At 40.7% G+C, this 72089-nt stretch overlaps 1 protein-coding gene across 1 annotated transcript; it reads right to left on the bottom strand.

Annotated features, from left to right (window-relative positions):
- Window positions 1-11589: 11589 nt before the first annotated feature.
- Window positions 11590-61318, bottom strand: LOC147420836 (putative disease resistance protein At4g11170). The gene is made up of 9 exons (XM_086504587.1): window positions 61222-61318; window positions 18026-18155; window positions 17203-17739; window positions 16775-16835; window positions 16090-16560; window positions 12200-12486; window positions 11946-12024; window positions 11748-11846; window positions 11590-11676 (listed from the first exon to the last, which is right to left on the bottom strand). Exons 1-9 carry the CDS (start codon window positions 61316-61318, stop codon window positions 11590-11592), a joined length of 1848 nt encoding a protein of 615 aa, XP_086360713.1.
- Window positions 61319-72089: the final 10771 nt, after the last annotated feature.

Below are 72089 nucleotides of genomic sequence, written 5' to 3'. Positions count from 1 at the left end.
TCCATCCCAACAAAAATCCAAAAAAACTAGTTCTATTTATGTGTATATTTTTTTCACTATTGTGATTTTTTCCTTCCTACATATATTCTCTATTACTCTCATAAATTAGACCACCAAAAATATTCATCTTTTTATGCTAGACTTATAATGAGAGAAATTTATTTTGACCCCTTTATATTTTTCCACCTATATTATTTATATTTGACATGTACATATTTTTTAGACCCCTCAATATTTGATTTTCTTAGTTGTACTATTCACTTATATCATGATCTCAACAATATCTTCAATTATAGACCTACCAAATAAGGTCAAGGGTAGGTGGCATGCATACATGCACTATGGAGGGCTCACTCTTGGAGATATTCAAAAGAATCATCCAAAGAAGAACCCCACAAGGACCTTGTGTAGTGGAAAAAAACGGTCTGTTTTGCTGAATTTTAAAAGTTCACTTGCTCTCTGAATTTGAAAAGGTGATACAAACAAAAGTTGTAGCTCGTGGGCTGAACTTTTGCCTCAAATTTTTTCATATTTTTTTGAGCTACGAGCTGTGAGCTATGATTTTATTAGTGGACCCCAGTTTTCCCATGCTATGCAGCCACACTCTCTCTTCCACTTTATCATTTTCCTCTTTCACACACACTTCTCCACTCATCATCCCCACCTCTCTCACCACTCCTCTCTGCACCCTACTCACCTTCTCCTCAACCTTGAAGAATAAGAGAAACCATGGTGAACTCATACCTCCCACACACAACTCCATTCCAAAATTGACCACCTAGCTAGTCTCATTTTTCCTCCTCCAAATTACCCATATCTATCAAAAAAACCACAAAATTCAGCCTCTTCTCTTAAAAGACAGCATCATGGTGATTGATTACTCAGCTTCAATTACCTTGTCTCTCAAGGAAGGTCAAGAGTGGAGAAAAATGTACCGTCAAAGCTAGTGGACCGTCAACAAGCGTCAAAATTGGCCCTACTCAAGACACTTGGAGCATCAACCTTGTAAGAAATCCACCTTTTCTTACATCTTAAGAGTTTTTCTTCCTTATTTGTATCCTACATGGATACTCCCATTGTAAATATCCAATTCCATTTGTAAATTAATACTAACTCTACTAACACTAACCCACTATGAAAAGTCCTATCACCTCCATTTCTCTCCTCTCTCTTTCCCCACCAACTTCTTGATAATTCCAAGCAAAAGAAATTAGATAAATTGCTGAAAATCTAGCCCAACCATGGTTAGAGGAGTAACCCTAGCCTTCAAAATTGCTATAAAAGGAGGGTGTAGCTAGCACAAAAGGGGGGAGCCATAAGCAAGAGCACTATGCTATAGCTTGAGAAGCCAAGCTCAACCTCTCTAGAAGGAGCTCTTGAGTGGAAGCTCATTGTCTTATGTATGTGCACGTGTTGTAATAGGGGATTAGCAAGGGAACTCTATGCCATTGTAAGAGAGAGAGTGATCATTTAATTGAGAGTAGGAAATCTATCATTTCTCCTACTAGTGTAAGCCCAACATTTGCTGAATCAAGGAGGGTGGATTTGGACTAAGCTTGGATACTTTGTCTCCCTTCCAACGTGAAGTAATGGACAACAATGATGCGTAAGTGTCTTGGTGTTTTTTTGTTAAAGTTCTTGATAGCTTGTCTCTGGTGTTGTCATCAATCTCGCCATAAATCCCGCTCTCTCTCTCTCTCTCTCTCTCTCTCTCTCTCTCTCTCTCTCTCTCTGTTTCTCTCTCTCTCTCTCGTGTTTTAGTGTGTGAGAGTGTTCCATTGGTGTTAGGGTTAGTGTAAATTCCTTGCTTATTTGTGGGTTACTCAAACGATTCTCCTCTTTTGCGTCCTAGTTCGCTCTTAAACTAAGTGGTGCCCCTTGTGTAGTTGGGATTTGGCTGTGGGTTTGTTGTTTTGGTTTGTGTTGTGTTGTGCCCCAGCCCCATTGAGCAGCACGGGAGCCTTGAAGGGTGTCTAGAGGTTGCTCTTCTTGTTGCCCGCCCCGAACTGCCTCAAATTGGTGCCCCCACGGAGGACAGGCTTTTGTATGTTCTGTGAAGTCTCAACCTTTAGCATAATCAAGTAGCTTGCATGAATCACGAGAATTTGTATGATCCCTTCATTACCATTGCAAGGCAAAAGGTACACATAATTGTTAGTACTAAGTTGCAATTTCAGCGAGTAATTCGTAGAATTTTAGGTCCTCTTAGGTTGGTAGAGATAAACGCATCAGTAAATCCTTTTATTTTGCCTCTCATTAGGTACGACCTTAGTTTGCACGTCTATATTTTTGTTTTGTTTTAAGAATTAGGTCATGCATAGACCATGGATAATGGCCCAGGAATACAGGTTTTTCCCTTTCATTTCACTCCACACATTAGAGTAAACATTGCAATTAGTAGAAAAATCCATTTTCAACAACGTATGGTATTCATGTTTGGTGCCCAAAGAGCAGGAGAAATTCTCGCGTCACCAAACCCTGTCATTCTACCTCTTATTGATTATCATAGGTCATTTGATGTGAATATTTTTATTTTGTTGTAGAATAGATTGCAATTTAGAAAATATTATTGTGTAAATCTTTTAAAGAAAGAAAAAACAAAAACGCGTCACTTTGAAATCAATTCAATGGAGAGCCAACGCCAAATGTCTGGATATCCTCTTTTCTTTGGAGAGCCTGGAGAGGATGCTGAATTATTTTTAGCGAATTTCAAGATGTCTTGCCGTATCAAGAGGATAATAACTGATCAAGAATGTGTAGAAATGTTTGAGGTGGTCCTTAGGAAAGATACTAGCACTTGGTTTGACTCTTTGCCTGAGGAAGTTAAGGGGAATTACACAGAAGTTTTGAATCGTTTCAAGAAATACTTCTTTGATCCCCAAAACACTCAAAAATTATGGCAAGACATTGTTTCTCATAAGCAAAAAGACTTAGATGACTACTACTTGTACAAGCAAGAGTTTCTACGTCTTTGGGCTCTATGGATACGAAATGTTGCTAACCCTGGTGATGGTGCAGAATTTCTAAAGAAGGAGAGGTTCATAGCCCGGACTCTTTCCTGAACTTAAGGTAAAAGTTGAGGCGGGTGCACCTGCTACCTTTGATGCAGCTGAAACTAGGGCTGCTGAGAAATATAGGAAACTCAAGTGCTTAAGGGGAAAGGTTCCAATAGAAGGTCTTAGACCCAAAGGTAAGTCACAAGCATCAACATCGAGGAAGCTTCCTGAGGTAACGGCGGAAGTAATTGAGAAGTTAAACGAATCTTTAAGCAGTCTGTCAATTCACCTTGCACAAGCTGTAGGTCCAAAGGGACAAGCAAAGAAGTTTGAAGAGCGAGATCCACGAACTAGGAGAGTCTTGCAATGTTGGAATTGCGGAGAGTCTGGACATGGGATGTATAATTGTCCTTGGCCCCGTGGAGAGCCAGGGGGACCTAACTTGAATTACCCAGTGATGAATGCAGGAGAAGGAGCTGGTCAACAACCAAGGCTTCTACAAAGGCCAAATGGACCAAGACCACCTCCACAAGGGGTAGAAGGAGTTCCACCTTTGCCAGATCCAAATGTGCATGTGGTAGAGGTGACAAATTCAAATGAGGTTGACATGGAAGCCAATGGCATTAAGCGTGGCCGAGGGAAAGGTAAAGAGAAAGAAGGAGTCAAATCACAGAGTGACCATGGACAAGGCAAAAAGGCAAAGGAGACCAAGGAAACCAAGAGGACTCGACGTCGTATCAACCTCCAAGACTTCCCTCTTGGACATGGTATGGCTCCATACAACTTGTTGGAAGACATGAGAGGTAAGGGTCCTGATATTTCATGGTCTCAATTTCTTGCATTATGTCCACAAGTAAGGAGGGATTTAACAAGGGCAATTAGCACTAGGAGAAAGGTAAAAGAGAGTGTGCCTGTTGTAAAAATTGCACAAGCTGAAATGAATGAGGACATTACACCGGTGCTAGACTGTTACATCAAAGGAAGATTGGTTAGGAAAGGTCTAGTGGATGGGGGTGCAGAAATTTGCATTATGACAGAGGGACTCATGCAAAGACTAGGCATGCACATCCATGAGACACCTGAAATCAAAGTCAAGATGGCAAACAATAGCAAGGCTAGGTGTGTAGGCATTTGTAAAAATGTATTTGTAGAGGCCTTTGGCATTAAGAAAGCGGTGGATTTTTATGTTATGTCGACCAAGGGAAGTGGTTATCCATTTATCCTAGGAAGACCATGGCTAATGAAAATGTGAGCTTTGCAGGATTGGGAGAGTGGGAAATTAATTTGCAGGAATGACAATCATAAGAAGGTTGTCTTTGACATGAAGGAGAAATTCCAAGAGGAGCTCCATGAAGAATCATCTCAAAGTGAGACGGAAGAAGGTTGGACCGATAGCACTTCAGAAGAAGAAAGTAGCGGCAGCATTACTGAAGAGGAGTCTTCCATCGAAGTCATGGGGGTAAGGTTTAAGCCAAGAAACCAAGAGACCTCTTGTCAAGGCTTGGAGGAGGTAGGTCCTCAAGAGAACGAAGGTGTTCAAGATGAAGGGATGTTGGAAGGTATGCTATCAACAACACTTACAAAGGATGAAAGAGAGGAGTTCAAATGTGTGCTAAGGAAGTTTCCTATGCTTTTTGCTAAAGACTACACCGATGTGCGTGGAGTAGATGCTGTTCAACACAAAATTGAGTTGAAGCCAGAGGCCACACCTAAGGCTCAGAAGCTACGAAGGCTAGGAGTCATCAAGGAGCAGGCTTTACTCAAGGAGGTAAGAAAGCTTCTAGCAGCTGGTTTCATTTATCCAGTGGAGAATTCAGAGTGGGTCTCTCCCGTTGTTGTCACTCCTAAGAAAAACGGCAAGTGGAGGGTGTGTGTGGATTATCGTCCACTTAATGAGGCAACAAAAAGAGATCACTTTCCCCTCCCATTTCAGGATGAGATACTAAATGAAGTAGCTGGTCATGAGAAGTACACTGTGTGTGATGGCTACTTGGGTTACTTTCAAATAGGTATCGCATTGGAGGATCAATTGAAAACAACCTTTATCACTCCTTGGGGTTGTTATGCTTTTAGAGTCATGCCATTTGGCCTGACAAATGCTCCTGCAACTTTCCAACGCTTCATGAACATGGTGTTTCAAGCATTCTTTGGAAAGTCCATTAGGGTTTTTATTGATGATTTTTGCATTTATAGCTCAAAATCATTGCATCTACAAAGGGTAGAAGAAGGTTTAAAGAAGCTCTATGACATGGGAGGTCAACTCAACCCCGACAAGTGTCACATAGCTGAGGATGAAGTGATCTTGCTTGGTCACAAGGTTTCCTATAAAGGCATTGAGGTGGATCCTTCAAAGGCAAAGGCTCTTATTGAGCTCCCCTCACCCAAGAATCTCAAAGAGGTCATATCATTCATTCAAAAAGTGAAGTATATGTCACGCTTTATTCACTTACCTTCGGAGTTGCTTCATCCTTTGCAAAAGTTGACACAACAAGTAGAATTTGCATGGTCTGATGAGCTTGAAGAGTATTTTTGTAACATTAAAGTCATTTTGTCAGAGCTACCAACACTCATGCCTCCTTGTTGGGAGTACACATTCTTTGTTAGCTCTAGTGTTGGAAGGGAAACAATTGGTGCTGTGTTGCTACAACAAGATCCCCACAGTACAAGGATGCGACCCATCTACTTTGCTAGTAGGGTCATGAATGCTTTGGAGAGAGACTACACAGAAGCAGAACTCATGATGCTTTCTCTCATGTTTGCGATAAGGAAGTTTAGATCCTACTTGCTCCCAAAACCTTTTATAATCCTCACCGCAGAGAATTTGTTCCCTTGGGTGTCATCTCAAATGAATCTTAGTACTAGGATCTCAAAGTGGATTATGGAGTTGCAAGAGTTTCAATACTCTTTCAAGGTAGAAGATAGTGTGCGTGCACAATTGGCAGGGATTCTCACTTATAGGGTGCATGAAAAGGAGATTAAGGTGCCTGAAGTAAAGACCCTACCATTACCACCACCAAAAAGTATTCCTAATGCTTTTACCTTGTTCTTTGATGGATCTTTTCGACGAGCCACAGGAAAAGCAGGGGGAGGGCTAGTGTTGCTCAACCCAAGTGGAGAGGTGGTCATGAAAGAGAAGGTCAATCTACCATGTTCAACTAGCAACAATGAAGCAGAATACGACACACTACTTCATGGTTTGAAGATGTGCATTGGCCAAGGGATAAAACGTCTCATGGTAAAGGGAGATGCACTTCTCATTGTTCAGATTTTAGGCATTTGGGCATGCAAGAATGAAAGTTTAAGGACAAAAGTTCATGCCATTCGTAAGATGTTTAATCAGTTTGAAGAAGTGCAACTATATCATATTCCTAGGAAACAGAATGAAGATGCCGATTTACTTGCACAACAAGTAGTTACATGTGTTGAGAAAGAAGTGCAGGTCATCATGGTGGCAGCAACTGTCAAGCAACCGAGATACCAGGGATTGGAGTCATTGACTCCCATTATTAGCTACATTTTGGATGGCGAGTTTCCACAAGACTTCACGAAGGCTCAGAAGAGGAGACTCATGAAGAAGGCAAGCATGTATCTCTTCCTAGAAGGCTCCCTCTATCAAAGAGGGAGGGATCAAGTATACAGAAGAGTACCAACTATTGAGGAAATTCCAGCCATTCTAAAAGGTTTGCATGAAGAAGCATGTGGTGGTCATTTTGCCCAAGAATTAACTGTGAAGAAGATTTTGCTTGCGGGGTATGTTTGGCCAAGTCTGCATGTGGATGTCCAACATTGGTGTAAAAGTTATCACAATTGTCAGGTAAATGGGAATAGAAGATTGTTTTATGGTCCAAGGCAAATCGTGCTTGCAAATGGACCCTTTGAAAAGTGGGGCATTGATGCTATGGGTCCTTTGCCTAGGACAAAAAATGGTAAACTCTACATTCTAGTGGCTGTAGACTATATGACTAGGTGGGTGGAAGCACAAAGTGTGGCAAAGGTAAATGAGAGGACAGTGAGCAAATTCATCTACACTCACATTTGTTGTAGATTTGGCACACCTTTGGAGATTGTTTCTGATAATGGTCCAGGGTTTAGAAAGGGATTGCTCACAGAAGTCCGTGAAGAACTTCGCATTCTACATCGTCACAGTACACCCTACTATCCCCAATCAAATGGTTTGGTAGAAAAAGCTAATGGTGTCATTGCAGGCATCATTAGAAAGATGGTGAAAAACAAGACAAAGTTGTGGGATGACTTCTTGGATGGTGCCTTGTGGGCATATTGAACCACATATAGGGAAGCCACGGAGTTCACACCATTTCACTTGGTCTATGGTCAAGAGGCTTTGCAGCCTATCGAACTAAACATTCCAACAATGCGACTTCATGGAAAATCAGCACAAGATGATCAAGAAGCATGGATGGATCGACTTCTTACCTTAGCTGAGCTTGACTGGAAAAGAGAAGCATCATACGAGTGCTATAAGAGGAAAGCCACACAGACAAAGGAGAAGCTTGACAAGAAACTGAAGGACAAAGGCATCAATGAAGGAGATCTTGTGCTAAGGTATGACAATCAACTCGATAATTGTTTTGATGCCAAATTTGAAACAATATAGCAGGGGCCATACATAGTCAAGAAGGCTTTCAATTCTAGTTACTATCAGCTTATGGACTTGAATGGTAAAGAGCACTCCAGGAAGGTAAACGGGTATCGCTTGAAGCCCTATTTGAGTCGCCTTCTACCAAAGGATCTACCAAAGATCTGTCCAAAGGCCACTGTCTCATGTAAGTATTGTTACATGAAGCATGAGTGTAACTCCAGCCAAAATTCTGAGGGGCCAAACAATGAAGATCTCGTCAAGGACTCTGAAACACTCTCTTTGGAAAAGATGCTTTATGATGGTACATGAATATACCATCATCCTGGGGGAGGGCTAATGATAGCCGTTTTTCGGCTCTCTGTAATTTCCATAGTGAGTTATCTCACAATACCAAAATCACCCAAACACTGTGGCTATCCCTACCATTTCACTGTACATAGGCGTGCGTGAGTCACGGGACTTTTCCCATATCTTCTTAAAAAACCCTCAATTAGCTAGTCATTGGGCTAGTTGAGCCAAAAAAATAAAAAAAAATAATAAAAAATAAGTATATTATGGCCCATGCGTATGTAAATATTTCTTTGTATATAGGGCCTAAATAAAAGATTTTTTTCATAATTATTTTGATATTTATTTAAATATTTCTACCGACGTGTGTGTTATTTATGCTCTGTACATTGCCTCACCATTACCACAATTTTTCTTACCATTTTTCATACTCTTTATTCCATATAGAAATATTTTCATGTAAGCTTCTCTTATTTTTGGTGTAACTCCATCCCAACAAAAATCCAAAAAAACTAGTTCAATTTATGTGTATATTTTTTTCACTATTGTGATTTTTTCCTTCCTACATATATTCTCTATTACTCTCATAAATTAGACCACCAAAAATATTCATCTTTTTATGGTAGACTTATAATGAGAGAGATTTATTTTGACCCCTTTATATTTTTCCACCTATATTATTTATATTTGACATGTACATATTTTTTAGACCCCTCAATATTTGATTTTCTTAGTTGTACTATTCACTTATATCATGATCTCAACAATATCTTCAATTATAGACCTACCAAATAAGGTCAAGGGTAGGTGGCATGCATACATGCACTATGGAGGGCTCACTCTTGGAGGTATTCAAAAGAATCATCCAAAGAAGGACCTTGTGCAGTGGAAAAAAACGGTCTGTTTTGCTGAATTTTTAAAGTTCACTTGCTCTCCGAATTTGAAAAGGTGATACAAACAAAAGTTGTAGCTCGTGGGCTGAACTTTTGCCTCAAATTGTTTCATATTTTTTTGAGCTACGAGCTGTGAGCTATGATTTTATTAGTGGACCCCAGTTTTCCCATGCTATGCAGCCACACTCTCTCTTCCACTTTATCATTTTCCTCTTTCACACACACTTCTCCACTCATCATCCCCACCTCTCTCACCACTCCTCTCTGCACCCTACTCACCTTCTCCTCAACCTTGAAGAATAAGAGAAACCATGGTGAACTCATACCTCCCACACACAACTCCATTCCAAAATTGACCACCTAGTCTCATTTTTCCTCCTCCAAATTACCCATATCTATCAAAAAAACCACAAAATTCAGCCTCTTCTCTTAAAAGACAGCATCATGATGGTTGATTACTCAGCTTCAATTACCTTGTCTCTCAAGGAAGGTCAAGAGTGGAGAGAAAATGTACCGTCAAAGCTAGTGGACCGTCAACAAGCGTCAAAATTGGCCCTACTCAAAGACACTTGGAGCATCAACCTTGTAAGAAATCCACCTTTTCTTACATCTTAAGAGTTTTTCTTCCTTATTTGTATCCTACATGGATAGTACCATTGTAAATATCCAATTCCATTTGTAAATTAATACTAACTCTACTAACACTAACCCACTATGAAAAGTCCTATCACCTCCATTTCTCTCCTCTCTCTTTCCCCACCAACTTCTTGATAATTCCAAGCAAAAGAAATTAGATAAATTGCTGAAAATCTAACCCAACCATGGTTAGAGAAGTAACCCTAGCCTTCAAAATTGCTATAAAAGGAGGGTGTAGCTAGCACAAAAGGGGGGAGCCATAAGCAAGAGCACTATGCTATAGCTTGAGAAGCCAAGCTCAACCTCTCTAGAAGGAGCTCTTGAGTGGAAGCTCATTGTCTTATGTATGTGCACGTGTTGTAATAGGGGATTAGCAAGGGAACTCTATGCCATTGTAAGAGAGAGAGTGATCATTTAATTGAGAGTAGGAAATCTATCATTTCTCCTACTAGTGTAAGCCCAACATTTGCTGAATCAAGGAGGGTGGATTTGGACTAAGCTTGGATACTTTGTCTCCCTTCCAACGTGAAGTAATGGACAACAATGATGCGTAAGTGTCTTGGTGTTTTTTTGTTAAAGTTCTTGATAGCTTGTCTCTGGTGTTGTCATCAATCTCGCCATAAATCCCACATACTGTAAGAGGGCGACAGGGTGGAGAGGACTCCCCTGGCCTTAAGACAGTGATTGGGGTGGCTTTTCTTGTGATGTGTTGTGGTGAAATTTATGCAAGCTATGTTGAACAAATACTAATCTCACTTTGATTTGTCATGACAGATTTGTAAGAAGGTATTAATGCAACAAGCACCCCCTCCCCCTTTCTCTCTCTTTCTTAAATATATAGTTGTGTTTGCTTGATCATTGCCGATACGTTTCAAAGCAGCCCGAGCACTCTCTCTCTCTCTCTCTCTCTCTCTCTCTCTCTCTCTCTCTCTCTCTCTCTCTCTCTCTCTCTCTCTCTCTCTCTCTCTCTCTCTCTCTGTTTCTCTCTCTCTCTCTCTCTCTCTCGTGTTTTAGTGTGTGAGAGTGTTCCATTGGTGTTAGGGTTAGTGTAAATTCCTTGGTTGTTTGTGGGTTGCTCAAACGATTCTCCTCTTTTGCATCCTAGTTCGCTCTTAAACTAGGTGGTGCCCCTTGTGTAGTTGGGATTTGGCTGTGGGTTTGTTGTTTTGGTTTGTGTTGTGTTGTGCCCCAGCCCCATTGAGCAGCACGGGAGCCTTGAAGGGTGTCTAGAGGTTGCTCTTCTTGTTGCCCGCCCCGGACCGCCTCAATACTTTTTGAATTGCTAGCAATTGCCATTACACTAGGGATTTTTTTATATACTAGCTTCATTTTGTTAACTTACATAACTTAATGAAGTAAGCATTTTTAGTGCAACATCAGCTGCACAATCTGAAGTTTTTAGAGTGACCGTTGGAGTTGACCGCCTACAATAGCCATTACACTAGGCCTACCTTTTATGCTTGCTTCATTTTGTCAGCTTACGTAACTTAATCAAGTAAGCATTTTGTGTTACGCTTCTCATAACTTTCGCTCGAAAAAATGTCATGCTTGGTTTTTTTCGCTCGGCATATGGATTTCCTCCAAAAACACCTACCATGTCCAAACTGCCGGTAGCATCATGCTCCTACCACTCCAAGCACTCATTGGAAACTGCCCACTCGCAACAAAGCACCTCCAAGAACACCAAATTGAGAACCATTGTGCTCACCATCCAAAAACATACTTGCACCATCACTCGCACCAAGTAGACCTAACATATCTGACCCACCCTCCCATCAATGTAAAGCTAGATCTTCATCTAGCAGATCCTGCATCTGCTCAACAGCCCACTGCACAACTGCTTTGATCACCATTCCTTTCAACCACCCCTCACAAAGCTCCTTGGAAAGCTTGGACATCGCCTTGGAGTTTTCATTATCTATCATAGAGGGCACTGACTGCATAGGATGCACTTCTATCTTTGACTCCGCACTGCCCTTCTCACCTACCATGCATGCACTCAATTCCAGCATCGTCGAGCTCCTCCTGTTCATCTGGCGCTTCAAGGTCAAGAATCACCACTTGCTTGTTGGCTGCAATCACTTGCTCTTCTACCACTCCATCTAGCTCCACCAAGGAAGAGAGAAACTTGTTCTCTATCGCATTACCCTCGTCCTCTTCCACCGGCACGGCTGCTTTATTCCTTTAAGCAAAACTTTGCACCTGTTGCACTATTATGGCACATTCCATTGCTACCTTCATCAACATGGCCATTAGCATGGCACTGCACATCAGTTTTACCTACACATCATCACTTGAAGGCCTAGACTGCTCCACTTGGTCTTCACTAGGCACCTCGGCTTGCACTTCATGCTGCTCCTTGCACACATTCACTACCTCTCCAGTACTCACATGTAAGAGGTCGAGCACTATTATGGCACATTCCATTGCTACCTTCATCAACATGGACATTAGCATGGCACTGCACACCAGTTTTACCTACACATCATCACTTGAAGTCCTGGACTGCTCCACTTGGTCTTCACTAGGCACCTTGGCTTGCACTTCATGTTGCTCCTTGCACACATTCACTGCCTCTCCACTGACATGTAAGAGGTCGAACTCATCATACCTGGATTAAGAGGACTTGGTTTCCCAACTCTTGTCTGCATCTATAGAGCTATTGTCACTCGACTCAATTTCCTCTTCTATTTCAATCTCAGGAATCTCCTCTAGCTTTACCGCTTCGACCTCGTTTGCACCCACACTATCTGGCCTTTATCACACTTCAACAGAACTTCTACAACCGCACTTGAACCTCCACAATTGGAACTTCTCTAGCCGGCATCTTCAGCATAGGAACCACCCTGTCTCTCTGTAGCCAAAGAACTCTTGGTTCCTCTCGCACTTGCACTTCTCTTTGTACCACACGTGGGTCGGTTACCACCGCATCGCATTGCTTTGACATCAGTGCATTTGGCAAACCCTGCCTAGCTTCGCGCTTCTTCAAAATCTTTTTGGTTCGCCCTTTCGTTAGAGCTACTGCCTCTTTATATGACACCGATCCATCTATCTCAACCTTATCACGCACTTCCTCATGCACACAATCCATGAATTTACTCAATTTTTAAAAAGTGGCATTTTTTGCAGCAATTACCTTGATCAATTTCCCCCAAAGGTCTTTGAACTCCCACTCGAACGCTTGAAAATCACCCTCCAAGCTTTGCTTCAACCCGTCCAACTTCCACTTTACTTCATACAGTTGCACATTCGCTACAATCTGCTTCAAAAAAACCACCTCCAGGGCTTCACAATCTGCCTTGTCTTCATCACCAAGGCTATTGAACTATAGCCTCTCTTTACCATGAAAGAGGAGCGGGAACACCTGTACTGCACCATCTTCTCTTGATAGACCACTTTCCAACACGAACAATCCATAGTCTTGAAGCCAAGTTTCTGCATCTTCAACCCCAATGAAAATGGGAAATCCCGTCCAAGCCATCACTAGCAGCACCTGCTCTTCAAAGGTCGCACCTTTGGCATCACCAAAATCACCACTTTGACTTCAACTAGGAGTATCCGCACCCTTCGTGGGGGCACCAAAAGATGGAGAGGGGGAATGGGGGAACACGACCGACACAAACACAAGGGCCTCTCTATAGCTCAGGGTATCCACAACACCCCTACCCTCTCAGAAAACATCTTCAAAAACACACTTTACACTAGCAGACCACCGCCTACTCATTTTTCACTGCTCACACACTTCGTAAATCCACCACACAAAGCACACCTACTGCCATGGTATGTCTCCACCCTTACACACGCACACAACCGCCCAATCTCACTCTCTCACACAAAACGTTGTCGGTCCGGGGGGGGGGGGGACACACTTCCACCCAGCGAGCAACCATGGTTGTTCAATAGAAAGCATCAAAGCTACTCGTCAGTTGTTTTCAACTTGGAGAATTATTTCAGAGGAGGAAGAGGGTGAGAATGTCTCACCACTTGAACATGTTGCGGGTATGTATATCTAATTAATACCTTTAAAATATATCTGTATTTCAAAATCTTGTGATCAAAGTGTGATGAACTGATTTTTTGTATTCATTTGCAAGTTGTGGAGAGATTTTTGATGATATTATACGCCATGGTAGTCATGATGGAAATTGGTGCTATCAATTTGAACAAAATGTTTTGAGAATTGTGGAGATATTTGACAAATAATAGGTTCAATGAGTTTACATACACAAATTATCACAATCGAGTGCTACTTTCAAGAACATTGAAACATTTAGATGTGGAGAAGGATGGTCTAATCTGCTTCTGTAAGAATACTCTCAAGCATACATAGGAGTCTTTTGTTGCCACAAGGATTAGCTAGAGCTGATGTGGATCTTTCATCTTGTGCAAATTGGCATACATCATGCTTAGTTCTCTCCACCTCACAAAAATCGGTAAAGGAATTGTATGAGAGTGCACATAGACTAATTGATAGAAAAGGAATTTCTCTTAGTTCTCACAAAAGTAAAAGAAGAGCTTTACAGAGTTGGGAGATTTTGAGCTTGAAACTATTGGAATCAAGGAAACCTTTATCTTGAAGGCATTTCTTACTCAAGGGTCCATATGCATGCTGAACAATAGTAAATGATCATGTAATTGTCAATCTCTCTCCTGGTGCCAATGCAAGTCATCAATGTATATCAAGGGGTGTATGTAACATTCACGAATTCTTATCACATGAGCATAAAAGAAACATTGAGCTCTTCTTTGTCAGAGAGTTTATGAATGCAGGCTGTGTAATAGATGATCTCCAAGATGATAAAGTGACAGGAATGAAATCAATCAAGCACACGGAGTTTCTGAATAAGAGGTGGTGTTTATTGCGAACATACACAATTCTACAGAAATGCTTCTTCCTACCTTTGAATACCACAGGCGATAAAGTGATTTACGAAATGAGTGACATTCACTTTCGTACGCATTTATTAAAACCTGGATTTGCAGGATGTGCTCGGCCTTGGATGGAAAAGGGAGACATAGTGCGGGTTTCAAGCCACACTAATGTTGAATCTAATTCAATTACTAGAAATGCAGTGGTAATTGATGTTAATGTGCAACAACATGCCTTCAAAATAGGTTTTCTACATCAAGATCTAGAGAGTGAACATTGGAACATAGAGGGTGAAGTAAGCACATGGCAAGATTGGAGCCTGTGTCTGGATATTTTACAAGGATGGTCTATCTCCGGTTCATTATTCAAACCTTGTAGATGACATACCTACTTCCTTCAAAGCAGCGAATTAAACATTGACTTATTAAGAGCACTCCTAGATCTTTTTGAACAATGTTTGAAGCTGAATTTTATGTACTTTGGGTTGATACTTTTTTTTCCAATTTGATAATATTATTGTATTTTTTGCGACTATCTCATAATGAGATTCCTCTGAATCGATTATGTTGGTTATTGTGATTTATAGTTCTTGCATATTGCACATCATGAAGAGTACAATTCTAAAAAGCATGAATTCGATATTCCTTAATAATTAGTGATGGTAATTCGACATTCCTTAATATTAGTGATACTAGTTCGTTTATTTTTAAGACATTCTTTAATTACACTGCAAGTTTCATATTTTTTCACTAGCTAAGAAAAAGGATGTTTTTCCCACTCATTTCACACTTCATTAGAGAATTTTGGAGCAAGTATAAAAAATTCAGGATAATTTTTTTAATATTCCATAGAATAAGTGATTTTTGTGTTGTGAATGCCGACTAAGTATTAGAACAATCACGTCGGTGTCGTGAGTATATGTATTGTTTCAACAGTGAGAAATAATTGTTTTCAAATGGAAAAGTTGCTTGGAATGTAGTGAATGTGGACTAATTTTCCGCTAAGTTAATTTGGGACAGTCACAAGACATCGCGAGTACTGTTCCAAGAGTGAGAAATATATTTTTTTCACTCGAAAAGATGCTCTTTACGCTCAAAATTTTCAAGGTCGCACGTGTGAAAATATCGTTTTCTCACTCACTAGGTGCGAGTCTCGATTTTTTCACTAAATTTTGCAATTGGAAAAAGTTCTTGAACTTGTTGCGTGCGCATGCGCACTGGTTTTTGTGCAAATTTTTTGAATGAAATTTTTTCAATATCTTACCATCATAGATATTATATGTGTGAAAATTTTCAAAGTGAAAAATCTGAAAGGACTTTTACTTTTTTCATGGAGAAATTTCTCGACGAAAAAAAAAATATATATAAAAATTAGAATTTTGCATGCTCCCTTAGAGGCATGAATAATTCTATAGGAAAACATGTTGACAGTATGCTAGATTGTAAAAGATTTATACTTATATCATGTATAGAAATGTTTTTAATGTTGAAAAAATTACAGGTACCATTAGAAATGAGTCATAAAGAAAAAATCTCAATGTAAAGTACAAGGGTACGAATAATATTAGGGAGTGAAAATATCAAATTTACATGGAGTTTTTGAACTTTAATCGCTTAAAAAAAACATCAATGTAAAATACGAGCATTAAAATAATATATAGAAGTGAAAACATGACTTCTTTGTAGAAATTCATATTTTTTTGCTATAAAAAATGGTTTTCACACCATAGGGTGTGAAAGCCGGAATTAATACCCACTTTTTATAGGTAAGAAAAAGTCTAAAACTTGTAGTGCATGTGTTCTTGACCTCAGGGATGTTGTCATAGCTCAGTCTGATCGCATTCTCAAGAGTTCCCAGATCTTCATTCCTTATCTGTTGAAGAACGTGAGACAACCATTCCTCATTCTGCTTTGAGTCCCCCGGCGTGCATCCGTTCCTCACATGTGCACCAAGTGCCTTCAAGGCCAGCGCATGGTAGTTGCCATCAAACACAAATCTCTCCACGATGCGGTTTACCTGATCTTTGAAGTTTTCTAGGATTTTAATGTCATCCCGTCCAAAGCCCTCTTGAAAGATTTGAAAAGCTTCCTCGCTCTCAAGAGCAGGTAATGGATGTACACATGCATTTTTGTGGCCCCACAGTAAGTCCTTGAGAACTTGCTCACTCCTGCTAGTCAAAAGAATCTTACTGTTGGCGCTAAAGCCCGGCCCCAAGATTCTCTGAGCCGCTTCCACAGAGCTCTCCCAAACATTGTCAATGGCAAGAAACACATCGTGCTGACGAAACCAAGCATATATCCTCAAAGAATCCACAACGAGGTTTACTTATTATACGTTACATTTGTACACTTTATATGTTACATAATATAATATAATATAACGAGGCAATTCGTAATTTCATGAGGAATGGCCGGGGGCAATTCATAAGGATTGAAAATTTGTATTAATCTAACACTAGTCTTGCAATGGCATATTTTAAGCTTTTGCATACGGCATATTTTAAGATTCTGAGAGTTATATTAGAGTTAAAAATGCTCAAAATAAAATTCACACTTTTATAAAGGAGCTTTTATTGAGTGAAATTAAAATTTACTACTTAACTTGATCCAGTACTAAATGTTGTCAGTCTTTATGTAAGCAACATAGGTTTTTCAAAGAAGTTTTGAGTCTTTTCCAAAAAGAAAAGGTCTACCATTAATATTAATATTGACTCAATTTAGTAAAATTATACGCATTTTATCAAATTATTCCTTAGAGATGGCTCGGCAAAGACAACTTCAACTAAGGCTAGATTGATCATTTTCTGGATATTTTTAATCAACTCGTGCTATGTGTTGCGAGTATTTCCCCGAGAGGATTTTTTGTTTAGACATTTAAATAAGTATTTAATTATTTTATTACAGAAGCCACAAAAGCGGCTATTTTGAGAGATCCTCAAGAAGAGGGCTTGGCACCATTTTGCATAGAGTGTGCACCACTTTATTAATATGCAAGGCTTCGCTTTTGCCCTGGGTAAAGATCTCGCCTTTGTACTTTTTGAGGGCCCTCAAAGCTTCTCCCCACTTGACGACAACATCCGAAGTACGGGCGTTCTCCTCCCACACCTGCCGCCACCTGGAGAGGTTGTCCGGGGACTTGAGATCCGCAGGCCGGAGCTTGTAGAACAGCGGGAGCACCTTGGCCTTGGGATCGGCGGCCCGCCTCTGCAGAACCAGGATCTCCAACTCTATCATTGGCCATGTGGAGGTGAGAAAGTCCTCCGATAGCACCACTACGCCAACCTCGCAGCCCCGTGCAGCTGTAGTGATGCTGTTAGGGAAGGTAGAGCCTTCGGGTAGAGTGTGCTGGTCGAAAAAGGCCGTATGGTTAGCCGTCTGGAGAGCACTGAAGAGATTCTCCACAAAAGGCTTCTGCTTCCCGGAATGACTCAGAAATATGGCTGGCACCCCATCAGACCTGCAAACACACATCCCGTCATCATGTCGATTTGATATATTGCCTTCAAATTCGTGGTCTAATAAGAGATTCAAATGTTGACGGATCTGGGTGACATTTATAATGTGCCGTATTTGATCAGGGGGCATGAAGTGCTATAGATAAGAAAGAAGTAATTCCGGCTAGCCTAGCAGGGGGGCGCTGCATGAGCTTCAACTGCAGTACCCAGCAGGCTAGGTAGGTCTGTTAGTACGTACATGCTTCTACGTACGATGGCAATTATGAACGACACAGTCCAAAAGATTACCGTGATGATAATGATGATGATGATGAGAGAGGGTGTTCTGATGAGGATCCAGTGGTCTCGTGGGTCGATCCGAGCATCATTTGTGGTTCAAGGATGGGCTGCTGCTGCTCACTGCCAGGGCAAGCTTCTACTGCGGGATTGATTGGGTGTTTCGAGCCTCGAGGGCTTTATCTGTGTGGTCCGGCGTCCACGTGACGTGACGCTGACTATATGCCACACCGCGAAATGCGGGCGGATCCGCACGGCTGGGGTCCCGGCCCCGCCGCCGCCGCCGCCCCCACTGCCTGGGGGTAATAGCTCGTCACCTTTTCTGTCGCATTCGATAATAGCTCCCTCAGCGCGAAGCATCCTTGTGGCCAGCTGGCACGGGCCCACGGGGTGTTATTAATTAACCGCCCTGAGTCAAGACAATGCCACACGGAATGGTCAAGCACGATATATACTATGCCACGGCCCACGGGGTGTTATTATTTAGGGAAAATTACCAAAATACCCCTCTAATTTGTGGAAATTCCCAAAATACCCCTCAAATTTCAAAAATGCCCTAAATACCCCCGATATTTTGTCATAATTTCCCAAAATACCCCTCAAATTTTCCAAAATTCCCAAAATACCCCCGGTTGTGAGATAAAATTTTTCCAAAGATTAAAAAATTTATACCGTTCATAAGAAGGCTGATTGTCTATCAACACAAGATACTAAAACTAGAATTTGAGTAGGTTATGTAGGCTTTATAGATGAATTGCTTCATTATTTTTAGATATAATTGCCCTTTCTTGCGAGGTAATTTGTGATAAATCACATGCTAAGCACTCAAAAACGGATCTTGATTGTCAGAAAACAATGAAGGAATGATAACCTTGAATAATTCAACCAAAATAGATACAAGGGTATTTTGGGAATTTCCACAAATTAGAGGGGTATTTTGGTAATTTTCCCTATTATTTAACGGCCGGGTCAAGCTTCTACTGCTGGATTGATTGGGACCTAGGGCTTTATCTGTGTGGTATATTATATGCCCACACGAAATGAGTCAACATGCTGCCACACAGAGTAGTCAAGCACTCTATATGCCACGGGCTCTTATTAAGGGCCAGGTCGCACCAAGGGAGAGTGGGAGTAGTGGGGGGAGATTATGCATTGTACTTAGAAAAGGCAAGAGACAGGCCTGGAAAATCGAAGCCAGAAATTGAGGGTAATACTCTATATTTCAGTGAGATAGCTTCTCTCTTCGTTTGTACGGCAGCTTCTCCCAATGAGCTGGGACCATCCCATCTCCATTCAGGATAGAAAAATTTCCTCCTCAAATCTAGAGCAGAGGTGCGACCGCGTTCGCCTCCTTCTCCGCACTGCTCCCATGGCGACTCAACTCTGAGAGGTGCATCCCGTTGGATGCATATGGGGCATACATGCAAAGGTATGCATTAAATGAGCCTCATCCCATGTACAAATTATGCTTTGTTTGTTATTTTTTGTAGCGCATGTAGTGCAAGGGTCTTTACACTCTATGCCTTGCATGTGCTCAGCGGGACACAACTCTAATGACCCTAGGACAGTGGGAATATGGGATCGGCAATGGGGGTTGAAGCACGCGAACCTTGAGGCACGAGAACGGTTTTGGAAAAAGTAAACTACTAATCGATGATCTAGGATTCAAATCCACGACCATGCAGATGGAAAGTGAGCTAACCACACAGACGCGTGTGGTTTGTTGAAGCAATTGTGACTTCACAATATTATAAAGTTAGTTCATGTTTACTCATTCGCCAAGTCCTTGTTTACCTTTCATGTCCTTGTTTACTTTACAACATCTAACGTCCATATGCATCTTTGTTTTTGTGCCCGATCTTCTCTGTCGTTGATCACACCACTCTAGCTTCATTTGAACCCCCGTGGTATATAGTGCTGAGGCGCAATGGTCCTATGGCTGACCATTCCCCTTCGCTTCCTAAGGACCATTTCGTGTGAGGCACAGTTGAACGAGGCTTGAGACATTCTCTTAGGTCTTCATTTGAAGTCCCTAACCCTTAATTGAGCCTGAAATAGGTCTAGTTAGCTTTTCTTAGGCTTCATTTTTCAAGCCACAACAACGAAACTTTTGTTCAATCTGAGGGGATAGCATGTTCTTGAATGCATGTGTGACATAACGGGCCTAGCTAGCTAGGAGCAAATCTACTTTATCCCACTCCCAATTAGAGGATCAACAAGAGAGGAGGAAAGATGCTTGTGGCTAGCTCCTCTCAACAACATAGAGAGAGAGAGAGAGAGAGAGAGAGAGAGAGAGAGAGAGATGAGTATATTACTACTCAGAGATCAGAGGAAGAGAAATTTCTTAAAGCCATTTGCCAGGAGGATCGTCACGATAGGAGGGGAGATTCTTATAGATGGCTCTTCATTGTAGGATACTCGATAGGAGGAGCAACTACGAGAAGGGCTGGAAGGATGGGACCAACAAAGCATAGCTAATCATCAAAGTGCAACAGGTAACCAACTAGGAGAGAGATCTCATATATGTAAAATCATCTACAAATTAAGGGCATCTTTGCTTATCCAATAAACCTTTCCTTTGGCTATGATCAAGCCTTACCACTTAGTAAAGGCTACTTTGAATTAGTGGCGCAAGAACCCATGATCAAAGGATGGTTTTTTGGCATGTCTAATCCCAATGCTGAAGAATCTCATACTCTATAACTATCATATAGTCTCTCAGAATCATTATCCTAGGGACCACAAGCCCTCCTCAACTTAAATTATTATTGTTGGTTTTCATGCGGCAAGACACCATACAAGAAGCATCAATTGTTTGACTTACTAGACAATGCTAGGCATGCGCAACATCAATGCCAAGATGTTGTAGAAGGATGCCCTCTAGTCATCTCCATGTTTAGTTTTTTTTTTTTTTGGTAATCTAGGGTAGGTGCATTCACAAGGAGAAGAGGTATATCTGCTATTGAAGCTTGCCCCCATGCATCCATGGACCCATATCGTTTCACTAGGCATGATTTACACCTTCCCATGGAACATTAATTCAAGCTAGCAAGGCTCACTTTTATTTCCCTTGGACTCTTTGGAGGGTCTTTGTGATGTAAATTAAGATTTAGAATTATTTAATCTAATTAAAGGTAGTGCATATAATAGGTGGGCACATATGTTATGGAGAGTATGATGGAGCATAAAAGATGAGGAAAAAGAGATATTCTTTATCCTCTATCACTAGGTAATTCTATCTATTTACTCTATTATTGATCAAGATCGATATTCACGCAAGGTCACGTGGTTGAAAATAGAGAAAAGCAGGGAAGTAAGCAAGGGATCATAGCCATGAGTTGGGAACATGCTGGAGGAGATGAAGTGACACCTTGTTGGAACCTGAGGCTATGGGGGATGCAGCCTAAGGGCCATGGCGTGGTGCTGAGCACAGCCGAAGGCGAGAGAGAGAGAGAGAGAGAGAGAGAGAGAGAGAGAGAGAGAGAGAGAGAGAGATCTCGACACAGCTTGAAGCAAAAGAACACGCTATACTAATTTTTTATTAATGGAATCCTTTACATAGCCTTTGGAAGATGATGTCTACCTCACCTTTTTCCACATGCAAACTCAACTAACTAATGGTCTATACCTGCATGCCTTGAGACTTGTTCTCACGGGCTGACCAATAAGCTGACCAATAAGGGCTTGAACCCAACAATCTCCCCCTCAAGCCCGAACTGGACAGACCCTCTCATAATACCTCGAGTTTTTGGTATACTCGTCAACCGTGAGTTTTAGGTTTTCTCACAACCAAGGATTTCTAGTTTATCCATAACCTGGTGCTATGTCAGTAACCCCCCCTTGAACAGATAGGGTGTAGGTCAAACATTAGCTACCAAAAGTGGAGTTTTTGGTTCATTGCCAAACCTTGGGTTTATGGTGTACCCAGTAACCTCATGAGAAGCGGTAAAAAAAAAAAATGGGCTGAGAACTGACAAAAATTGGGAGGTCTTACCATTTATAGATGGCAGTGTCTATAACCCGTACAAAATTTGGCATGACAATAATTGACAAACAGACAAAAGCATAACAATTTATGATAACATAAAGAAATGTGAGGACATGACTTTTGACTAGAACCATTGGACTGAGGAAATGTTGAAGAATATTGCCAAAAAAAAAAAAGCCCAAAATAGGATGAAAGAAACCGATCCGAACTTGCTTCTTTTGTGACTCTTTTTCTGTGTGACTGCTTTCTTTCCCTTTTGTGCCGATTCTTATAGTTACTCTTGGGATGATGATGATGATGGATGATGCCGCTGGCGATTTTGGCTACTCGTATGCGATGTGCAAGTACATGGTGGATCATAAACATCTGCAACACAAATAACATGCTTCTCGGCCGGTGTCCCAAGGCCATACTTTTCAAAACCATCTCGTAATGCTGAAATCTTTGTGTGCACTTGGAGTTTGTTGTAATTGCGGACTGCTGGACTACGGGGTGTGAACACCTTCTTGCTTTAAGGGTTAAATGTAGGTTGGCCACTATTATTAGATAGTGTGAACACAACAAAAAAACAACGAGTTGTCTGCAGCAGCCGAATAGGCGATGGCGATCAAGGCTAGTTTACTCACAGCGGGATGAGGAGGCCGAATTAGGAGAAGCCGAGGTGTCGAGAAATGCTGCTCAAGCCAGGGCGCTCCTGTTGACAGTATTTGTGCTTGGTATGTTGCAGGTCGTTACGCTGGTTCCCCCTTCTGCAAGCAGTCGTAGCCGCGAGGCTTCTCGAGCACAGCCCTCGAGGCTCTGATACCAATTGTTGGAACCTGAGGCTATGGGGGATGCAGCCTAAGGGCCATGGCGTGGTGCTGAGCACAGCAGAAGGCGAGAGAGAGAGAGAGAGAGAGAGAGAGAGAGAGATCTCGACACAGCTTGAAGCAAAAGAACACGCTATACTAATTTTTTATTAATGGAATCCTTTACATAGCCTTTGGAAGATGATGTCTACCTCACCTTTTTCCACATGCAAACTCAACTAACTAATGGTCTATACCTGCATGCCTTGAGACTTGTTCTCACGGGCTGACCAATAAGCTGACCAATAAGGGCTTGAACCCAACACACCTTACCACACCTTGTTGCGTATGTAGCTTTCAACCCTTTAATGAGTTCTCTCCCCTCTCAAAATCTCTAAGTGAGCATACTCTCTCTTCCTCCAAAGTCTCACATGCATAGTGGGTGCATGTTGTAGCTACACCACCTAGCTCGTGTTATAGGATGTAGAGTGTCTGACAAGTCAATATTGACTATTTGGTTGTTGTATCCAAGGTTGCTATAGCTTATGTCATGAATAAGAATCTTCATGCCATTGAACACGTGCTTCAATTACACAAAACTACTTTCACGCATAAGCCTACATTTATCAACTTCACTCTCTATAGGTAACCAATTTAAGTTGTAGGCATAGTGATAGAGTGCAGTCATATGTCGAGACTTGTACTACTATATTAGGTAGTAGAATTCGAAGTAGAGGTGATGGAAATGAAGGTTGGAATGTACTACTTTGGACATGCACCTAGAGTCTCTATCTTCATAGCATTTCCATGCTTATAAGGTTCCATAGTGGTTGCATAATTGGATGTACTAAGGACTCGGGAGAATCGGGTGTCTCACTTTCTCGGGGGTGCACTATGTAATCATGTTAATGTACAACGTGAGTTCGAAGGGAGGGGTTTTAAAATGTTAAAATTTTAAGAAATTTAACAGAGATACATTAAAATAAGGGGGGTTTATATTCAATTTTGAAAAAAAAAAATCTAAAGTAAGGGGTCATTTTATTCAATTAGACATGCTAAAAGAGGGGGTTTTTTAATACCCCACAAATGCACATTATATAGGGGGGTATTGAATGGTGAACCCCCCGAGCTCACTTTCCCTTTTATCCATGTCTGATTGTTCGACTATAAATTTGAATTTTGTGTAAGTCATGAATAAGTACTTCTACACTGTGCCATTCAATGGAAGGTATCAATTGTAAGAGCGTATGTGTTCCTTTGTGGAGAGAGAGAGAGAGAGAGAGAGAGAGAGAGAGAGACATCCCCATGATCATGATTGAATTTTAAGGGCATGTGGAAACAATATGCAAGCCCGGGGAGGTCACCTAAGAAAAATGTAACCTATCACGTGAGTTCAACAGAAGGGTATTTAAAGTTCTTGAAACTTACAGAAATATATATACAGAAGGACTTTTTTTCTTTGAAATTTGAAAAAAAATTAAAGATTTTAAAAGAAAAGGGTACATTATATTCCAAACAAAATTTACAGATAAGGGGTTTTACAAACATGTCTTGAACGCACGTGATATGGTAGTTTTACACATAGTGAACCCCCGGGTATGCAAGATGTTGACTTTGGCAACCAATTGTCTAATGCAATTGTTAAATTTTGAAAAAATACCTTGTGCTTGAAAATCCTTTGGTTGACATTCCACAACACCAAGTAACACCGGCCATTAAATGAGGGCCCAAGGATGGTGAGAGGATTGACGGTCGGGGTTGGCGGGTACAATCTCTAGGTAGGGTAAACCCAGGAAGTGCCACCCTAATTTCACAATGAGATGTAGTCGCCCTGCAAATATTGTAGCCCCTTTTTAGCAACTACAGTCGAAAGGCCGACCACTTCGCCTTGCTCAATCCGATTTAAATTGAAGCATCCAATAGCTAAACTAAGGACTACTCTATTTTGGATGCACCCTTGCCTTCATCCTGCAAGGTACCACCATCATCATCCTCATCACTCTCATCTCACCCTTCACATCCACTTGAAATTTTTGCCCCCATCTTACAATCTCATGTCCATCTAGTTGGTTGAGAATATATTTCTAGCATTGGGTAGAGGACGGTGGCTCCCAACTTGGGCAAGGCAAAGAATCTCTAGACTATTTTCGATGGATGAGAAGTGGAGGTATCTCTCCAGATGCAATCACATACGCTTGCATCTTGAAGGAAAGGGTCAAGTGAGGCCAAGAAGTGGATGGGCTATTTTGAGCAGATACAGGGAGAGGAAATCTCACCTTATGCAGTCACATACAGTTGCACCTTGAAGGCATGTGGCATTACACAAGATGATAATATGGACAAACGAATTCACAATAATATTGCTAGTCAAGGGTTTTTGAATGAAAACGTCATGCTTGGCACTGGCTTGACTGACATGTATGCCAAATTTGGTGCAATTCATAAAGCACGCTAGTTATTATGTATTTCAAGTGTGGTGTGGTCCTTGACTAGCTTCCTATGCACAATGTTGCCTCATGGAGTGCATTGATTGAAGGGTTAGCAATCCTTGGGCTATTTTAAGCAGATGTCGAAAGAGATCATATCTCCAAATGCAATCACCTACATTTTCACCTTGAAGGAATGTGGCAATACACAAGATGCTAATATGACTAAAGGAAATGATGATGACATTGCTATTCATGGATTTTTGAAAGAAAACGTCTTGCTTTCCCCTTAATCAACATGTATGCCATATGTGGTGCAATTCATAAAGGACAAAAAGTGTTTGAAAAGATTCTTGTTCGGGATGTTGTCTTTTGGAACGCATTGATTGCGGGATATGCCCAACTTGGGAAGGAAGAAGACGCTCTGGATTGTTTTCAACGGATGGGAAATGAGGGTGTCTCCCCAGATGCAAACACATACACTTGCATCTTGAAGGCAAGGTTCAACTAAGGTCAGGAAGAGGATGGGCTATTTTCAGTAGATGCAGAGAGATGGCATCTCTCCAAATGCAATCATGTACATTTGCACCTTGAAGGCATGTGGCATTACACAAGATGCTGATAATGGGAAAAAGAGCTCATGATAATATTGTTAGTCAGGGATTGTTGAAAGAAAATGTCATGCTTGGCACTACCTTGGCCGAAATGTATGCCAAATTTGGTGCACTTCATAAATCACGTTAATCAATATGCATCTCAAGTGTGGTGTGGTTCTCAACAAGCTTCATATCCACAATGTTGCCTCATGGAGTGCATTGATTGCAGGATATGCCCAACAAGGTTAGGGTCAGCAAGCTCTGGGCTATTTTGGATGGATGCAGAGAGAGGGCGTCTCTCCGAATGCAATCACCTACACTTGAACCTTGAAAGAATATGGCACTACACAAGATGTTGAATATGGGCAAAATAATTCACAATGATATTGTAATTCATTAGTATTTGAAAGAAAATGCCATGCTTGCTCAACATGTATGCTAGATGTGGTGCACTTCATGAAGAAAAAAAAAAATTCTTGAAGAGCATCTTGTCTAGGATATCATTTTGTGCAATGAACTCATTGCCAGATATGTGCAACTTGGGTAGTGTTCAAAAGTTGTAGGCTGCTTTCAGCGTATACTATAATGGAAATGGATTAGGAACATTGAGAATAGCGGAATTAAGAAAACTATAGTGAGTGTTTTTATGAGACTCCTTTGAGAAAATAGAGGCTGAACTTGATTAGCAACATAACCATTATACTTAACTAACTTGCCATGAACAATACTTTGCAAGAGAGAGAATTAGAGAACTCGACAACAATTGAGGACTGGATTTATGTGGAGCCGGTGCCCCCTCCAAAAGACTTTTGTATTTTAATTTCTCCCATGATTGAGAGACTTGGTACAATACAAGATTTGTGTTCCTTGAAACCTTGATGGTGCAATGAAAATAGAGAGCTTTATGCACCACAATTATGCATGTAACTTAGATTAATGAAAGCATTAACTTGTCCCCGGCCTTAGTCCCAAGACCTCAAACACCTTTGAAGGTGGAGAGAGCTAACAGGGAATGAGGGTAGGAAAGAAGAAGCATTCTTATGAGAAAGAAATAGTTCCTCACTTATCATCATTCTTGCTGCTTAGCATAGCATAATAGCATAGTAATGATGATGAAGAATATGGCAAGCTTAAGCATTGAAGCATGGCTCTTGGTTGGGTTTGAATTCCATAGCCAAGAGTGTTGGTGTAGGCTCTCAACTTCTCAACAAGCTTAGAGAAGGAGATGAAGTTCTTGCACTCAGTGCTTCACACAATGAGAGAGTGTGTGAGTGTGCGGGAGAGTGTATATGTTGCAAGCTATCCCCCTATATTCTTGGGTCGACATCCTCTTGTAGCTCATGCCTTATGATTAAGCCTAGCCAATCACAAGCCTAGGTCAATTCAAGCAACAGAGGTAGCCTTTGGACAAGTGTCCTCCTTTCCCCTTTGAGAGAGAGGGCTTGAATAATGCATAAAAAAATAATTTATTTGGATAAATTATCATTGGACCCCTCTCATGGCCATCCAATCAGCTTTAAGCACACTATGGGGGAAACTTTGGTTAGGGTCTTGACATGTGTCCTATATGAATCTTTGAGCAAGGGGTGCCCCTTGGGTGATGGGAGGGTCATCAACATAATCCCCTACTTGTATTCCCCCCCCCCCCCCCCCCCTTCTTTGTAGGAATGCCTTTGAATTTCTATCCCCAAGCACCTTGGCCCCCAACTAGCTTCAGCACCTTAGTCATCAAACATGGATATAGCAAGTACATGGCCCCACACACATGACCCTACCTTCTAGGGCTCGCCCCCTCCTTGTAGGGATTAGACTTTGACTTCAAGAATAATCCTAGCTCAAGCACCTCTTGCACTTTAATCATCAAGCATCTCAAGCATATACCTAGATTAACCTAAGGTCTAAGGACTTTTAACACTCACCTTTGGTGGAGGTCTTTAATGAAGTTAACCCTAATGTCTTTTAAGATCTATTATGCAAAAATTGTTCTTTAGTAGACCATCTCCTTGTGATCCCTTGCTGAGATGAAACCATATCCTTTTTGGCCCCGTGATGAGCTTGATCTAAAAAGGATTAGACTTTGACTTCAAGTATAAGCCTAGCTTAACAATCCACCTTAGTTACCAAGAACCTCTTGCACTTTAATTATCAGGCATCTCAAGCATAGACCTAGCTAAACCTAAGGTCTAAGGACTTTTAACACTAACCTTTGAAGTTCTTTAATGAAGTTAACCCTAAGGTCTTTTAAGCTCCATTATGCAAACATTGTTCTTCAGTAGACCATCTCTTTGTTGTGAGCCCTTGCTCAGATGAAACCATCTCCTTTTTGGCCCCGTGTTGATCTTGATCTAAAAGCACATATCTATGTTCTAGCTCTTGTTTCCTTTTATTTCCCATATTAAATGATCAATTTAACATGAGAAAATCATTTGGATAAAGCTAGATATTAGATTTTATGACATTACCTCTCCCTTGAAACCATAGTCGTCCTTGACTATGAGGTAGAGAAGGTGAAATCTTGGTCATTAGTAGTTGATTTTTCATAGCGGGTGGAGGATTTATTTTTACCCTACGACATCCTTCCAGAATGGATGACTAGTCCACTTAGTCCTTGGGAAACGTAGCTGCTACAAGCATGTCTTCTCTTTAGTCCATATCATAGTTTCAAAGTAGACTGAAAATTTATACTTGGTGTTTGAGAGACGTCCTCAACACAAACATGATTCTAAGCATGCATACTATTTACATTTTTGCACAATAAAAAGAGAATTAGTCTTATAAGACAAAAACATTGATCATTTAAAAGAAACATTTACGTTTGCTTACTCTAATGTAGCAATAAGTATTGACATTATCCAAGTCATCCTCATAATCATCTAACTTATCTAAGGCTCTTATCACCTTGTTTTAGGAATTTTCTTTATGTAATTTATGGCTAACATTATGAAGTTTTGTTCACAATCCACCAATGTGTTATTTCCTACAAGCATCTATCTTTGAGCACACATCAACTACATACGAATAATCAGCCACCTCATGCTTTATAGAGTTGTTCCATGATGCCACGATACATTTTCTTGATGATTAAATATTGTTCATATTGATCATTTTTCATTGAGATGATTATTCTTCTGTGGAGTTTTTGCATGATATCATGATGTGTTTTTATGATGATTACAAATAGTTCGTACTGATCATTCATCACTAAGACGATTATTCTTTTATAGAATTGTGTCATGATTCATGATATGTATTTATGAGTAGGTCCTCCCAATTTTGGATTCATTAGTTTTGAAGGAATCACACAAAGATACCATTTGGAAAACTAAAGAAAAACCAATAGAGAGGAAAGGAAAAGAAGGCTACAACTTGTTTTATTTTCAAAAATATATAAAAAAAACTAGCGAAATATCCCTCGAAAAATTTCCAGAATACTCCGCATTTTAAAATTTCTCAAGATACCTTTGTGCCTATTTTGGTTGGATTGTTCAAGATTTTCCTTTTTGACAATCGAGATGCGTGTTTCAGTGCTTAGCATGAAATGTGTCACAAATTACCTTGCAATAAAATAATGAAGAAATTCATCTCCGAAGCCTGCTTAAATTCTAGACAATCAATCTTCTTATGAAAAGCTACAAATTTTGTATCTTTCTATAAATTTTATCTCGCAGCCAAGCGTAGGGGTTTTTTGGGAGTTTTGGAAAATTTGAGGTGCATTTTGGGAATTTTGACAAAATATTGGGGGTCTTTTAGGAATTTTTGAAATTTGAGGGGTGTTTTGGAAATTTCAACAGAATAGGGCACCGGGGTATTTTGGTAATTTTTTCAAATATATAATATGATAACCTGAAGTATTTTGGCATTATTTTCAGGTGGTTCTTTCGTGCCTTTGAGGAAAAAAAAGGTTGGCTTCGCACGTGGAGAGAGAGAAGGGGGGGGGGGGGGGGGGGGGGGGGAGAGTCAAAGATATTTTTCTCTTTGCTTTGACGACAGACGGCATCTCTTTTGTTTGTGCCATCGCAGCTACGCTTTCGCTAACAGCAGAGGCTGTTCTGTCCGAGCTCCAAGCCAGAGAGAGGGAGAGGGGCTGGGGGGTTTGGCTATATAAGTGCGTCTCGTGGATATACAAGCCAAGGAGTGAGAGGGCGAAGGAATCGGTTGCAAACTGGTCGAGCAAAACGAAGTTAGCCACCGGCAGAGGGCATGACGCAGATATAGAAGATGAGTTGACCATCGCGAGCGTCGATTTCCTCTGTCTTGTACTCCCTCTCCAGCCACTGCAGCTCTCCGGGGCTTAGCTTTGCTTTCGGTGCAGGATATGTGAGCGTGCAGTAAATTCGTGGCAGTGGACTCGCTTAGCACGAGACCGCAGTCTTAATTTATGCGTCCATATTTCAGTTGATTGCAGAAAAATGGAATCTTGAAAGATTCCACCTAATCAGAGGGAGTGGACCGAGTAGGTAGCCACATGATTAGAAGTCATTTATACTGATCTTTTATCATTGAGATGATTATTATTCTATGGAGTTGTTTCATGAGATCATGATGCATTTTCATGGTGATTACAAATCGTTCGTACATATTGTTTTTCATTGAGATGGTTATTCTTCAGTGGAGCTATTCCATAATGTCATGATATATTTTCATGGGGTGATTAGAAGTCGTTCATACAGATCATTTATTACTAAGATAGTAATTCATTTATGGAGTAGTTCCATGATGCCATGATGTGTTTTCATGATCGATTTTTATTCAGATAGTTATTATATCACGGAGTTGTTCCATGAGACATGCTATGTTTTCATAATGATTAGAAGTCGTTCGCATTGATTGTTTGTTCGTAAGAAGTTTATTCTTCCGTGGACTTGTTCCATGATACTATGATGCATTTCCATGATGATACTGATCGTTTCTTATTGAAATGCTTTTTTGTTTCATGGATGACTTAGTATAATTGAGATAGTTTTTTGTTAAATAGAGTCATTTTAATACGGTGATATTTTTCCACGATGATTTATTATAATTGAAAGAATTATTATTCCATGAATTTGATTCATTATACCATGTTGTTGTTTTAAGGTCATTTGTAATGATGAAAATTATCGTTTCGTGATTTCATGATATCGTTTCTTGATATTTTGCTATGTTTATCATTCTATGGATTTATTTTATGATGCCATGAAGTTCTTTGATAATGATTCCTTATGATTTAGATAGTTTTTATTCCATATAGTTATTTCATAATGATTTTTTATAATTTCAATGATTCTTGTACCATGGTGCTATGCCATGATATCATGGTGTTAATCCACGATGATTGCTTTTATGAATGAAAAAGTGATGTCATGGGCTTTTCCATGATAATTTATTATGATTGAAATGATTATTATTTTATGGCTTTGTTTTATTATGGCATGTTATTGTTTCATGTTGATTTGTAATGATTGAGATAATCATCACTATAAGAGGAATTGTCTATAACCGCAAACATTGCCGCGGAAAAACAAGAGGAAAAGGAGAGAGAAAAATTTGTGTGGGCGGCAATAACCGCGGCTATGCACGCGGTAGTGGTTTCTCAGCAATAAGCGCGATAATAGTCGCGATAATATATCCGCTGCTATTACGGCGCCAGCTGCCGTTGATATTACCACGCTTATTGCCGCTACATGCCAATTTAAAAATAAAGGTGCTCATTTGGGCCACCCAATCTTGGGTGGCCCAAATGAGCACCTTTATTTTTTACCTGCATAAAACAATGAAACATCAATTGTTTTTTGGAAGAGTATTAAAAATACCAAAGCATTGAAATTGAATTTAATTTACCTTGACAATTTCAAATGCAGAAGATCAACTATTTAAAAAAGTTACAATAAAAAGTAAATAGTTGTATATACATTGTACCACATTGGGACTTTACGAAAGTTTGGACCAAATATATTTCTATCTAATCCTCATCTATCTCATCGTCGTCCAGAGACACGTATGTTTCATCACTTTGATTCTACATAAACCCAAACCAAATTAAACAATTATCAACAGCTCAAAACAATTGATACAAAATTACTTGTTTAAACTTACTGCTTGTAGTGATCCAACCGCTGCGTCAAATTGCTCACGAGAGATGTGGTTGTTTTCGAACAACCATCGCCAAGTATCAAATTTTGTATGCACTCCCGATACCTGACCATCTCTCTGGCTGGTAAAGAGAGAGTGATATTTTCCTAAGTTAGCAATAACAATAGCAAATCATCAACTACAATATTTATAATCACTGATCGACTTTATAGTTTAATTAATTTTACATATTTTTCCTTCCAAGCTCCCTTGCCTCCTGAGCCATAGTACGTGGGAGTTTGTCTTGCACGAGCCTCGTGTTGTTGTTTGTATGATGAGCCCATCACAACTTGATCACTCTTTTCTTGAATTGCCCACTCCCACGAGCTGCGTCTGCCATGTTGCCACCGCGGTAACTCCTACCTAGATCTCTGACCTGGTTGACTGTTGCGCGTCGCACACTGGACTACTTGTTTTTCAGAAATGTCTTTATATAGCCCTCCAACCATTGTTGTGAAAAACGTTGATCGGGGGCGTTTGGAATCTAGCTAACAGAGCGTCCTCAATGTACTATGCATGATCGGACAGTTGGTCTCTAAACTTTTTAAAACAGTCCTTATATGTTGAATGTTTAAGAATTTGTAGATGATGTTGAAATGCCCTGCCCTGTGCTGTGCTGAAGTCCACCTTCCCCCATATTTAACCCTGTAGTAGTTCCCATGCGTGTCTGGCACGGGTGTGTCAGTATCCTCGTCCTCTGCATCATCAGGGATAGCACGCTCCGAAAGTGGGGACTCCGTTCCCCTGCCACTACCAAAACAGGTGAAACCACAAGATCCGCTGCCGCTTCCTCTCTCATGACGCTCGCTGCCCAGAGACGAGCGTCGACGCGCGCTGCTAGAGGAAGTTCGTCGACGGTGTTGTGGTGAAGCAAGAGTGGAATGGAGTGGCATATGACCCTGTGATGGGATGGGAGTGGGACCCTATGATGGAAGGGGAGTAGGACGATAAGAAGGGCCATAGACTGAGGTGTCATTGGTGTGAGGCTGTGTAGGTAAAGAGTCCCTCCCTGACTCCCCCATGGTGTAGTCTGCGAAGAAATACCGTAGGCTGCAAGCTGCTGCGGAGTGTAGCGACGAAACAAATTCTCTGTCTCTCGGAGATACTGGTCTTGTAAAGAGAGAGCCCGCTATAAGTCGGGATCTACAACCGGTGGAGGATTCTGATAAGGGTAGGTGTAGGATGGCCATGCCTACAAATAACAAAAATAAACCTATGACACTCATGGTTTAGGGTTAACTAGCTAAAAACATTCTTTATTTCTTTGCTTGTTCTCACTAAGAAGAGACTCGGGTCCACTGGAGGCGATGTCCACCCTGGGTGGGAGCCCACCTGGATGTGAACCGACCAAAAGAACAGCCGGATGGTTGTTCCCCCTACCAGTAGGTCTCTCGTCAGAAATCTACATTACAAAGAGCAATACAAGATTAAGTTTTTCATCCTACCCACTCATCTTTTAATACGTAGACAAGTATATTAGCACACAAACACGTAGATACATATACATACTAGTAGACCTAAGTAGAGGCTAGTAGTGCCAAAGGCAAGTGTACCTCTTTAGATATAATCACAGTCTCAACCGTGGTAAAACCAAAGGTACATTGTGGTAATCCATGCATGAGTGGATCAATGAATGCAACGCCAGGATTAAAAAAGGACTATACCCAAGAGGAGGCGTCTAACCTTCGGGTGATATGCTCCCGTACTTAGTGCCTATATACATGTGTAAACAAATATATATGTGCACACAAATATGTATACATATACGTAATGTAGCCATCATTTAGGATAGAGATAAAGAGTTATGGTTGCAAATGTAGCCATTGTTTTGTGTTGTGCGCAGTGCGAGAGTGCTCTTGCTTTTGTAGAGTGCTATGAAGAAGAGCTTCTTTTTGTGCTTCTTACGTAGCATCTCTTCACAGCGAAAGAGATAGGAAGAGAGATAGAGAAGTTAAGGAGAAGATAGTAGAAAGTAATTTCCAAGGGTCAGTCGACGTCACGTAAAGAAGGTCTTTTTCATAGGGCCCTACAGAAGCATGAGCATACCCGCACTACGCACACCACAAAATGGTTGCTCCGCGTACAACCATTGCTCTTTCTCTTCCTATTTCTTTATCTTCCTCTCTCTACCTATCTCTTTATGCTGACGGATATCTCTATTTTTCTCTCTCCCTCTTTCTCCCCACGGATATCTCTATTTCTCTCTCTCTCTCTCCCCCACTCTCCTCTCCCTCCCTCGTTCTATCTCCCTCTCTCCTCTCTTCTCTTTCCCTATCTCTCTCTCTTTTCCTCTTTCCTCTCTCTCTCTCTCTCTCTCTCTCTCTCTCTCTCTCTCTCTCTCTCTCTCTCCCTCCCTCCCTCCCTCCCCTCTTTCTTTCTCTCTCCCTATCTTTCCCTCTGTGTGTGTGTGTGTGTGTGTGTGTGTGTGTGTTTCTCTCTCTCCCTCTCCCTCACTCTTTTCCTATCTGTCTATATCTCCCTCTCTCCTCTCTTCTCTCTCTCTCTCTCTCTCTCTCTCTCTCTCTCTCTCTCTCTCTTATTTTTTCTTCCTCTCTCCTCTCTTTCCCTATCTCCCTCTCTTTCCCCCCCCCTCTCTCTCTCTCTCTCTCTCTCTCTCTCTCTCTCTCTCTCTCTCTCTCTCTTTCTCTATTTCTCTCCATTCCTCTCTATATATCTCTATATCTCTCTCTTTCCCTCTTTACATCTTTCCCTATCTCTTTGTATCCCCCCCCCCCCCCTCTCTCTCTCTCTCTCTCTCTCTCTCTCTCTACCTCTACCTCTTTCCCTATCTCTTGCTCTTTACCTCTCTCTCTCTCTCTCTCTCTCTCCATTTACCCCCCCCCTCCCTCTCTTTATCCCCCTCTTTCTCTATTTCTCCCTCTCTCTCTCTCTCTCTCTCTCTCTCTCTCTCTCTCTCTCCCCCCCCCCCCCCCCCCTCTCTCTCTCTCTCTCTCTCTCTCTCTCTCTCTCTCTCTCTCTCTCTCTCTCCCCCCCCTCTCTCTCTCTCTCTCTCTCTCTCTCTCTCTCTCTCTCTCTCTCTCTCTCTCTCTAACAAATTCAACATTTCTATCTTACACTCTCTCCAAACAAGCATCGCAAAGCAATCATTTTCAAACAAGCCTAGCAAAGCAACCATTTTCAAACAAGCCGAGCAAAGCTGTAATTTTCAAACAAGCCTATCAAAGCAACCATTTCCAAATGAGCGAGGTATGTTATGGATTCACTATTTTTTTTTCCGATTTATGCGCGCATATGTGTGTGTGTTTGTGTGTAGTAGAAAACAAGAGGGAAAGAGGGGGGAGGTACTTTTTTTGTGTTTACCTCTTTTTTTGTAGCGCGGTTGAGCTTCGGCTACATTGAGCTTCCAAACACGATGGCCAAAAACCCGCTTCGACGAAACTTCCGTTGATGTTGTGCTTCCAAAGACGATGACGGAAACTTTGATGTGCTGGAGCTATATATGGCTCACTCTACTCAACTTGGTCTCACCTATATATTTGTATCTTGTCCTCAATATGAATCAGCCTTTGGGAGCGTATATGGTGTGTCTCTTGTCTCGTCTCTCTCTCTTTCTCTCTACATCTCAACATGGTATCAGCCTCAACAGAACGGTGTTGCTGAATGAAAGAACCGCACTATTCTCAATGCTGTAAGATGTATACTGATTCATTCTGGCTTATCTAGTGTTTTTTGGTATCAGAGCGGTAACGATCACACACCGATTCAATTCATGGTGACAAAAACAGTATGTGTATGTGATTCGCATGTAAGATTCAAAATTGCTACAAATTTTATTTTTGAGCGTTGATTCTTGTTAACTGTGGTTGTTTTGTGTTAAGAAGAATATGATTAGTGTTTTGTGTTAAGAAGAATATGATTAGTGTTTTGTGTGTCGTTTATTTCTAATCAATCTAATCGTTGATTACGTTTTCTTGTTGATGACACCCTGAACTTCATCTCAATTTTTCGGGGTGTTCTGCTCAAAATTTGGAGAAACGGAAAAAATACAATAGTGCTTTTATCCAAAACTTGTTCGTCTCCTCGAGCTCTTCGATTTGAGTTCTAGGTTTGCGTCAATCGGAGTTCGCAGCAGAAAGTTATGCTATTTTTACTGCAATTTAGCTTGACGCAGCTTTCTTCGTCCTACTTCTTCGTGAAGCGTCCGCGATCGTTTTTCTTATTTTGGCGTTAACTTTTTCGAGAAGATTTAGCTTTTTGCTATTCGTATTGTGGCCGTCAATCTTGCATCTCACGCCACTCTATTTTGAGGACTCTTTTATTATTAATGTCTCCTTTATCCTGCCTTTTTTGGGTGACGTCTCTCACATCTTTGGACGTTCCTTGAGCAGTCCTCATATCTTTCTCATTCTCAATAGCGTCCTTCACCATATATGGTGTGCAGATTGTGCGACCTTATCTTATACGTCGTCTAGCAACAAGATATGGCTATGAATATTCTCGTCAACGGCTTTCCTTCTAGCCAGCGTTCTGTTCCTTCTTTCCAAGGTCAAGGATTTCCAGGCTGGAAAGCAAAGATGTTGTTAATTCTTGAAGGCGATGAACTCTCCGATGTTGTTCTTGGAAATCGTGTTTGTCCGCCTCAGCCCGTTGATACGGATAATGATAACGTGCTTATCGCTGAAGGACCTATATTTGAAGATTGGAATGTTGCCTATATAGATTGGCAACGATGTGATAAAGTAGCTCATCGGTATATTCTTTCTGCTCTTACTGATTCCCTTTTGCTTGATATGTATGAACTGCCTACTTCCCACGACGTATGGAAGTACCTTATTGCAAACTTTCCGAAGAAATCTGTTACAAAAATACTTTATTTAAGAGGGTTGCTTAACAAGTTACAATATGAAGTTGGTACTGCCATGACAGGACATATTGAATCTTTCAAATCTATTATTAATCAACTTGCTGCTGCCGGTGATCCTGTTCCACAAAAGCAACTGATTACACTTCTCCTTGATACGGTGAAGGACTCTTCTTATGATAACATTGTTACTATTCTCTCTAATAAAGATGGTCTTGATTTCAACCAAGCCTGCATGTCTTTAATTGAATACTCTCAACGTCAAGAACGTCATAATGCTGGTCACGATACAGCTATGATTTCACAAGAGGAGACTGAGTCACAACCGATAGAACGTGCTTTTTATGCTCGAAGGTGTCCATTTCAACGAGGAAACCACAGAGGTGGCCGTCGCGGTAATATTTTCTCTCGTCTCAAATTTCCTAATAAGCAATGTTCTTACGCAACAGAAATGGCCATACTGAAGATGATTGTTGGGTACGTCAATATGATGAAGAACACAATATTACCACAAAACAACCACGTTTATCTAGAGACTCTTCTTCTTCTTCTTGTGAATATTGTGGACGATCTGATCATCCCACTCATATGTGCTATAAGCGTTGATTCGACACAGATCGGAATAGAGCATATGCTACTGAACATTGAAACAACATTGTACCAGAAACAAGCTGTGTCCTATGTTCAGTTCCTCCAGACAGAATACTTCATGTACGTGATGGATCACTTTTTATTGTCGATTCTGGTGCTACAAGAAATATGACATATCAGTCTAAGTGGCTCCATAACTATCATCCACTACCAATTCAACGTGTTGTTTATCTTGCTGATGATACTACTTGTCAAGTAAAGGGTATTGGAGACTTATATCTTGGTACCTTATCTTCTTCCACTCGAATTTTGCGAGGAGTATTACATGTACTAGATCTTCAACGTAATCTTCTTTCAGTTGCTAGACTTGTTGATCTTGGTTTGTTTGTTGGATTTGATCATACCAAATACCGAATTGAGAAAGATGGACAGACTATAGCCACTGCTCCTCGAAACGGTAATTTGTTTGAACTCTCTCTCAACGATGCTGTAGCAAATGTTGTCACTACTCCAAGTGATCATGATTGCAAAGTATGGCATCACCGTTTTGTTCATGCTGATTTCTCAAAACTCCTTGATCTTCAACGTCGTGATCTTGTTCATGGCATGGATCTTAAAGCCCATCCCCATATGGGAATTTTTGAATTTTTTGCTCTTGGGAAACACAATCGTAAACCCTTTCCTCTTTCAAATACAACTCATTCTCATGACATATTGGATCTTGTTCATACTGATATATGTGGACCTCTACCTTCTTCGAGATCACCATATCGCTACTTCATTAATTTCATTGATGATTTCTCAAGATATACGACTGTATTTCTACTTAGACAAAAATCTAAAGCCTTATCTGTTTCCAAACAATTCCACAAGGATGCGGAACTTCAAACTGGTCGTCGCCTTAAGAAGCTTCGTAGTGACAATGGAGGCGAATATATTTCTCGAGTGTTTGTGAGTTATTGTGCTGACAGTGGAATTCATCATGAACACACTATTCTATATTCGCCTCAACAGAATGGTGTTGCTGAACGAAAGAATCGCACTATTCTCAATGCTGTAAGATGTATGCTGATTCATTCTGGCTTATCTCGTGTTTTCTGGGCTGAAGCTACTTTGACAACAGTATTTATTCAGAATCATCTTCCTACTACTGCACCCTCTGGTAAGATACCCATCACAGCATGGACAGGTGACATTCCTTCTGTATCTCATTTTCGAACCTTTGGATGTATTGCTTATATTCATGTTTCCAAAGAAACACGAACAAAGCTTGATGCTCCTGGTCTTAAAGTTATTTTTATTGGATATTCTGACACTTCCAAAGGCTACAAATTCTATGACCCTTCCTCCAAGAAAGTAATCGTGAATCGTGATGCTACTTTTAACGAATAGCTTATGGGAGGCTTATGGTCCATGGATGATTCTGATGATACTAAATCATTGCTTCAGGATTTTCCATTTCTTTCAGAACATGATACTCTTCCTATAGAGAAAATTTCCTCTTCACAACCATCCATTCCGAATGTTGCCAATGATGATATTGATATTTTGTTGATCTGCCTATTGATTTTGAACATGGCTCATGTCATGTTTATGATGATGATATTGCTGATAATGCTTTTTCTACTTCTGAAGATCCCGTTACTTATGATGAAGCTATCTCTTCACCACAAAAGGATCAATGGCAAGAGGCTATGGAAGTAGAGTACGATTCTCTTATCTCTAAAGGTACATGGATACTAATTGAATTACCTCCTGGTCGTACAACTATTAAATGTAAGTGGGTGTATAAGACAAAAGTAAAAGTAGATGGATCTTTTGACAAGTTCAAGGCGAATTTAGTTGCAAAAGGTTACTCCCAAGTAGCTGGTGTTGATTATCAAGAGACTTTTTCACCAGTTGTTTGTATTACAAGTGTTTGAGTTTTATTGGCATTTGCTGTTCAATTTGATTTAGAAGCTCATCAAATGGATGTGCGAACTGCTTTTCTTAATGGTGACTTGGAAGAGGAAATTTATATGGAACAACCAGAAGGGTTTGTTATTCTAGGTAAACAAGACCTTGTTGCTCAACTCCATAAGGCACTATATGGTCTCAAACAAGCTTCGCGAGCCTGGTATACAAAATTTGATCTTTTTCTCACCTCTAAAGGATTCATCTCTTGATCGTCAGACCCCAACTTATACATAAAACGCCAAGGTAGCAGTTTTGTGATTCCTGCTCTTTATGTGGATGATACCATGCTTGTTTCCAATGATTTGGGCTTTCTTCAGCAAGTGAAAAAGTTATTGTCTTCTGCATTTGATATGGTGGATCTTGGAGAGATTCACTCGTGTCTTGGCATTCAAATCCAACGGAACCGTACAAAAGGTATTTTATTCCTTGGACAGTCCAAGTTTATTGCAGATACTATTCAAAAATTTGGTATGGAATCTACACATTCAGCCAACACACCTTGTCTTGCGAGCTCTACGAAGAACTCTTTTGACAATGGCGGTCAACTTGTCACAAATCAACCTTATGCTAACTTGATTGGATGTCTTCAGTTTGTTGGCATGAACACTCGTCCGGATATTCTGTTTGCTGCTAATTATCTTGGACAACATCTTGCATGTCCTTCTCTTAAGCATTGGTCTGCTGCAAAGCGTGTATTGAAATACTTGAAAGGCACTATAGATTTTGGTTTAGTCTATCGACGACAACTCACATCGGATTCTATGCAATCTCTTTCTCTTTTGTGTTACACAGATGCAAACTGGGCAAGCTCACATTTATCTATGCGATCTACTAGTGGAAATTGCTTCTTTATAAATGGTTGTCTTGTTTCTTGGACCAGCAAGAAACAACGTTGTGTTGCACTTTCTACGATTGAGTCAGAATATGTTGCGGCATCACTTGCAGCTCGTGAGTTGATTTGGCTTCGACAAATGCTGGTTGATATTGGTCACTCTCCTCTTTCTAGCACACCCTTGCGGTGTGACAACCAAAGTGCTATTAGTCTTGCAAAATACTATGTTCAACATAAGAAGTCAAAGCACATTGCTGTCCATTATCATTATGTTAGGTATGAAGTACGCAAAGGAACCATTATGGTTGAACACTGTCCAAGCGACCAGATGACTGCAGACATTTTGACCAAAGGCCTCAACGAGTCACGTTTCATCCTCTTGCACTAGGAGCTTGGAGTTGCTTCAGCCTCACTCTTTCTAAATTAGCTTCTTTGCTATTGTAATAGCTTTGTACTTATGACATTGTAATCTTTTAGGTACCATGCACTATGCACACTCCACATTTGCACATTGTGATCTCTAAGTCACTTGAATATTTGTACATAGACGCACAATTCACTTTCACATCATCATCGCTGGTTCATATTGTCACATTGTATAGGGGCTTGGGTTTTTCCCTTAAACTCCCCAAGGGTTTTTTCATCCAAAGCTAGAGACCTTTGTTTGAGTGGGAGTGTTGGAGCTATATATGGCTCACTCTACTCAACTTGGTCTCACCTATATATTTGTATCTTGTCCTCAATATGAATCAGTCTTTGGGAGCGTATATGGTGTGTCTCTGATCTTGTCTCGTCTCTCTCTCTTTCTCTCTACATCTCAACAGGATGAAACCCCCTTCGACGAAACTTGAGAAGCTTGGAGGAGAAAGAGGAAGGGATAGGGAAAGGGAGAAGGGGGAGGGGGGTGGGGGGGGGGGGGGGGGGGGGTGGGGGTGGAAGCTTGGGAGAAATGGCGGAGAGCAAGCGCAGAGTATGCTGCAGAAAATGAGGCATACTCTGCCTTTTTTAGGTGCCAGTTATTACCGCGCGTATTACCACTAATATTACCGCGTGGAAGGGGGGGGGGGGGGGGGGGGGGGGGGGGGGGGTGGAAGCTTGGAGCTTGGGATTGATAGCGGAGAGTAAGAACGCAGGGTATGCTGCAAAAACACGGCATACTCTACCTTCTCTCCCTTTTTAGGTGCCAGTTATTACCGCATCTATTACCGCCTATATTACCGAGGCCGGGGTAATATGTGAATCCAAGGTTGCAGGGGGGGGTTGTACAAACCACCCCCTCTACCCTTAGGTATCCATTATTTTATTTTTTAGCCTTTTGAGATTTTTGATGAAGATTTATAATTTTTTATAAATACTTTATTTTTTGAAACTTTTAAATCTTTATTAATTGCATTTTTTAAGTTCTCTTTTAATTAAAAATAATTTTAGCACTCATTGTCATTTATTCCCTTTGACCTTAACTTTACGTAATTTTTTTACTGAAATGTAGGGCTTTCTTAATTATTTAATTTTTAGGACACATGACTATATAAACAACATTTCGCGTGTACAAGATATCGACTGGGATGATTGTGGTCCCCCTGGAGACCCTGAGCGTGATCATTGGCTCAAGGAAAAACTCCCTTGTCCTTGCACCAAATACAAAAGGGAAATCCCTTGCTTGAGGCGCATTGCCTTGGAGCACGTGGAGAACGATGGGCTTTGGCATCCACAAAAAAGCGCTCGGAGAGATGAGAGAGTTACTCACCCGTCGCTTGAGGAGGTGCCCCATTGGTCTGTGTTCGGTGGTGGTGCACCGGTGCGCAAGGCCGAACTGCACAGGCAAGAGCGACTGGGCGATTTGGGTGCATCGCATGGTGATCCTTCCATTGGCTCTACTTCGGCAGCTCCTATGGCGTCTCCGTCACACTTTGAGGCAGAGGATGAGCACATGTTCGACATGTGTGATGAGTTACTAACTCATGAGCGTGATGTGTGCGAGGAGGATTGTCAACCCTGCACTCAACGGGCTACCGAAACGGAGGATAGATTGATGACGAGTGCCCGAACACCTCTTTACGACGATGCACAATACTTGGTGCTCCGAGCATCGTTGTTGAAAGTGCTCAAATTGCGAGAAAAATTCGGTTGGAGTAATGCAAGTGTTGATGCTCTACTTTTGTAAGTATGGAATGTGGCTTTTATATACTCTCCACTCGCTTTATGGTGCCGTCCTTTAGCAATTATACTAAACGCATGTTTGATGTAGTTTGATGGGAAAAATATTGCTAGAAGATCAATACATGCCTCCATATTGTCAATGACCTAGATCGTATGTCAATGCACTTGGAATGGAGTATGAGTGCATCCATGCGTGCGTCAACGATTGCATGATATACCGCACTGGGCGTGCACATGCTACCTCATGTCCCGTGTGCGGGGAGGCACGATACAAGACAGAATTGAGTGGAACGCACCTACCTCGCAAGGTATTGAGACATTTTTCATTAATTCCTTGAATCCAACACATGTTTAAAATCAGGTCTACAGTGGAGCTTCTCGCGTGGCACGCGAACCATCGCTCAAATGATGGAATGATGCATGTCCCTTTTGATTCACCTGCATGGAGACACATAGAAACTCAATGGCCACAGTTTGGGTTGGAGCCTCAACACTTGATTCTTGTGTTAGCAAGTGATGGTGTCAACCCCTTCGGCACTATGTCTACTTCATGGAGCACTTGGCCTGTGGTGATCGTCCACTACAATATTCCACCATGGGAGACAACCAAGAAGGGAAATATACTTCTTTCCTTGCTTGTGCCAGGGAAGTACAAAGTGTCAAATATAGAAATCTACCTCGAGCCCCTCATCGAGGAGTTAGAGGAGTTATGAAGAGTCATTCCTGTTTTTGATGGCTCCCTTGCAAAGGGGGGGGAGGGGGGGGGGGGGGGGAGGCCATTGTGAAGGGAATCCTTATGTAGACTATGCACGACTATCCTGGGCATGGAGATATTTTTGGTAACCCCCTTTCCTCTATTTCTCTCTCCCTCTTTCTCTCTCTCCTTATAGTTCACTTTAGTTCACTCATCTCTCTAACCATATGATATGTATGTAGGGTTGTCCACATCGGGGCACAATGCATGTCCTACTTGCGATCCATTGCTGGTGACGGAGAGGCCCTATTCCTTGTGCAAGGTAATCTATCCAAACAACGTCCATCATTTCTTACCCCAAGGGAATAACAAGCACAAGGCTCCAACAAATGGGAAGACCCCTCTAAAGCTCACGATGGCAGATTGGGCAACCATTTGGGAAGAACACCATAACAACAATCTGGCTCCGTGTCCTCCACCAAAAGGTATGTCAAGGTATTCCATATTTTTAAGGCTTTCATATTGGAAGGACTTAAATATACAACACCTCTTGGATCCCATGCACATATTCAAGAATGTAGCCCAAATACTATGGGACCACATTATTGGCAAGAAGGACTCTTTGGATGCGAGGGAGGATTTGAGGCTTTTAAAACGTCTCCCCGCTTCTGCTACTCCATGTCATGCCCCAAATGGAAAGATTGTGCTTTCTAAATCACCATGGATGTTAGCCAAAGAAGAATTAGACAAGGTGAAGGGTACCATTGCCTCTATTCGCACACCAATAGGATACATGAGGTCACAAAGGGAGCTTTCACAAAAGTGAAGAAGGTGGAAGCGTTCAATTGTATGGGTTGAAGTCCCATGATTGGCACAAGATGCTTCAGGTAATCTTCATACTCCCTATTCTATCTATAGTTTGTGTGTATGACTATCACTCACTTTCCCTTCCCCTGATTTACATTGTAGTTCATTCTGCCGGTGAGTATGTATATATGTCGGGGCAAGAAAGTCAGGGATGCTATTATCAAACTAGGAGAGCTAGTAAGGTACACCACAAGATTCCACTCAACTACACCTTTTTATGTACACAATAATTTCAACTAGCACTTAGTGTATCCTTGTTTTTTTCTTGCATATTTGTGAGCTCCAAGGAAATCCAAATAGATGCTATCCCTGCTGCTCAAACACTTGCAACAGAAACTGTGTATGCCATTGAAGATGCATTTCCTTGATCGGTCCTTCTTAGTCAAATTCACCTCTTGGTTCATGTGGTGGAGGAGATCTCTATATGTGGAGCAGTGCACGCACGATGGATGTTCTTCATAGAGAGGTTTTTAAAGAATCTCAAAGATTTTGTGCGGCTACGGTCTCAACCTGAAGCATGTATGGCCAAAGGGTGGATCGTTCAAGAGGCATTTGTTTACATATCAAACTATTTGGCACAATTTGATCCTTCAATGCCTTGCATGTGGTCAGACGAGGAAGATGCAAGGATGACTTCACACTTGCCAAGTGGAAAGGGGAAACTCTTAACATGGATATGTATCTATCCCGAGTGGTCAATAACTTTTGTATTCTCAATGCAAAGATTATGACCAAGTGGGTGGACTTGTGGACAGCAGCAAAGGCAAGGCGTTTGCAAGAGAGGAAAGCATGGAAACAAGTATATGGAGGAGGGAGGGCACCCCCAATGCCTAGACACCTTGCATGTTTCCCAGATCTCATTAGTGCAGAGTGGATTCATGAGAGAATGATCGAGGCAAAAGCGCACGGAGAAGACATCACTTGCAAATAATGGGAGTATGCATGAGGCTGTGTACCAAAGGTAGAGTACTCATATACCTAAACCATATTGTAACTCTATTTCTTGAAATTATCTTTAATATATATTTGATAAATTAATATATTTTTCTATTTTGTAGTGCCTTTCCTTTAACTATATGTGGTCAAAGGGTCGTTACTTTTGTACGCGCCACATTGACGAGTGTAGAACCACCATGGATTGTGCCATCATGGGCAACTTTGACATAGACGGTGATGAAGTCAGGTACTGTGGAACTATTGAAAGGATACTAAAGATTAATTTTAGAACCTTTCATACCTTCATCTTCGAGCGCAAGTGGTTTTCAAATGTATCTAGACGACATGAGAATGACCTCTACATGGTGGACTCTAGTGTGCATCACATAGGGAGGTATGACAATTTAGTTTTATCTCTCAATTGTGAGCAGGTGAGAGACATGTACCTTTTTTATTCTTATTTTCTTGTAGCGTTCATTATACCAATGTTACTCACTTTGAGCTTCTATTTTATAGGTCATCTATATCCCATCAATCCACGAACCAAAACTTTGGTTCGTAATTTCTGTAACACCTTGGGGGAGAACCATTTTTTCGACTAATGAAGTGGAGACTATCTTTGACCCTCTTCAACCTCCGAATTTTGATGAGATGGAAATAGAGGAGAGGGAGGTCGATGAATCAAGTTTGGCGGGGCATCAAGTCTTAGCGAGGATGCCATTGTCATGATGATGAAGATGATGAGATGGAGGATGACGAACTCAAAGATGATGAAGGAAATGCATCCACAAAGGACAATTCCATTTCTCTCTTTATTGATTTAGGATCCATGGGCTTAGAATTGGATGATGCCTCATGTAGAGATCTTTTGGAAGATGATTCATAAGCATTTTGCAGTTATGAAGTTTTTTGGTCGTGTAATCCATTCATCTCTCTCCCCCCCCCCCCCCCCCTCTTCCTCTCTTTAGATTTGAGAATATGCTCAATTATGTTAATCAATTGACAATGATTATTTTACTTGTAACCAAATGTAATTTTATATCCCCCCTCCCCCCCCCCCCCTCTCTCTCTCTCTCTCTCTCTCTCTCTCTCTCTCTCTCTCTCTCTCTCTTGTCTTTGTCTCTCTCTCTCTCTCTCTCTCTCTCTCTCTCTCTCTCTCTCTCTCTCTCTCTCTCTCTCTCTATCTCTTTTTCTCTCTTTCTTTCTTTCTCTTCTTTTTTAAATTTGAAAATTTTATACAATATTCTTTAATTTTTATTGAGAGGAGGGAAACACCAAAATTTGGGGGGGGGGGGAATCCAAAATTTGAAAGTTTAGGCGCTAAATTTGGTTGTCGGGTATAACAGCGGTAATCTACACGATAATAAAAACGATAATATATACAGTAATAACAACGAATATAATCGCGGAAATATTTTACCCCCCCCCCCCCCCCCCCCCCCAACCCACCCCCGGCCTCCTCTCTCTTGTTTCTCTACTTGAATTTGCACCTTCTCTCTACAAAACGCGGTAAAATAGTGCGATAAACACTCAAAGATTTTCATAGTGCATTTCCATGTCATGATATTGTTTTATGATATTTTTCTATGCTTGAGATGTTTGTTTCTTCATATATTTTCTCTATATGATTCCATTCTAGGGTGACTAATTTATGATCAAGAAAAATTACATTGAATAGAGTCCATACAAATAATTAAGAGATTCCCATGGTAAAATTTGAATACCAGCTTTGTATATATGTTTATATATTACATAGTATTTCATGTTAAGAAGATTGTATAATATATACATGGGTTTAATCTTGATTGAAGTGTTACAAATTGTCTCCAAAGACATTATGTCAGTGTATTTTCCTAACATTGATATGATTTCTATCTTGTGCTCTTTCATTTTGTAATATTGACAAATTATACATAACTCAAAGACAAAGTGAAGTATCTTAGAGATGGTGTATGTTTATCAAAGTTGAAGATGATCCAAAGAATTCTTTGAAGTATTTAAAGAGTTAATAAAATGATTTCATTGAGCCTTTCAGGCTATTGTTGTATATAACAAGAGTGATCTAACTCCTTATAAACCATTTTTGTAAATTGAACAATATATTAATATAATGGTGAATATATAGAGGGATGTGGATTTTTCCCTTGAGCCCCCAAGGGTTTTTTCATCCACAATTAGGGACCCTTGTTTGAGCGGGGCTGTTGAGCTTATAGATGAAGCTACTCTAAATATAGCCCTTGGTCCTCTCTATATATATAAAATCTTGTGTGTATATTCTACAGAATTTGGGGCTGCAATCTATGCATATCATGTTTGTGTTCTTCTCTTTCTCTGTATTCTCAACAAGTAGTCTAACATGTACTTCGCCCATTTGGGTGCCACGGCTTCCCTAAACAATGTAGCACACTCAATTGGTTTTTTGATTGTGCAGACAATACATGAGTGAACATAGTCATGTATGCTTTTTTTCATGTTTGGCCAATATACCCCAAGTACCATCAGTCTCTGATATGTTTGTGTTTTGGCATTATGTATGTTCGTGATTTGCACATGATCTTGTTGCAAATACAACTCTTTTTTGCATGGCTTGATTCATAACCTGAGTATGCCGTCTCTTCCTCGTTTATATAGCCGTCCTGCAATTCGCACTAGATCCCAAGATTTCTCAATGACTAAGGGCCATCTCTCTATTGTAGTGAATCTATGGTGAGCAACAATATGATTTGTTTGCTCCACCTTGGTACCATATGGATGGTGAAGAGGTAAGAGTCATGCAATTTGTCGTGAATCCCTATCGGAGCTTCCCCATGTAACATTTGTGACAAATGGTCTGCTCTTTGATGTGTGGTTCCTTTTTTACCACCACCATGAAATCAAACTCAAGAAATATTAGGAACCATCAAACGATGTGACTTGTATTGTAGGATTTGTTTCCTGGGTATAACAGTGCTTGATGGTCCACAAAGAACACAAATGTGTTTGCAAGCAGGCCGTAATGTCTAAAACATTTTACAGAGTAAATCATCCCCAAGACCTCTCTCTCTCTCTCTCTCTCTCTCTCTCTCTCTCTCTCTCTCTCTCTGTGGTGGTGTAATTGCATTTCGCATTGTTTAACTATCTACTGGAGTAGCAAATTGGAAAATCCATGTTGTTTTTCCTAGGTTGAGCCAAGATGTAGACGATAGTGTAAGCCAATACATCTATGTGGACATGAAAGATGTTGTTCTAGTCAAGAGCTTTCAAGATTAAGGCATAAATAAGTCTTTGTTTCAATTGTTGAAATGCTTTCTCTCATTCCTCGTTCAACTCAAACTTAGTGATGAGAGCTACAATGACCTAAGAATGCTTGTACCTCTCTAACTTTTGATGGTTGTGGAAGAGAAACTATCACATATATCTTTTAAGATCTATAGAAATGTTGTTTTTGGACACAATATGTCTTAGAATCTTTCTTTGTCTTACCATGAAAAAACACTCTTTAGGGTTTAGGTTGATATGAAATATTATACATTTTTGAAATATTTTCTTTAAGTGATCTATATGTTCATTTTTGTGAAGAGAATGTACACACACAGGTCGTCTATATAAATTTCTAAGTATTGTCTTAGATATCCCTTGAATGCATAACTCATCAAACTTTGGAATGTGGCAAGTGCATTGATTAGACCAAATGGCATAACTCTATATGAAAATATGTCCAATTCTGTCACAAAGACAGTTTTGTGTTGATCCTCCGGTCTAATCATGACCCTAAAAATCCATCCAGAAAGTTGTAGGTCTCCTTTCCAGTGGCTCTTTCATTCACATGATATGTGATGGGTAAGAGATAGTTGTCATGGATGTATAAATGTTTACTTGCTTGAGATTTACACACATTCGCATTTCACCGTTCTTTTTAGGCATCACGACAATTGGTGGCACCCACTCCGTGTGTTCAATCTCATAGATAAACTCATGTTCTTTCAATTTGTCCATCTCTTCCTTAATTTTTTATGCAAAAGTTTCATTATAGGTGTAGGGACATTGCCAATGCAATTTTGCATCGATCTTCAAAGGTATCGTGTGTTGGAAAATGTTAGCACCTACCCCTTTTATATCTTTGTACGACTAGGAAAATACATATTTATATTGTTTGAGGGTAGCTATCAATAGCCGTTCCTCTTCTTCGGTAAGGTCTGTGGCAATGTAAGTTAAATTTGATTTTTTTGTTGATTCTGCCAAACCTATCTATTTTGCGTTTTGAGGTCCATCGTACGACGTTCCCATCTCCCTCGGCTCTTGCATAGGTTGTTCCACCATACTGTGTCAATCTTGAATGTTGTATTTTTTGTAATGAGAGGGTGCATCAAACTTATGTGAGTTGGATTCTCCCTCACTCTCCATTTTCGTAGTCCAAACCTCTTTTAATGTATATTTTAATTTTTGGTATTCACTCTTGCGCTCCATTTTAGACATCTTTGGCGATTTTTTGGTTTCCTCTTTTAGTTGTTTCTTGCTCTGTTTTTTTGACCTTGCCCAAAAACTTATTAATTTCACTAGCTTCCTCCTTATTTTGTCTCAAACGCAATCATCCGCTCCCATGAGCATAAGATATTGTGTTTTCTTTACCAACTTTGGCATGTTTTCCTCAATTTTGTTCTGTTGTTTCCCTGTTCGTTTTCTTTGATATCTTTCTTGTCTTTGCAATTTGTGGTTAGAGAACTCGTACAAAATTGACCCATCCCCCTTTTTTGCAATTTCGTGTTCCGAATTACTTAAAAATTTATCTTCGACATCTTTTTCTAATTCCTCGCTCCTTGAATCGTGGTATTTATCTGCATCATCATGTTAAACGTCACGTATGGAAACTGTTAGGGAATATGACGTAGCTAAGTAGATAATTGAGTAATTTACTTAATGGAGAGAGATAATTTTCATACATGAGAGATTATAGAGTAGAGAGAGAGAGAGACAACACACATGATATACGTGGTTCACCCAATGTGCCATATCCACGTGAAAGAAGCCACTCAATGGCTTTAGTACTTCAAACAAGAAGTAGATTACAAAGGGATTAAGGAGAAGTATAATTAGTAGTTTTTGTGGAACAGGATCACCAGAAGCAGTAAGTTGATTAATAATGGATTTGAAAGACTCGATATGTACTGTCATGGCAATACCAACTTCATATTATAACTTGGAAAGAAAACCTCTCAAGTAAAGTATTTCTGTAACAGATTTCTTCTGAAAGTTTGCAATAAGGTACTTCCATACTTCATGGGAAGTAGGCAGTTCATACACATCAAGCACAAGAGAATCTTTAAGAGGAAAAAGAATATATCGACAAGTTGCTTTATCACATTGTTACCAATCCGTATACGCAACATGCCAGTCTTCAAATACAGGTCCTTTAGTGATAAGCATGTTCTCATGGTCCGTATCAATAGGCTGAGGCGGACATACACGATTTCCAAGGAAAACATCAGAGAGTTCATCTCCTTCAAGAATCAAAAACATCTTTTCTTTCCAACCAAGAAATCCTTGGCCTTAGAAAGGAGGAATAGAACGTTGGCCAGAAGGAAAACCGTTGACGAGGATAGTCATATCCATATCTGGTTGTGAGAAGACATATAAGATAAGATCACAAAATTTTCACACCATATATAGTGAAGGATGCAATTGAGAACGAGAGAAATATCACGATTGTGTTCTGCCAATGATAAATGCAAGAAGGATGCTCAATAAACGTCCAAAGTTGTGAGGGATGTCACATCTTTGTCATGGTCCGTATCACCAGGCTGAGGCGGACATACACAATTCCAAGGAAAATATCAGAGAGTTCATCACCTTCAAGAATCAACTTTTCAACCAAGAAATCCTTGGACTTAGAAAGGAGGAATAGAACGCTGGCTAGAAGGAAAACCATTGACGAGGATAGTCATAGCCATATCTGGTTGTGAGAATACATATAAGATAAGATCACAAAATTTGTACACCATATATAAGGATGCAATTGAGGATGAGAGAAATATCACAACTATGTTCTGCCAATGATAAATGCAAGAAGGATGCTCAACAAACATCCAAAGATGTGAGGGACACCACCCAAAAAAGCAGGGAAAAGGAGACAGTAATAATGAAAGAGTCCTCAAAATAGAGTGACATGAGACTCAAGATTGACAGCCGAAAAATGAAAATCAAAACACTAAATTTTCTCAAAAAAGTTGACGCCAAAATTAAAAAAACGATCACGGACGCTTCACGAAGACGTACGAGGACAAAACCTGCATCAAGCTTGACTATAGTAAAAACAACATAGCTTTCTGCTGTGAATTCCAATTGATGCAAACCTCAAACTCAAATCAAAGTGCGCGAGGAGAGAAATAAGTTTTGTATAAAAAGTGCTATTGTGCTGCGTTGCATTACACTTTTTTTGTTTCTCCAAATTTTGAGAAAAAGTCTCTCAAAAATTGAGACAAAGTTGAGGTGTCAAAAGACAAATCAACAAGCAAATGTAATCAATGATTCACCATATTAATTAGCAATAAACGCCACACAAAACACTAATCATTTTCTTCTTAGCACAAAACAACCACAGTTAACAAGAATCAATACTCAAAAATAAAAGTTATAGAAATTATGAATCTTACATGTGAATTGCATACACATACTTTATTTTGTCACCATGAAATGAATTGTCGCATGATCGTTACCACTCTGATACCATGCTAAGATGTATATATATATATATATATATATATATATATATATATATATATATATATATATATATAGAGAGAGAGAGAGAGAGAGAGAGAGAGAGAGAGAGAGAGAGAGAGAGAGAGATGATACAAGAGACACACCATGTACGCTCCCAAGGACCGATCCATATTGAGGACAAGATACAAATATCTAGGTAAGACCAAGTTGATTAGAGTGATCCATATATAGCTCCAACATGTACAAGATGGTGGCTTGATTAGGTCGCAAGTTATAATGCCATTATACAACATGTGTCCCCTACTTGCCTTTTGATTATCGTTCGGGCTCTTAGCCCCTTCTTGCTTGCAGTATTTTGATCTTATGACCCATGTGCCCTTCCCCAATTCATCCTTAGGTATCTTTGCATGGAAATAGAAAATGCATGGAAATAAAGTAATTGCATCACCCTTAGTGTCCAACATGCATTTTAGGGTTTTCAAGTCTCCACCAAGATGCCACTCTATTTCAAAGATGTCAATGCCAGGGACATTGAGGAGTTCCCCATTGCATTGTTTATCAATTGCCTCTTGAATACTTGAACAATTGAAATACCACCTCAAACTATCATGGTCCTCATGTTGGAGTGCCCATGGCACTTGTCACCATATGTTATTGCACCCCATAAAAATCTTGCCTTTGCCGCCTCCTGCCAAGTGACTCAGTTGAATCTTCACATTCTAACACCTTTCCCACCAGTACCCTCATCATTATTTTGAGGCTTGTGTGCTCCACCCTTTGGCCTTTGACAACCCGACATTCATCTAATTTTAACAAAAATATACATTTTTTACCTGTCTCCTCTTTTGTGATATTGTAATATTGGATCATAGCTCGTTGCAAGGTTTCTACTTAAACGTAAACATTGTTGAACCTGTTTTAAACAAAACTCTTTGAGAACATTGGCATATTGACATCCACCCACTTATATTTGCCTAGCAAGGGTGAAACATCATTGTTGGCAGTTTTTCTTGCCATAGCCATACTGAATGGGATTGGTAACATTGATCAAGCCATTCCCTTGCTGTATAGATTCCCTATTATGCATGTATATAATACTTTGTACCCCTTATCACTAATCCTGACTGAGTCACACACTATAAGCATGTTGCAAGGGAGAATAATGTTTTGGAACTCCTTCAATAGTAGTTTCTAAAGGGAATGTGTCACAATAGCATGTACAGGATCAGAGATCATATTTAGAATGTCTTTCTCATCAACCACGTGCCAAAGTATGGACGAGACTGGAAAGCATCTAGTTTACAGCATGTGTAGAACTTTGGATGCAAACCTTGAACAATATCCGAATGCCATAGTGATCTAGAAATCAAGGTGTGTTTTGGGCGGTTGATGAAAGTCGTATAACTGGCCTACTAGCATATGCACTCAACAACACAATGTGTTAGCCCAACTTTCAAGGAAAAATTGACAAATAGCATGTTCTCAAGATGCTCCAAGGGAGATTTAATCCAAGGGATGGGCTTGTGGTTTGACTTGACCACGGTTCAGATGGAGCACAAAGATCAAGACTGATCAACAAGTAGCGGTGGCAATGAATGTCGATGCACCACAGGCTGATTCTTTGCTGATTATTGAAACGATTTTTGACATGCATGGCATGTGGATTGTCCTATGAAGCAAGGCTTCAGTTTGCTCAGAATGGCTCCTAGGCAGGTTGTCTATCATTAATGGAAACAAACAATGACGGGACCCACCCACTTTCGACAAGCGTGATTCGACAAGTTTTCTACGCCATCATGGGAGCAAGGCTCCTTCTACAAATCCTCGGGATAACAAGAATCAATCCAAGCAGATACATGGTACATCTCTTTAAAGTATTTAAAGTATTTTATCATTGAATGCTTGACAAGGTTGACTTTCTTTTGCTATGCCATTGTAAATTGGCAAGAGTATGTGTTCGCTATGAGCACCATAACAGTGCATGAGTGCTTATGTGGAGCAAGGCTTCCCTTTCGCTAGTTGGCATAGCAGTTTCCAAAGTTTGGAATATGATAATAGCATACAAACTTGGGAAAACTTACCAAGATGTCTGCAATTTAAAAAAACTAAAATAAAATCTGATGTGAGTTTAAGAGTTTCAAAAACTCAACTCAATTATGGCACTAAAAAACATGTAGTGCTAACAGAACACCCAAAACATTTGTAATGGCAAGACACTCGCTTGGCCATTAACATTGATGGGGACTCCACTGGGTAGATCTGTTCAAGCCGGAGAACAATCACCCGGGAAATGTCAACATTTGGGTCTTACCCTAGGTCTGACAATGTCTCTTAGCCTTTGTGGCTCATAGGCCTTATGCCAAAAACAAATTAGTGTTCAATTGATGAGCCAATGAAGACTAATTTGGGTGGCGTCTTGGCCACTTTCTAGCTAAGAGTTAGAGCACCTTGGCTCAGGCTGACTCACAAGAAAAACATGTATCAAAAGATTCTTAGAAAGTTTTCATTATTCTTCGAGAGATAGAAGAAACAGAGAGAAGGAGAGCATGTTGGGCTGAGTAACTTTCCTTCAATTGTATCCAGTCTGTCTGCTCTTTCGCATCCTTATGGCTGGCTTGCAGCTTATCCTATAAGTATGCAAAAATTTGCCTGTATGATGCTATCATAGAGAGAGGTAACAAAGAACACGAGTCACATCTTCACCCATAGGCATTGAGGATCACAATTTCATATATTCTAGTTATACTTTTAAGGAAAGAAGTCCACAATCTACCACAGGGTCGTGGAAAAATTCAACTTTTTTGTTGATTCCAATCATTTTTGTACATGGTCAACTATGTTGGTTACCGTTACCTGCTAGTTGAGCAATTTCTATAAAAGGTCTTACCAAGGGGTTTGACTACGTAGATTCTAACCAAAGGGTCTAGGTTGCCAAGGCAACACCCAAGGTTACAAGCTTCAATTTATTTATCTTTGTCAAATGAATGTTTGACCTACCAGGTTTTCATCCAGCTCGCTCTTTAGCCATGTGACAAGGTCATGTAAGAGAATAACATTGTGAGAAAGTGTTGTCACTTTCTCCCTTCACTGTTCATCAGGATACCACGATAGATTTGATTCTTGTTGAAAATTGTTGTGACTTGTTGATCTCAACTTTTTAAGTGTGGATGCTGTCTTACAACACCTTTAGCAATTGTTACTTGGAGCTTTTTGAGTCTTCTAACAGTTCTATTTGTTGCATTGAGGAATCCCAAATCCCGAGCAAAAATTTCCGAGCTAATGCAAGACCGAGCAAAATCTAGCAAAGTGTCTCAGCATACCATAAAGAGGAGAGAGACATAGCCTTGCAAAAGCACATTCCAAACCTATAGAAAGCATCAAAGTTTTGTGTTTGTTGTTAAACTTGCACTTTAACTAAAATTATAGTAAGCACATTTTTTTCCCTATCAACATATGCAAGACTTGTCTCACACATTGATAAAAAGACACTGTAGGGAAAAAATTAGTCATTAACAATGTGCCATGCTTGATAGCAAACTAAGAATATATTTTTTTGGGAGAATACACCTACCACGACGATGTTCTTTGGATTGATACAAAACATCCATGCATATCAATAAGTATATGCCAAAATAGATGACCCACTGTATAAATATATGTAGATCAAAAGCAACGTCTACTCAATACAACAAGACACAACTCTATTTCCATGCAAATCCCTCCCCCATGTGCAATGCTACAATTGCATATTCCTCCTTACATTTTCTAGTGCTTCCAAAAAGTCAACTTTTGTTAAAGAGGATGATATAAAAATCCATGAGCTTCAGAGTCCAATCCAAGCACCTTAAGCAACCCACGACAAGGAAAATTTTAAGGCATGAATGTGATTCATTTATTGGCATTTTTTTTAAAAAAATCCTTACATGCATATCTTTGAAGATTTGAAATCATCACGTTGTAGGGTAAAGGGGCTTGTAGATAGCAGAAGGCTTAACTTGGGGAGCTTCAATATTCTTCCTTCGAGCTCAATTTTGAGTCCACAGTAGCCATCTCATTGCATTCGTCTTGCCATGAGGTTTCATGAAAATAATTTGTCGGATTTTGGATTCGATAATTATGGTACGATGTTTGGAATCGGGTGTATAAACATTGGGGGCCAAAGAGAACCCCCTTTAGGGCTCAAAAGAGTAAGGTGCATCCACAAAGGCTTGAAACCATGCCATGCCAATAAGGTGTCTCTATTTCAAATGATCTAACCATTCAACTTCCACTTCTCCATGCTACTATTGGTCCCAAATTATCCAATAAGTGGAATGTGATCCGTCATAGCACTAGTGGTCGTAACTCTACTGGCTCTTTAACCCGAAACGGCCCACTTTGAAGACAATCTCTTCATGGTCAAATAGAAGACATGGGTTTCATTTACATAAATGGAGATACCACTATCCACTCAATATTCAAGGATCCCTTGCTGTTGAATCATCCAAATAGATAGTTATGTTCGCTAGGTAGACAGTGGGCCCACCTTGTACTTATGTGGAAAACAATAGCATATTATTGTAGGAAAAATTGCAATACATTTAGACATCTCTCTCTCTCTCTCTCTCTCTCTCTCTCTCTCTCTCTCTCTCTCTCTCTCTCTCTCTCTCTCTCTCTCTCTCTCTCTCTCAGTGTGTGTGTGTGTGTGTGTGTGTGTGTGTGTGTGTGTGTGTGTGTGTGTGTGTGTGTGTGTGTGCGCGTGCGCGCTAATACAAAGAGGAAAATGATATAACCTTTCTATCACCCAAGTGTGGTGGATTGGTTATGCCATTTTCCTCTTATACAACAGGCCTTGAGCTCAACTCTCCTCGTCAGATAGATCTTTAAGGTCTCTTGGGATATTTTCTACAACGTTAAAATTCTCTTCTTCTTCTTCTTCTTCTTCTTCTTCTTCTTCTTCTCTCTCTCTCTCTCTCTCTCTCTTCAAAAAAAACATAAAGGTTAGAAAAATTGAAGAAAATATTTTAGAAGCACATTTCATAACTCTGATTACAATGCGAGGCCAGATCATCCTTCAGTGAGAGAGTGTTTGAAATGCTTGTCATTTAGCCTTGGCCTCCTTACACTTACTGTCTGTCGTTGCAATTGCTACGGACTTCAAATTTGTTGATTTTTCAACCCTCTATAGCGTTTACCACTGTGTCTTAATATAGTGTTTTGAAATGCAATTGATGATGGAGATTTCACTTGAGATTGCAGTCTTTATCGGTGTGAAAGCCCTCTTGATTGAAGGAAAAAAAGACCAAAGACCTAAAACGGTTAATTGAGTGTGAAAGGATGAAAAAGAAGAAGAAGAAAAATGAATGATGTCAAAATCTGTATCTTCAGACAGCGCTGCTGTCAAACTGCTTCAGTGTAGCACTAGAAGGTCTTCAGACCATTGCGAACGTGTTGATGGTAGTCAACACCAAATTCATGCAGGTCCATGCCCTTCTTTTCCCCTTTGCAGATGGTGGTTACGCATATAAGAACATCCCCATATGAGAATTGCTACACCGAGAAAAATACAGACAAGTAGAGGATTGCTCGCACCAAGAGGTCCAATACCCTCATTGCTAATTGTCAATCAAGCGTAGCATGGGAAATAGCATGATGGAAGTTGCAAGTGCACCTGCTGGCGCTCGCTCAACATTATTTGGCTAATTATGCTACTCCTTCTTGGATCAACAAGCCTTCGTCTTCCTCAAAGCTGACAAACCTGTAGCGGGCCTACCGCTTAGGGAGGTTCAGGAGCTTCTATTGAAGACCAACAAAGGTTTGTAATCAACATGAAGTGCTGCAAAGATCTGAAATCAACATGAAGTGCGAAGACGTTCGACTCCAAGAAGACAAAGATGCTCATCTCTCTCTCTCTCTCTCTCTCTCTCTCTCTCTCTCTCTCTCTCTCTCTCTCTCTCTCTCTCTCTCTCTCTCTCTCTCTCTCTCTCTATCTCTCTCTCTCTCTCTCTCTCTCTCTCTCTCTCTCTCTCTCTCTCTCTCTCTCTCTCTCTCTCTCTCTCTCTCTCTATCTCTGGGCCGCGTCTCAAGTTCGAAGCAATTTAAGAAGCATCACACAAATACCCAATGCATCCGAATGTAATCACTTGGTCGCTTTGAATTTTTCGACCTCTGGCGCAATACACATCTACAATTAGCTCTGTTTTGAGCTACTGTCTGAGGTCGGGGGAGGCGATTTGTGCAGTACCGAGGTGCTGTGGGGTCACGACAAGCAGCCAAGGCTTAGGGTGCCAGGAGAGGGCTTAGGTTTCGAAGAGAGAGAGAGAGAGAGAGAGAGAGAGAGAGAGACTCTGCCTCGGCCTCCTCAGTGCAGCTCCGTCTCCTGATGCTTTGCTTCGTCTACCAAACGGGTGCTACACTAGAGGGCTTAGGGTGCTTCGTCTACCAAATGGGTGTTGTAGCTACGCTTCGACCACTGCTAGTTGGATGGCTGCTGCTATGACTGTTGCTGCTTCGAGTGGAAGAGGGACAGAATTTAGGTATTACCCCCCCCCCCCTCCCCACAGGGCTGCCCTCGCGACCCTTAGCCTTAGCCTTCGCCCTTGCACGTCCCCCCAATGCGTCCAGATGAGAGAGTGATTTCCATTTAAAACCTCTCTGTAGCCATCCACGCCGGGGTGGACAGCTACAGGCAGTTTTTTTCTTCACCAACAATTTAAAAAGCATCCAAATTAAGCACTTGGCAGCTTGAATATTGTTATGGTCGCTGAGTGTCACAGATGTCGAATGCGTCCAAATGAAACCTGCCTCTAGCCATCCACGCCGGCACGGATGGCTACAAGCAGTTGCTTCCTTCACCAAACAAGTATGTCCTTGTAGTGGATCCAGCAGTTGGGGTACTGTACGCGGGCATCGAGCGCACTGTTGTAGTGCGGCAGATGTCGGAGGAGAGGCGAAGGAGGTAGGCCTTGCATTGCTAGGGCGAGCACGACGCCTCTGTAAGGTGAAGCACGAACCTTTGTAGCTAGGCCTCACCGAAGGCCGGGGCGTTGCCGCCTCCCACGCGCGTCTTGAAGGAGTAGTAGGATGTATAAGGCGTGTTTTCGCCTAGCAGATACAGTAGATACCCCAAGTGGCTCCATAAATGGCTTCCTTGTGGGATCATCCCCCTCGAATCGTAGTACTTTGCCAACACCACAACTGGATTTTTTGTTGCAGGTCCCTGTACCAATAACATTGTGCAAACGGCCACACAGCAGCAAGCTGCAATGGCGAGGTCAGCTCCACGCTTCATCATACTGCTAAATTGTTGATGCTGAAATGTTAAAGCTTTGTGCTCAATGTGGAGCTTTAATGGTAGCTACACTCTTCAGCTCCCCTTTATTCATCAAGCCCGTGGTCGGCAGAAGGCTAATTTTAGTGCGTTCTACTATACCTCTTCTACACGTGGAGTTTCCCTGATGCACAAACGTGTAAACCTTGGTTATCTTCATGGCTCTCTCGTCTCCTGGCAATATTGCCTTGACCACTCTATCCGTCAATATGGCTCCTCATCATGACCCCCTTTTGCCACTTCACGCTTCCACTTTCCCTGCATGAAAATGGTCCTCCATAAGTGGAAGTGGTTGAGGCCAACTAGAAAGCACTGGTTTTGACCATACACACTTACACCCATTATCAACTTAAGTTAATCAATGAGCGCACTACATTTCTACAATCCCCATTAACAGAGTCAACTACCTTTGGATTTAGTTGGTAAGCATGTCATCATTCAGCCAATCCAAGAAATATGCCCGTTGGAATTCCCAACCGTCCATCCTCTTTGCATGTTCAACAGTACTTTGCTGTTTATTAATTAGGAATTTGTAATCTAAACGGTACAAATTAATAATTTGTAATTTAAAAGGTTCAAATTATATTATGTACACAAAAGCCTTCAAGGTAGAAGGAGATTTTCGAGCTTTTTTGGAGGGCCATGCAAGAAATGGAATTTTTCTCTCTAGAATATTGCTTGAAAAGAAGTAGCTTTTAAATGATTAGCCAGAATGGGACAAACCATTGCTCTATAAAGTGAACTTGACATTGCACAAGGTCTAAAGATTTTAAAATCTAAAGACATGAGCAAGTAGGGGGAAAATGGGAAAATCACCGAATAATTGGAAGATACCGTTGGTGAAAAGAAAACGAGACTGCAAAAGTCGATGGCCATGGAGAGCTGCAACGGCGACGACAGAAGCTGATGACCATGAAGAACCGCAACGCACTGTGCGAGAAGGGTGACTCCATGGAGTAGTTTCGCATGGGCGGGGGTGCCATGAGCTATTTCAGAGTTTTCTTATTTAAACCAGTAGTCTTCGTGTACGCAAATTGTTTGCTCGCAGCATCCGACGGGGTAGCAAAAGCAATCTCCAACTCTACCAAAATTGGCAGAGTGGAGCAAAAAGAGTGGAGCTGCATTCTTTATCAAACAAGCATTACCCTTAAATTCGTAATGTTTATGATGAAGTATTTGAGCTTTTACAGGGCCCTGAAGATTTTTAGGTTCTTGACCCCTTTGCATTGATATTAGAGCTAATGAGCTGCACTCGGGGACAGTGGGGTGAAAGTCTTGCCTAAAAATAAAAAGGCCAAAAGCTTCAGCCTTGAAAATTGAAAGAGAATTTTGTTGAGCAGTCTCTCCTCATTCATATAAGAAGACGAGCCAATGAGAAAAAGAAAGTCTAGAAAGATTTTCCTCTATGTTTGCTATGAGTTCCGATCACCATGAGAGGGCGACCTAGTACAAAGCGTACATCCACTTAACCCTAGCTAAACCCACTCGTCCTGTTTGTGACTCAACTCTTAAGTAGCATTGTCTATGCACCAAAATCTGTGTCTAGCCATTTCTATCGGTCTGGATGGCTCGAGACAGAAGCGGTGTGCCATGATTACTTACTATGAACTTGCTCAATTCAACCCATAAATAATTGTGGAGTGCAAGTCTAAGTCCTCACATAATGTTTATTCAAAAAAATATAGAGCCACATGGCCTCGTCCTTCAAAACTATATCCCATGATCGTTCCATAATGCAAACTAGCATTGAATATGGTATGTTCTAATGGAAATAAATTGTACCTAAATTTTGCATTGTAGTTGTATCCTTGATTGTTTGGTTACAATTTATTCAATGTCCAAACCTTGCAGCAATAGAGAAAATAAGAGTTAGAAAATTTCAACTTAGCCTTATGATCTCAAGCTCATGCTTAAGCTCTTATTGGTTCTCACTCTATCATCTTGGGCCTTAACTGTGTGTGTTTACACTGCCTCATTCTCTATTTTAAGTCTATAAATAATCTTCTCATGATTCTCTCTTGTTTCTTGCATGGGATCTTCCCAAAGACAAATCAGATCCTTTGGGATAGAATTAGCCAGGGTTGTTTTCTACTGCTCTCATCGCTCTCTCCTCTCTTTGGCTAAAGTAGAATGTGTCATTGGAGCTGTATCAAATGATCCATAAAAACTTCTTATGATTTTCATTAGTGATACATACATGGAGTACCTTGTTTGACCTCTTAAGAAGTTTGGTTCATCCTCATTGAGCTCAATTTTAAGCTCCTTTGTCTTGATACAATGATCTCTATGTGCATCATCATCATCACTACTAGTATATCCATTGTATCTATTGTTGTGGTCATCATGTTGTCTAAGAGTCCATCGATCACCATTCATGTGGGTACCATCCCTTCTATATTAATTTTCTTTTTGATGATCTCTTTAGATTTATACCTTCTCTTAGGTTGATCATGCATACTGCGATCTCCATCATGGTGTCAATAATCTCTCCTGCTATCTCCACCATCAGCTCTTTAGAAACTTCTACCATTGTACCGATTTTCCTGATCACTTTGGCTGTCATGTCTACCATCACCACTACTTGTGTGTTGTTCCTCTTCTTTCAACTTACCCTCGTGCTCAAGCTCATGTTGGTTCTCCCTCTGTCATTGTTGGTCTTAACGCTGAAAGTCCCTTTTGTATTCATCCTTTTTGTCATGGTCGCTTTGGCTTCATACCTTGTCTCATGTTAATCATGCCTACTTGTATGAATCTATAATATACCCTCTTGTCGAGCATATGTAATACACCTACACACCTACAAGGTGCCTTGGGATTATACCAAGGAGAAAGACTTGCTTCTTTAAGAAATTCACCTCAAATTTTGTACTATGAAAAGCATTGGTCTGTGTTGTAGCTATATGAAAGATTCAAGCCGAATATAACTTAGTAAATATGGCAGATAACATTTTCTTTAGATAGTATGGAATGGAATAAGCGGAGAGAGAAACCTTTCTAGTATACCTTCAATTGCTTGGTCAAGAGAAATTAGAGAAAATTTTATCTCTTTATCTCTATCTTTTTCTCTGTCTCTCTTTAAAAATGCTCGCTCGATAATTGCCTTGCTCGGAAATATTTGCTCGCCACATGGTAAGACTCGTTGCATTGAACATGTCGTCTTTTAGCTTTGGTAGCTTACTGTCTCATCTTTTATAGATGAAGTTGGAAAGCGTAACATGCCATATGTTTTCAAGCTTTTTCTTTGGCTATGTTCAACTAATGCTTGTTAGCAAGGAGTTTAAGTTTTGAGGTAGTGTAACTTTGCATGTTCCTTTAGTGTTGATTGAAGAGTTTTCTTGGTCAATATCACATGATGGGTTATATGAATAGTGTAGATGGATGTATGTATGCATGTGAGGATGTTTTTTTTCCCATGCATGGACACATGCATGCATTATATGTGCTTGTGCGTGCACATGAACGATGATGAGCTTGCATGCAGCGTGCACAGCACGCTGCATGCGCTTGCTTACACAATTTTAGTCGTACTAATTTCACTAGTCAAGGAAATTTGTGTATGCATTTGTATTTTTTCAATATTGTTTGAAAATTTTCTTCATGTTTGTTTTTTCAAAATCTTCTAGTTAAAGTAATTTTTCTTCCTCTATTGCTTCTTCTAAATAGTCGATTCAGATATCCCTTATCTCGCCATTGCATGTATTTGTGACAGACACAAGCCAGACAATTCATGGTTATTACACATTATTTTTGTGTGGGTGACCACCAACATGACTTCTCTGATGTGGAAAATCCATTCCATGATGATTCAAGGACTCATAGGGCAATCCTTTGATTGTACACAGGGCATAAACGCCTCTTAGACCTGTTGTTTCTGTAATTAGGGCTACTTTAATTGGGAAACATGAGTGCATATTTTTTATCCGGTGCAGATAGTGAGCTTTATAAGGTGTTTAAAGTGTTTAAATAATCCATGGCTTTACTAGAAAAGAACGTTTCGGCAAAAGTATACATTGGAATGAGGTACATGCATCCTTTTATAGAAGAGGCACTTGAGCAGGTATGCCTTTTCATCCTTTTCTAGTTCCTGGACTTTGCTAGCAGTTTTGCCTTGTTATGTCGTGGAGTTTTAGTTCCACAACTACATTTCATCACTCCCCTCCCTAAAGCCATATGGGAGATGTGCTTTGCTTAAACTGTATTGGTGCTGTTTTTGACCTAAAGTAAGATTTTCTTACGCAATTAAAAGGAGATCAAATCACAAGGCTTGTCATATTACCTCTTTTTCCTCATCTTTCTATCTTTTGGAAGAAATTTTAGGATTTTCTTTTCCCAAAACTTTTAATTGTAGTACACACGTCAAGGAGATAATAACTCCCAATAACTTGCAAGAAAGATCAATACCTTGCAAATTTGCAGCATACGATGATTCCCTCATGGTATCAAAGGGAAGGATATGTGCAAGCAATGGTAGATCTAGTAGGCAAGGAGCTCGATACTTTCAATGAGTCACTTAACACTAGAATGGTAACAGGACACTTTTATGTCCTTGGACACTTTTGTGTCCTGTTAAGTGACCATTTTGCTTGAATTATTTGAAGAGTGTGAAAATAAATTTCTAGGTGCTATATATCCACAAAGTTGCCTTATGAGCTGAAAAAAACTTAGCATTTTCTTTGGCGTATCGATCTCACCATTAACCTTACTCTTGCACAACATTTTTGAACCTAAACTGTGTAAAAAAACAGGTCCTGTTTTTGGCTTTTTTTCAATTTTTGGCAACTATACCACTCTACACTTCATGTTTGTGAGGTTTAGATGGCTAGAGGTTAGGCCTTCATAGTTCTCAACATGTTTTGATGCTTGTAGGGAGAGCTAAGTGTTAAAATTGAAAGTTATGACCAATTTACAAGAATTGCATAATCCTATTTTTTGGCCAAAATTAGCACTTTTATGATTTTTTTGGTGGCTTTCTTGATATCCAAATTCAATTTTGATTGTGTAAGTGTAATGTATAACATAAAGCTAATCTTCCTTGAGTTTTGGGGGACCTAATATGCTATATAGCATAGTATATGATGATGGTTGAGTTTTTTGATTGCTGAAGAATACGATACATTTTAGAATAGCAAGTATAACTTTCTCAATATTGCTAGTTTCTTAGGCCAATTGTGTGTATTTTGTAGGTAGTAACCATATCTAATCATAGACTACAAACTTGGCTAGATATTGAGTAGTTTCTATGGGTTTCTAGAGGTCATAATGCTAAACCCAATTTTTTCATGTTTGCTGTATTTAGCACTTTATCATTGCCCCCAAGGTTCCAATTGTAAGAGATCCATTATCCTTTTGACATGCTCCATGGCTCCTTTTGAATCCAAAGGCCCAAAGGGAACTAAAAAAACATGTATATAGTATTTGTATTGAGCGTGACTATAGAAACTTTGATGATATGTCCGCAGAATGGCAAAAATGCAACTTTTTTGTACCTATTTTTTTTGCCCAAAAAAAAATTAGTGAGGTAAAAACAACCATATGTTTTGGTCACGAACCCATTGAAGTTAACGGGGCAGTTTATCTCATGTCCTACAAAAATCCACACTCTTATTTATATGCAATCAACCGTAAGAAATTGTTGTTTTGGGCAAAATGCACTGGTCCATCAACTTTTGAGGCTTGTAGTGACCAAGGGATGAGAGAAATTACAAGTTTCTCATTTTTTCCATATGTAGTAGTTATTGAACTATAAGCTCATGAAAGGATTTTTCAAAATGAGTGGATCTACTATGGTTTTGGAAATTTTTCCAAAAACCCTGAAAGGACACTTTTATGTCCTGCTAGGTTACCATTCTAGTGTTAAAGTTTGTTTGCATTTACTCGTTTCCTTAACCAGATTTTTGATTTGTTAAAACGTTGTTTTTCCTCAAATGAAACGTCTCTTAAAGGCCAAAATGGCCCGCAAGGTTAGAACAAGTGCAACTGATTATGATATCTCTAGACTCTTGCTGTAAAATGTAACAAGCCTGATCCTAACTAAATCCCTAGCTAGACTTGAAATGAAAAAGCTATGTACAACCGGCAAGTCATAGGAGTGATCTTTGCTCACCAAATCCCTGTAAAATGTAACAAGCAATGAAATCTGATCCTAACTAAATCCCTATCTAGACTAGAAATGAAAATCTCTGTATGTTACAATCGGCAAGTCGATTTTGCTGATGTGAGAAGCTGTAAGGAAGGTCTTTATGGTTGCGGAAGTCTCACTCTACAGATGGTAATGGCTCTGTCCAATGATACTCCTCTAGAGAGGCAATCCTAACAGGGTATGTGGATGAGGGAGTAGAGGTGCTTGGAACTGCAATATTGTCATTGAAAAAATATGTGATGGCTCTTTGTGTATGCATCATCAAACAAAATCACTTTTGTGATGCCTAAGCTCCTATGCAAAGAGCCTAAGACATGGCTGATCTTTAAAGCACATAATCTAACATAGTGGTCCAAAGCCTTCATGAAAAAGTCAGTGGTGCATTGAAGGATCTTATAATAAACAGTATAGAAACATCCATAGTACTCCTCTGATTTCACCTCCTGATGACATATATCACAAATGCAATCATCTCCTATTATACCCTTATGTCTACCTGTCAGGAATATTAAAGCATGTGAGGAGGTAAGGATCTGTATAGTTATCGACACCCTTATTACCATTTGAGAGGTGTGTGCCATATATATATCTATATATATATATATATATATATATATATAGGGCATGTAATAAACCCCTCTACAAAGTTGTTTAGAAAATGTCGCTGGTAGTGTATTATATTTGTGCCCAGTGGTTGTTAAGAGCTTGATCCATGCCCTATCTACGATTAATTTTGCAATATCCATCCAAATGACCCGATTCGGATCTGTGCGACTAAGATCAAGGAAAGGACAATCAAAGGCTGTGTATGTGTGAGAGAGAGAGAGAGAGAGATATTTTAATAAGAAAGAGATACATTTAGAGAAAAAAATATAAGTTAATACCTTTTGTAATGTGTTTTGATTTAATAAGTGAAGTTTTTCATGGTTGTTTATGAGCATACCATTATTTTTTATTTAGAGAAAAATCCATTTCATATGTGTGCCTTAAATCCCATGTGGGAAGCCTATTGAGTAGGTGGCTAGTATCATTTGTTTTGAGATTGAGATTTGTATCAGTTTACAAGGGAAATGATGTCCGTCTTTTGATAAATTACATTGAATTAATTGGTTTATTATAATTTAGTATTCATTAGATTTGTTGCTTTTCATGGTTTGTTCTCTTAACATCTATTGCAAATGAAAACACACTACAATCTACACTTCCGTTCATTTGCAGTTCAACTCATGTATTTTCACAAAAGCATGTGCTTACTAGTATACATAAAATAGTGGGTCATGACATCCCGTACAAAATTCGTATGAGGGAAGATGGCTCATTGCAAGAACGTTCATATTTTGTTCGTATCTAGGGGGGTAGGTTAGCATGTAAGATACCGTACATAGGGGGTTTTCTCTAATTTTGATGCATGCAGGTGACATCCCCCCATTAATAATAATGAATCCCCCGGGGCCCAAACGAGCTGGGAAAAATCCCATTAATTTGTGGAAAAATCCCATTGGGCTAAAATTTCATGTTGAACCTCATTTTCCCACTTGCTAAGCACTTTGGACACGTCTTTTATGCCCGTGCATGAAACCTGCTATTTTTGGTCGAGATTGCTTGCATTGAACTTTCTAGGAAAAATGAGCGTGCGACTTTGATACACTTGACATTTGTACATTTCTAAATCAAAATAGGCATATATTTATGTGAAAAATCATGCCATAGTGCCACGTCTAGGGACTCCCCCGCCGGACAAGGTATGTACACGATTGCAGTCGTGGCATCTATTTTCGCATATATCACACTATGTACATCATAGAATTTGGTCCCACATAACAAAAGCATTGAGAGTGAGGTAGATAATTTAATTTCACATTATGAACGTGCCACATCACGACAACATCATCGTGATGGGTTGCACCCTACTTACCCATTGGCCATGTACTATAAGTGGGTAGTAGATCTCGTTACAATACCATCGGGCTTAATTATGGCAAATGAGATACCCTTTAAACTTCTCTTGCTTTTGTAAGAGCACACATATCAATGAAAGCATTGCCAATGCATAGTGATGACACAAATATTGACTACAGTAGTGCTGAGTTCAAGTCCTCTCGCATATATAATTATGAGTGCACTGCAAAAGATGGCATTCCGAAACTTGGTTCAACTCAAAAATTCCCACATGGCACATCGATCAATGCGATCGAGCTAGCACATATCCAGCCCTCGGTGAATCTTTAACGACCAATATCTTGGCAATTAGAACTCCAATCACTCATCTGAGAAGACTGACGCGCTCCACAAAGTGAGCACTTCAGGCCCATGCATTCACTTCATCTCAAACCCCTCAGTTGCAAGTACCCAATGTTAGGCCTAAGGTAGAATGGACCAAGGCCAAGGGTCAATTCCGAATACACATGTGGTACAGGAGCTATATGTAGCTAAGAGCCAAAGGGCCAGGGGCCTACATATAGGCAGGTTGGGTGGTTATGATTCCCTTGGCCTTTCATTGGTATCAGAGGTCAGGGGAGGGAAGGGCTATGGAGGAAGGGGGAACCTTGCATGCTCTCTCTCTCTCTCTCTCTCTCTCTCTCTCTCTCTCTCTCTCTCTCTCTCTCTCTCTCTCTCTCTCTCTCTCTCTCTCTCTCTCTCTCTCTCTCTCTCTCTCTCTCGTTTCCATGAGGGTGTGCATGGAAGGGTCAGTCAAGGGCGGAGCCGCAGGAGTAAACCCTTATATGGGGAGTTTCATGACACAGAGCGTGGGGCTAGCATCTTGCTCCAAGAAAAGCTCGGATTGTCGCAATGTGTGAAGGAGAGCTAAGGCGAGGAATCGACTTGCACCAAAGGTGGTGTGAGTGCTACCAACGAGGTCGCACTGCCATTTTGGAGCCTTTTTGACTCTGTAGCACGACCAACAACGCATTAGAACACTCCCCTTTCTTGCTCGGTGCGATAGGCTTGCAACACAGTCTTTGCCATAGCCGTTTCTTGGCTTAGAATTCACATGTGGGTGCCCAATAATCCCTACCCTTTCCCTAGGAAGGGATGAATCCCATAGACACATCGTGCAAGGCACCTTGTGACGCGGGGAATTCACATGAAAATCAATGTAAGCTATGAGCAACTTGCGATTGGAACTCAAATCGATGCAGTTTATGAGCAGCAGGCGATTGGAACTTGGGAATCCCCTAGACACATCGTGCAAGGCACCATGTGAGGTGAGAAATTCACATGCAAATCAATGTAGGCTATGAGCAATTGTCGATTGGAACTCGGATCGATAACGGAAGACCTCAAGCATGGCTACAACAAGGCCATGCAAGGGTGATAAAGACCACCAAGCCCACATTTTGACAAAGGTAACGATCGACAGAGAGAGAAAAGTCCTCAGCACCACCAACAAGGGCTGAGACATGCACGGCATGCAAAGTGCAAGAACGAGACTAGAAAGAACCTGTTTGACACCATGTGTAGAACTTTGGATGCAAACCTTCAACAATATCCAAATTCCATAGTGATCTTCAAATCAAGGTGTGTTTTGAGCAGTTGTTGAAAGCCGTGACTGGCCTAGTAACACATGCACTCAGCAACACAAAGTGTTAGCCCAATTTTCAAGGAAAAATCGACAAATAGCATGTCTCAAGATGCTCCAAAGGATCTTTAATCCAAGCGATGTGCTCGTGGATTGACTAGACCAAGGTTTAGACGGAGTGCAAAGATCGAGATTGATCAGAAGGTAGCGGTGGCAACGAATGTCGATGCACCACAGGCTGATTCTTTGTTGATTATTGACACGATTTTTGATATGCATGGCATGTGGATTGTCCTATGAAGCAAGGCTTCAGTTTTCTCAGACATGGCTCCTAGGTGGGTTGTCTATCATTAATGGAATCAGACAACGATGGGACCCACCCATTGTCGGCAAGCGTGATTCGACAAGTTTTCTATGCCATCATGGGAGCAAGGCTCCTTCTACAAATCCTCAAGATAACAGTAATCAAGCCAAGCATATACAAGGTACATCTCTTGCAAGTATTTCTCTGTTTTCCAACACATTGTACAATTCGACAAGGCTGATTATCGTTGAATGCTCGACAAGGTCGACTTTCTTCTGTTATGCCATTGTAAATTGGCAAGAGTATGTGTTCGCGATGAGCACCACAACCGTGCATGAGTACTTATGTGGAGCAAGGCTTTCCTTTTGACAGTTGGGATAGCGGTTTCCAAAGTTTGGAATATACTAATAGCATATGAACTTGGGGAAACTTGCCAAGATGTCTGCAAATTTTTTTAGAAAAAATAATTTAATCTCCCATTGGGTTTTACCCCAAACCTGTGCTTCCATAGACACTCGTAGTGCTATAGAGAGAGCAAGACATCCACACAAGTGAGATGCCTAGCTCTTATGAACAGCCATGTTGTCTCAATTGTTTGCTGCCTCTAGACTCCATGGTATAGATCAGCTGATGTGAGTTTAAGAGTATTAGAAACTCAACTCGATTTTGGCACTAAAAAACATGTAGTGCTAACAAAACACCTAAAACATCTGTAATGGCAAGACTCTTTCTTGGCCATTAACATCAATGGGGACTCCACTGGGTAGATCTATTCAAGCCGTAGAACAATCACCCAGGAAATGCCAACATTTGGGTCTTACCCTACGTCTGACCATGGCTCTTAGCCTTTGTGGCTCATAGCCCTTATGCCAATAACAAATTAGTATTCAATCGATGAGCCGATGAAGACTAATTTGGGTGGCGTCTTAGCCACTTTCTATCAAATGAGAAGAGTAAGCTCTTACGTTATGAATATATTGTACACAAACCATGATGATGAGCAAGGTATATTTCCATTTCAAAAGTATAGAGGCTTGGGCTATTTCCTTTCTAGACCTACCATGAAGTGGTATATTAACACCTATTAAGGCCAATTTCTACAAAGATATTCTCTTCATGGCATAAAATTGTAGCACTAGGTAGTAGGACAAACCAGAGTTTCTCCGAAATTTTCTCCCAAATATCCCTACAAGTGGAATCTTAAAGGATATCATCATCACTATAGGTATCTAATTCAACCATATCTTAAAATCGTGAGACAACAATTAAACCGTGTTTAAAAATTAGTACCTGCTGCCCCAACATTTTTGGACCAGTCAACATCGCAAGAAATTGCACATTTCAGTCAAGAATGTAAAGAATGAGGATGCAAGAGAGCTACACAAGACAAGCACAAAGCACACAGAGATGGAAAGCTTCTTCTTCTTCTTCACAGAAAAGAGAGTACAAAATGACTAAGTGCTAAAGCTGAAAAGTAGCACATATGTACATGCGGTCACTAAGTGTGAACTCGCTAGAAGCGTACTAGGCTGGCACTATAAGTGTAGTCCAGCTGTAGAATCACTGGCAGAGATCCTCTGTGTCGGTCACCTAACGCGCCAGTGAGTAAATGCCGTAAGCGGCCAAGACCCGTAGTGGATGCCAGCTCAAGGTGTAGAGCTCGACATCTCAACACTCCCCCTCGAGCTCTGCATGTCGCAGAGTCCAAGCATAGTCCGAAAACGTCGAAGCTTCTCAGCTCCGAGGGCCTTGGTAAAGATATCCGCTATCTGCTCCTCTGTGCTGATGTAGACCAAGTCGATGTCGCCCGCCAACACTCGCTCTCGAACGTAGTGGTAATGGACCTCTATGTGTTTGGCCCTAGCATGGAACACTGGGTTCCTAGCCAATTGCATGCTGCTGAGGTTGTCACAATGGATAAAAATCTGCTGGTCCACCTGCACTCCCAAGTCCTCAAGTAATGTGCGTAGCCAAGCTACCTCGCACGCCGCAACTGCTGCACCTCTATACTCGGCCTCTGTGCTCGATAAAGCAACCGTAGGCTGCTTTTTGCTGCTCCAAGTAACAGCAGCACTCCCAAAAGAGAACATGAAGCCACTCGTAGATCTCCTATCAACAATGCTACCTGCCCAATCTGCATCTGTATACCCATACAATGCTAATGGTGCATCTGCTGCATAGAACAATGCGTAGTCAAGAGTACCTTGCACATACCTAAGTGCGCGTCGTACTCCATCCAAATGTGGCTTCCTCGGAAGTTGCATGAACTGACTCTCCAAGCCTACTGTGTAGCTCAAGTCTGGCCTCGTGATAGTCAAGTAGATTAGACTACCCACAATCTTCCTGTACATGTTGACATCCTCAACAACATCACCCTTCTCTGCACTCAACTTTGCATTCACATCCAAGGGAATAGAAATTGGCTTACAATCAGCCATACCATACTTTGACAACATGTCCAAATCATACTCTCTCTGTGATAGCCATACACCCTCTGGAGTCCTGATCACCTCAATGCCAAGAAAGTAGCGCAACTTGCCTAAATCTTTCATTTCAAACTCCTGTTTGAGAAGACCCTTCACATGGTCAATCTCCATAGCATTGTCACCAACAATAATAAGGTCATCTACATATATGGTAATGACCACAATCCCCACATCACTCTCACGTACATAGAGTGAATGATCAGCATGAGCTCTCCTAAAACCAATACTGACAAGATACTTGGAAATCCTGTCATACCATGCTCTAGAGCCCTGCTTCAAACCATACAAAGCTTTGAGAAGTCTGCATACATAATCTGGGTAACCTGGATAGACATAACCAGGTGGCTGGTCCATATACACTTCCTCTTGCAACTCACCATTCAAGAAGGCATTCTTTACATCCATTTGATGCATAATCCATCCTCTAGATGCAGCCACTGCTATGACAGCTCTCACAGTCGTCATCTTTGCCACAGGAGCAAAGGTCTCCTCATAGTCTATGCCATACGTCTGTGCATAACCCTTTGCGACCAGCCTTGCCTTGTGACGCTCAATGTTACCATCAGCCTTATGCTTGGTTTTATACACCCATTTGCAGCCAATAGCTTTCTTGCCAATTGGCAATGGCACCAACTCCCATGTGTCATTTGCTTCCAATGCAGCCATCTCTTCATTCATTGCATCATCCCAATGCACATTTCCAACTGCATCCTCAAAACATGTGGGCTCCACATCCTGTATCACCTTAGCCATGTAGGCTTGGTGATGCGCTAGATACCCATCATAAGTCAATTTCTGAACTGGATTTCTGACTCTATTAGATCTGCGCGGTCCTGGGTCACTCCTTTGCCG

Source organism: Adiantum capillus-veneris, chromosome 28 (assembly GCF_014529385.1).
Source record: "Adiantum capillus-veneris isolate H3 chromosome 28, ASM1452938v2, whole genome shotgun sequence".
In the NCBI taxonomy this organism is placed as follows: domain Eukaryota; kingdom Viridiplantae; phylum Streptophyta; class Polypodiopsida; order Polypodiales; family Pteridaceae; genus Adiantum; species Adiantum capillus-veneris.
Note: the sequence above shows the minus strand (reverse complement) of the source record. Positions and strands in the feature narration are given on the sequence as shown.

Bases quoted from the DNA above. Each gene is read 5' to 3' on its own strand.
- LOC147420836 (XM_086504587.1), bottom strand. From the start codon at position 61,318: ATGGTAGAAGTTTCTAAAGAGCTGATGGTGGAGATAGCAGGAGAGATT. The intron at 16,561-16,774 runs GTATGCAAAAGC...TGGTTTCGTCAG, and splicing joins TCAGAATCTTAAAATATGCC to CACGATGTGTTTCTTGCCAT. The intron at 12,487-16,089 runs GTCAAGAACACA...TGTGTGCATGAG, and splicing joins GCTATGACAACATCCCTGAG to GAAGTGCGTGATAAGGTTGA.